The sequence below is a fragment of the Eulemur rufifrons genome, chromosome 2 (genome assembly GCF_041146395.1).
Source record: "Eulemur rufifrons isolate Redbay chromosome 2, OSU_ERuf_1, whole genome shotgun sequence".
Classification (NCBI taxonomy): domain Eukaryota; kingdom Metazoa; phylum Chordata; class Mammalia; order Primates; family Lemuridae; genus Eulemur; species Eulemur rufifrons.
The window spans coordinates 23,035,154-23,096,101 of record NC_090984.1 but is presented as its reverse complement, the minus strand read 5'-3'; the positions used below and the strand labels follow the sequence as shown (position 1 = coordinate 23,096,101).

Genomic DNA, 60,948 nt, shown 5'->3' with positions numbered 1-60,948 from the left:
GGGTCAGCCCCAGTCGTGGCCTCTTCTGTTTCTGATCTGTGTTCGTCACTCAATACAGATGTGTCAGATGTATTAAACTACTAAATGTCCTCTCTCTCGAGTCCCACACTCATATACTCAGCTGCCTCCTAGTAGTCTGCCCTGGAAATTTCTTCACAAATATCGTTAACTTCACACATCTGTGTTCTCTGCCTCAGTGAATGCCCCACCTGGGCACTGGGGCTCAAAGCCCTGGACACCCTGACTGCTCCCTTTCTCTCTCCCCATGTCCTCAGATGCCATAACTCGTACCCAGACCTGCTGCTTCTCTTGTGCCTGGCACTGCTGTTTATCCTGCAGCTGCTGTCAGATTAATCCTTATTGAGTTCAGCTCTGACCATGTCATTTCTCCTACTCAAGAACCTTTAGTGGCTCCCAGCTGCCTTTAGGTTGAAGTTCCTACCTCTTAGCTGATCCCCAAGTCTGGCTTCAGCCTGGGCTCCTGCGCTCCCCACTAGCTATTGTCTGAAGCCAAGTTGTCCCGCACACGTCCTTGCCCCAGAGCAGGCCTTTACTTACCGCCTTGCTTCCTCTTCCTTATATTTGGATACCAGCATCTTAGGGTGAAAGACTGCATCCCAGCTTCCCCAGTGACTGCCTCCTGCCGGCCCCTCTCACAGAGACCCCTCAGCAGGAAGCCCTGTGGGGTACAGGAAGGAGGAGCTCCCAGTGGGCAGCTGCAGCCTTCCCCACGCCGGTCCAGGGAGATGTGGTGAGAGAGGGCCTCGGGAGGACCTTTGCAGACAAAGGCCTCACTTCCTCTTCCTCCTAGGCAGGGGCAGCCTTCTCCCACGGAGAGCCCAGCTGTCAGCTGCCCCGCAGGAAGATGCTGTGTGGACGCGGCAGGCCTGGCATGGACGTGCACGGGGGCGCAGCCCTGGGAGTGCTGTGGTTCTGCCTCACAGGTGAGGGGAGCAGCCTGGGGACTGGAGGTGGGGCACAGGGATAGTGGCCATGGGGGAGGGGTGCCCACTCCCACCAGGGGTCCTGCCGCGCTGGCTCTGGCTGGCAGGGCCATACTCATTTCTGCCTCTGGGATCCAGCAGGCAACTTACTTTACCTTCTTAGCCTCCATTTCCTTGTCTGTGAAATGGACATGCGAGCACTAAATATGATAATGCTGTTTCCTGAACACACTGTGTGTGCTTTTCCTCAGGACCTTTGCACATACTGTCTCCTCTGCTTGGAACTTTCTGCTCTGCCAGACATCTGCATGACTTGACCCATTATTTTGTTCAGGTGTTTTGCTCAAATGACACCTCGGCAAGACTTACTAGCTACCTTGTATAAAATAGCACGCCATCCCTCATCCTCCCTATACTGACCCTCCTGCATTCATCTTGCTTGCATTCACTTCCCCTGACATGTTCTAGGTTTACTTGCCTGTTCCCGCTGCCCCCACCCCAGGGCCAGGATGAGTGGCAGCTACACAGTAGGTGCTCACGAACTGTGTTGAATAAATGAGGTGGCTCTTCCCACGCAGTGCTTGGCACATAGTGAGCACTCAATAATGGTAGCTACTTTAATACCAATATCCTCATCGTATTTCAAATCTCAGTCAGCATCTTTGCTCTGAGGGAGAGACTTATTCCAAAGACAAAGCTGAGTGTCTGGCGCCACCTCGTGGCCGTGACAGAGACGATGCACATCTCTAACCGTGGCTGCTCTGATTTCTCTAGAGAAAGGGCTTTGTCTGGGTGACTTCTCAGGATCCACGCCCCAGATGCACCCTGGTCCAGCTGGCAGGGGATGAGAACTGGCCTGAGGCACCTGAGGTTGCAGCAAGAGATCCAGGGCCAGCTTAAGACCTTTAGAAATCTCCTTGCACTGCAAAGATTATGATACCCCTTCCCTGTGTGGAATTCACAATAAAAATACCATAAAATAAATGTTATTTTTCTAAATGCAAGAAACCTTTAATGGGTCCTGTATTCAATTAGCTTTGTTTCAAGGCTGTTTGATCCTCACACATTTTGTGTGTGTCTGCTTTGCTGGTGCCCAAAGCACACACTTAATCCAAGCATTACCCAACAGGCAGTGCTAGGGTGGGGGGCTCACCCTCCCAAAAGAAAGGCTATCAGGAACCCCTGCCTGAATTTCCAGGGCTCTAAAAGAAGAGCTAGAATGGAGACAGAGGTGACTGGGCTGGGAGTGGCAGGGTAACTCCACTGGAGGATGTATGGCAGGGGACCCTGCCTCGGGGGCTCCTTTCTGGGGGCTCAGGTTTGGGAACCGCCCCACCCTGCCGCTAGGGGTGGAGTTGCCTTGGGCTGCTGGGCTTTCTGCTCCTGCTTTCCCCTCACCCCTAACTCATCAGCAAGCCCTGTTGATTCTCCCTCCTAAACAAACCTTGAATCCGTCCCATTCTCTCCATCTCCCCTGCCGCCCTCTGAAGCCACACCACCATCACTTCTGATATAACCTCTAAATAGTCTTCCTCTTGCCTTTCTAGGGTCTACTCTCCTTAGAAGAGAGAGACTGAGTTTTAAGCATTGCTACCCAGATTATGCCTGATTAACACTCCCCAATGACTTCCGATTGCTCTTGGAAAAACCTAAGTCCGTTACTTGGTTCTCTCAGAGCCCTCCTTGCTCTGGATTGGACATGCTCCACCCAGATGCCATCCAGCCTCTGCCACGCTGGACACTTCCTGATATTTTCACACAGCACACCGGATCTCGCCTCGGGGCCTCCCACCTGCTGTTCCCTCTACCGGGAACACTCCTACGCTGGCTTATTGCATGTCAGCTCCTTTGCATTCCCCATAAATCTCAGCTCCATATCTCTTTAAAGAGAACATGTCTCACTACCATATTGAAAGGTATGGGTATTCCTTCTCGTATAAGAACTAGTCATGTTTATTTAGGAAAAGATAAAAAGCACTTGTGATCCCCTCACCCAGAGAAAACCCCTAACATTTTTGGTGTATACATTTTAGACTTCCCTTCCCAATTCATAAAATAACATATATTTACGGGAAAATGAAATAGCACAGATAGATGTAAAGTACCTGCTGATTTTTGAAAAGCTACCACTTTACTTTCTAATCGTTGGCTTCTTTTCTTCTTTCATACCCTAATTACATGCAAATGAGAATTTGTGTGCTAGTTTGTCCCTCCCATTCAGGTGTAAGTTCTGCAGGGCGTGCCTTGGTCTTGCTCTGTTGCACTCCTAATTCATACCTGGCACGTATAGGTGGCCCCTATTTTCTCCTCGACTGAATGAAGGCCTAAGGCAATAAACTTATTTTGGGTCTCAGGTGTGAAAGGAGGATTGGACAGGGCCTGGGGTTAGCTGGTGACGGGAGGGGCACCAGCAAGGCTGGGAGAAACCCCGCCCCTCCATATCTCTGTCCCCAGGAGCTCTGGAGGTCCAGGTCCCTGAAGACCCCGTGGTGGCCCTGGTGGGCACCGACGCCACCCTGCGCTGCTCCTTCTCCCCCGAGCCCGGCTTCAGCCTGGCGCAGCTCAACCTCATCTGGCAGCTGACAGACACCAAACAGCTGGTGCACAGCTTCGCCGAGGGCCGGGACCAGGGCAGCGCCTATGCCAACCGCACGGCGCTCTTCCCGGACCTGCTGGCTCAGGGCAACGCGTCCCTGCGGCTGCAGCGCGTGCGCGTGGCGGACGAGGGCAGCTTCACCTGCTTCGTGAGCATCCGGGACTTCGGCAGTGCTGCGGTCAGCCTGCAGGTGGCCGGTGAGCGCCGGGAGGGGGGCGTCCTCTCCCGGGTCCACCCTCCATTGTTCCCACAGCCCACCCCCTGTGCACCGCTGCCCCCAGAACCCAAGCCCCAGTGCTGACCCCGTACTCACAGCCTCATGCATCCTTTTCTTCCCCTGCATCTCCCCTCTCTTGCCCTTGACTCCTGCCCTTTGCCTCCTCCAGCCCCCTACTCGAAGCCCAGCATGACCCTGGAGCCCAACAAGGACCTGCGGCCTGGGGACATGGTGACCATCACGTGCTCCAGCTACCGGGGCTACCCCAAGGCGGAGGTGTACTGGCAGGATGGGCAGGGTGCGCCCTTGACCAGCAACGTGACCACGTCGCAGATGGCCAACGAGCAGGGCTTGTTCGACGTGCACAGTGTCCTGAGGGTGGTGCTGGGCGCCAATGGCACCTATAGCTGCCTGGTGCGCAACCCGGTGCTGCAGCAGGACGCACATGGCTCCGTCACCATCACACCCCATAGAAGTCCCACAGGTTTTTTTTGTTGTTGTTGTTTATTTGTTTAAATGTCCCCCTGAGGGAGGGGCTTCTGGTTCTATTAGCAGGGGCTGGGGGATCCGAATCTGGCTTCTACCTTCAATTTCCCAGAACAGCCAGATGCCCAGTAATGACAGGGAGAGAGAGAAAGTGTGTGGGCGGACACCCCGATTGGGCGGTGGTCAGTAATCATAGGCCTTGGCTGTCTTGATTTCAAGGCTCCAGAAACCTCTAGAAAGGATGGAGACACATCTGGGGCAGTGGAGAACAGAGGGACAGGAGAGGGAAGGGAGTCCTGATGGGTGAGGGGTGTTGCCAGGGCCAGAGCCCCTGAGCATCAGTGCCCCAGGCCTGGCACCCCGAGATTGAACTTGCCAGGCCGAGGCCAACCTGCTGGGGTTGCTCTCGGAAGATTGGGGAGGCTCCATAGCTGAGAACGCTGGGACTCAACCTGCCTTCGGGGCTAAGGATAAAATAGGAAGATGGAACAGGGCCTGGGGGTTGATGGAGGAGACTGTGGGGTGGTAGCCTGGAGAGTCCTTGCCGCTCATCACTGCTTTGTCTCTCTGTCCCCAGGAGCCGTGGAGGTCCAGGTCCCTGAAGACCCCGTGGTGGCCCTGGTGGGCACCGACGCCACCCTGCGCTGCTCCTTCTCCCCCGAGCCCGGCTTCAGCCTGGCGCAGCTCAACCTCATCTGGCAGCTGACAGACACCAAACAGCTGGTGCACAGCTTCGCCGAGGGCCGGGACCAGGGCAGCGCCTATGCCAACCGCACGGCGCTCTTCCCGGACCTGCTGGCTCAGGGCAACGCGTCCCTGCGGCTGCAGCGCGTGCGCGTGGCGGACGAGGGTAGCTTCACCTGCTTCGTGAGCATCCGGGACTTCGGCAGTGCTGCAGTCAGCCTGCAGGTGGCCGGTGAGCGCCGGGAGGGGGGCGTCCTCCCCTGGGTCCACCCTCCATTCCTCCTGCAGCCCACCCCCTGCGCAGCACTGCCCCCAGACCCCAAGCCATAGCGCTGACCCCGTAGCGCTGACCCCGCATCTTTTTCTTCCCCTGCATCTCCCCTCCCTTGCCCTTGACCCCTGCCCTTTGCCTCCTCCAGCCCCCTACTCGAAGCCCAGCATGACCCTGGAGCCCAACAAGGACCTGCGGCCCGGGGACATGGTGACCATCACGTGTTCCAGCTACCGGGGCTACCCTGAGGCGGAGGTGTACTGGCAGGATGGGCAGGGTGCGCCCTTGACCGGCAACGTGACCACGTCGCAGATGGCCAACGAGCAGGGCTTGTTCGACGTGCACAGCGTCCTGAGGGTGGTGCTGGGCGCTAATGGCACCTACAGCTGCCTGGTGCGCAACCCGGTGCTGCAGCAGGACGCACATGGCTCCGTCACCATCACAGGTGAAGGGGCAGCTGGACAGCTGGGGAAGGATGGAGGGAGCATGCACTTCTTTATTAGACCCAAAGCTGAAATTTCTATAGGTTTGGGTCGTCAGAAGACTTTAAAAATCACTTTCATAGATTTCAGGTGTCTCAAACTCTTTCCAACAAGACGTTCTTAAAGGACTTAACTTTAATGGGCTGAGGACAATCATTCATAATATTTGCTTTCCTAAGAACACTTAAGGTAGCACTTAATGCTGCTTCTGTAGAGGACAAAGTACCTGCCTGGAATCTGAAAATGAGGGCGGGAATTCTGGGGCAGCCACAGGGCATGGCCCGGGGTCATGATGAAGGTGTGCTTTCCAACGGGAACTTGTGCAGGTGTGGGAAGTTATTGCTGCGTCCACGGGTGCCATCAGATTCTGAAGCCCTGGGGACATCTGGGCCTCTCTCCAGGTGGTCAGTCCCCCTCACCTGAGTCAGAGCCAGCCCTTGCAGACTGGAGCTCCACCCAGGCAGCGGTTGGATTGGCAGGGGCCGTCTCTGCTGCCCCCACGTGGTCAAACACTAGATAGAGGCCGCCCATTTGGCTCTGCTCAGTTTCTGGTTTCCAGGTCCTAGCCCAGGTGGGCACCCCTTGTGCCCGGAGCGGGAAGGGGGCTCAGGCCCATGTTCAGTCTAGGAGAGGCAGGATCTATCCAGTCCTTCCCTAGGCCTGCCTGCTCAGTCTGGCTCCTCCATTCTGCCCCTGCACCAACCGAGCTTACCCTGGTACCGCCCGGCATACTCTGAGGTCAGGACAGCAAGTTCTGTCTGTCTGGTTCTCTTCTTGTCTTTTCCCACAACTTCCATCCGACCCCCCAGCCCACCCAACTTCTACTCTCCCGTGGGTTTGCAGGGTCTTCACAGACCTCGGGACCCACTGACTTGTTCCTGTCTTGCTTCTGCCCCTTGAGCCTTGTGTGGTCTTCACTTGTGACAAGCTCGAAGCCCCGGCCCATCACTCTGTCTGCCAGGAGTTCAGGCTCATTCTTCCTCCTCCTTTCAATGTTTCCTTCTGGCAAGGCTGTGTTCCCTCTGCCCACCCTCTTCCTGAGACTGAACCTACCTCTCCCTGGAGACCCCCTGGGTCTGTGGTCTCTGTGAGAGTCACTGGCCTGGGCTCTTTTATGTTGGGACATCTCCTTGACCTTTTAGAGAACAGCTTATGGTCTGGTAGTGAAGATGGTGTTCACAGGAGAAAGTAAGAAATGTAAGATAGAGTGAGGTTGGTGGAGAATGTGAAGCTTTCAGAGAAGGGGGCAGAAGTCAGGAAGCCTCCAGCGGCACGAGGGAGCTGAGAGAGTCTTGGATGATAAGGGGACTTGGTGGTCATTTGCAGTGCCGTGCAGAAAGGGCTGGTGAGTGTAAACCTCAGCAGGTAACATTTAAAGTGGTTTCATTTAGTGACTGTGGTTGCCAAGCACATTTCACAGATGAGGAAACTGTGGTCCAGAGAGAAGAGGGAACGTTCCCAAGGCCACAGGCTCTGAATCTTTCAGGGGTCAGGCCCCTCTTAGAAAACTGGATAAATGAGAACGGCAGTAGTTTGCATGTAACTGCGGAGGGTTCGTGGCCTCTCTAAACTCATCCACGGGCATCTGTGGACCTGGGCGCCAGCGCCCCGCCGTGAGCAGATGAACCAGGATCAGAATCCAACTCTGGCCTCTCAGCCTAATTTTCTCTCCTCCCCACCAGCCAGCCTCCTGTTTTGTCAGAGCAGGTCTGGCCTACTTTGGAGCCCTTGGCCTGTATTTTGCTTCGGGCAGCTTTGTGCCGTGTAAAACATTCTGGGATTCAGACTGTCAGTCCTCCAGCTGGTCTCTCCCACACCTGATGGAGGTTAGTGAGGTTGCGTGTGCTGGGCAGAGCCTCTCCGTGGAGGGGGCTTTATGGAGCAAGCCCTGCATGTGGAGGAGCCCTGGAGGCTGGAGACATGGCCTGAGCCCCGGCTCCGTCCTTTCGCGGGTGAACAAGGGCAAGTCTGGTCTGTGTTCTAGGCACCAGCAGCTGCCTAGGGGTGAGCATAGAAAGCGACTCTCCCCTCGAGTATTTCTAGAGCTCTGTTCCCTCCTCTGCTGCTAGAGCCTCATGTTGGGATTCCAGGGGTTTATGTGTGCTTCGTGGACGGGCCTTCCTGGCCACCATGTCAGCTACCGTCCTCCTTCCTGCCTGCTACTCTGGCTCCTGCTTACCGGGGTGATGGGTCCCTTTGCTTCCAATGTCTAGAGTAGCAGTTTTGCCAGCCATGCCCATCGAAGGTAACATCTGCTGCAAATCCCTGCCCAAGGTGCGTCTGTACCATGGCCCCTGCAACCGAAGGGTTAATGGCACTGCTTGCTGCAGTGATGATGCCCCTGCAGAAGCTGCTGGTGCCCTGCGCACTCACTGTCTCCAGACAGCAGAGTAGAGCAGTGTGTCTTTTGTTAGATTTTTTTCCCCCAAGGCCTCTGCCCAGGACCCAGCATGGGTCCCCGGGCTGGGCCGGAGGCTGGTGTGCCTGCAGGAGCCAGGTGGGCCTGTGCTCAGAACAGCTGCTGGCCCTGGCCGGGCTTCCATCCTTCCTGACACGCGATATCTAACAGGAGGGGCCTCAGTGTTTCACATGAGTGTCCCCTGGCGAGGCCCCTCCAGACCTGTGTGAGTCCCTGGGGAAACAGGGAACACTTGCTCCAGCGCCCTTAGTGACCTCATCTACGTGCAGGGCTCCGCAGACGTTTCTGTAAAGGGCTGGGGAGTGGGTGCTTCGGGCTTTGGGGGCCCACTCACCATCTCTGTGGCTGCTGCTTTTCCTTCTGTTCCTCCTCCCCCTACCCTGTTTTGGTAACCCTTTACGCATGTAAAAACTACTGCTAGTTCACGGACTGTACACAAACAGGCCACCAGCCAGATGTGGCCCACGGGCTGCAGTTTGCTGACTCCTGATCCACAGGAGGGGGCTGTCGCCGGGTGGGGCTGGCGAAGCCGGGGAGGGCTCCTGAGGAGGTGAATGTGGAGCCGGTGGAGGATGGGGGCGCTTGTCAGGCAGCAGAGGCAGACGGCAATGAGGGGGGCTGGGGAGAGCGGGTTGTCTCTGCAGAGAACGGCCAGGCCCGCAGGTTGGCTGGGGCAGAGGCTCCTGCAGCGGAGCTAGAAAGAAGGGCCGGGGGAGGCTACGCAGCAGCCGGATTACGCAGGTTCTTTTTGATTTTTTCTTTTTTGAAGTGAACATAACCTCAAGATTTTGTTATGTTCATAATAAAACAAAAGATGATGCTTAGAACTGAATGGCTGGCACTTTCTCTTCTTATGTCCTCCCAGTTCCAAATGCTCGCATCTCCCAGTGGCGGCATCCGCCTAGACCTGCGGCCGGACTGGCACACTCTCGCCGCGGCGCCGTCTTCTCTGTCATTCTAGCCTTTTGCGGGACAGTCAGCTTCCTCTGCCCACCATAGCCCCTCGGCCTCCTGTCATAACACCGCTTTCCCTGGGCACACAGAATCCTTGCGCTTGTTGTACTGTGTCGCTTTGTGGGGTTGGCGTTTGCTACGCTCCTGACTGATAGTCCGGAGGGTTTTAGGAACATTCACCATACTGGTGAGAGCACTGTCGGCAAGGAAAGCGTAGAGGTTCTTGGATCATCCTGAGAGGCTTGAAGCATTATTCAGAAGTCAGTGGGGAGCCATAGAAGATTCTTGAGCACCATTCAACCACAGCCTCTTCAGCCCTTCCTGGTTGCAGCATGTCCACAACACAGCATGAGCCCCGAGCCATGGCTGTCGGGGTTTGGGGGTGGTATGGGGAGGGGGCGGTGGGAACTTCAGTGAGCTTCATTCATAGTGTTAGGGCCCGGTGAGGGTGGGGACCCCTGTCACACCTTGGGCCGTGGGAGCCAAGCATGCTGGTCTCATTCTCCCCAATTCCCCTCCCAGGGCAGCCCATGACGTTCCCCCCTGAGGCCCTGTGGGTGACCGTGGGGCTGTCCATCTGTCTCGTCGCACTGCTGGTGGCCCTGGCCTTCGTGTGCTGGAGAAAGATCAAACAGAGCTGTGAGGAGGAGAATGCAGGTGAGTGGGAGAAGGGGTGTGTGTGAGATCAATAGCGTCACTTTCTAGGGACAGAGGGAGTGAGGGTGTGCAAATGGGCCTAGAGTGTGTGTGTGTGAACTGAGTCTACTGTGTCCTTCGTGCGTGAGCCTGTCCGCGTGCAAATGTGGCAGGATGAGAGTGGATGTGAGCGTGACCGGAAGGTGGCGGGTGTGCAGGGCCGGGTGCTACAAGCGGATGAGCGTGTCCGTGCCAACAGGTGTGCCTGGGAGAGTGGGAGTCACGTGAGCCTGTCTGAGTGAGAGCAGATTAGAGCATGGGGACTGCACAGCACAAATGCATGTCGCAGGGTAGGGTGTGTGTCTGCCTCAGAGTGGCTAGAGTCTGAAGCAGCTGCCATTTGCTGGGCTGAGGCTCAGTCTGAGTGGACAATGGCAGTTGGCAGTGGGTCAGAGGACACTGGCGGGTGAGTGAGTTGACCCTGGGAATGGACACATGGGTAAACACAGACATAAGAGAAGGTGGGTGACCAGAGGCTGGGACGTGGCTGGGGCTCAGGAAGGACAGTGGAGGAGAGGATGGCTGGGTGGCAGGAAGGTGAGTACCTGTGCAGCGGGCAGGTGGCAGGCCGAGTGCATGGGCGGCTGGGCGGGTGCATCTGTTGGAGGGTGATGGTGGGGGGCTGGGTGAGGCGGGGCTGGGTGGGCTGGTGGAGGGTGGGGAGGTGGTCCCTGGCTGGGTGAGTGGTGGGCTCCAGGCTGGGGGCCCCCTCATTCTGTCTCAGGCTCGGCCCTGACCCCGAGTTGCAGCCCCGGGTCCAGCATTCGGGGCACAGGTCAGGCCTGCTCTGGCCCCGCTTGCCGGCCTGCTGCACTCCCTGCTGGGGAAGGGCAGGGACCAACGTGCGGCTGAGAAAGATGTTTGTTCACACTGAGTTCTTGTCTTCTAGGAGCTGAGGACCAGGATGGGGAGGGAGAAGGATCCAAGACGGGTGAGTCTGAGCTTGGAGCTGGCCCTCTTGGCTGGCGGAGGAACATAAGGGACAAGAGAAAGGACTTCAGGATCTGGAGGGGCCAGATTTGCTGTAGGGTTTGAACGACGTGTGTCCTCTGGAGTGAGGCCTCTTGACCAGGGGAGTCCGCTCTTCGCTCGGAGCTAGGCGTGGAGGCAGATCTGACCGCCGCCAGATGTAGCTTCATTTCTCCTGCCAGCCTTGCAGCTCTGCCAGGGCCCAGTCTGCCCGACTGACCCTGCATTGCGGAGTCTGATGGCTTCCCAGGGGTGGGAGCAGGGACTCGACACAGGGCAGTCTGGGTTTGAGTTCCAGCTCCATCTCTTGTAAACTGAGTGGCCTCGAGCAAGTCGCTTTGCCTCTCTGGCCTCAGTTTCCTCCTGTGTATTAATAAAATGGGCATTCTAACAGGTTCATAGGTTGTTTGGGTGGAATTAATTGTGATAATGTCTATAAAGGACCTAGTACCGTACCTGGCACCCAGTATGTGCTTAATACACTGGAGTCCTGTTATTATCAGGCAAATAGCTAAGACTGTCCTGTTCTAGTTAGAGGCCTTTTAACTCAGGGCAAGGTGCTTTGTTCCTCTGGGCTTCAATTTCCTGTCTGTAAAATGTCATTCTGACCCTGCCCTGGTGGCACCAGAGGCCTGTTTTGAAGTCCTCTCGATTGACTGGATTGGGAGGTGGTTTGCACAGTAAGGACATTGCACAGTAAACCTGGAGCCCTGCTTGGGGTGGACGCCAAGGCACTGATGCCGCGGCCACGGGAGGCTTCTCTTCCAGGGCGTCCTGGGCTGGGAGAGGTGGGTTCCTGCTGAGCCATTTGGGATGGTTCCAGTTGACACCAGTTTCCTCCCCACCCCCGCAGACAGGAGATTGACACCTGGGGACTGCTATAAATTATGCCAATTAATTCTCTGCCTGTTGGTGCCCAGTGTGGCAGGCATGGAGAGCTCTGGGATCAGACCTCATTTTTCATGCTCAGAGGCAGACGTTGTTGGCAGAAGGGAGGGTGTGGGGAAAAGAGGGTGGGCTAGAGATTTGGTCAGTCTCCGTTCCACATGGTCCCAGGCCCACTGGGGGGTACCTGCAGATCGGCCAGCCTCCTTTAGCGCCTCCTGTCACCTTGTGCATAGCATGGGCTCAGGGCACTTCCACGCCTCCAGTTCGCTGGAGGGCTGGGTGGTTGTCCCCATTGTATAGACACAGAGAACTGTGGCTCAGAGAGAGTAGTGACAAGCCACAGAGTGGAGCTGAGACTTGGGACTGGGGCTTGGGATAGCAGCCCAGGGCCCCTTCCCTGGTGCTGTGACATTGTCCCTGCCCTGCCAATTTCTTCCTCCTGTCCCCTCCTCCTGGTCCTTCTGGCCCTCACTTCTCCCCCCACCTGACACCCTACCCCTCGGCTTTCCATGGCTCCTCCCTCACATGCTCCTTCCTGTTTTGCAGCCCTGCAGCCTCTGAAACACTCCGAAAGCAAAGAAGGTAAAGATGTGTGGTGCTTGGGTTGTGTGTCTGTGTGCTGGTGCCTCCGTGGGTAGGAGGCGGGGGTGTGGGTGGGTGTCCGCCTTTCACTGGTGACCTGAGGCTCCCTCCCCGGAAGAGCAGCCTCAGCTTCCCCCGGTGAGATGGCAGAGGGCTGAGTCACTGAGGTCCCAGCTGTTCTAATAGGACCCAAGTATGGCAGAGGTTTAACCAGGGCAGGAGTTTTTCTCTCTCCGGTAAAAGTCCGAGCATAGGTAATCTTAGAGCCACGACGTCCTGGAGCCAGGTTCCAGTTACCTGGGTTTTGCCCTCTTCAACTCAGAGCTTCCATCCCCAGGTCCAAGAGGCTGCTCCAGCTTCCATGCCCCCTCCAGAGGCAGAGGGGAAAGAGGAAGAGGAAGAGGAGGGCATGTTTCCTTCTAGGGCTTGACTGGAAGTAGCGCATCACTTCTTCCCTCCCAGTGGTCAGAACCTAGTCACAGGACTCCTAACTCAGCTGAGGCTTGAAAAATCATTTCAGCTGGGCAGCTGTGTTCCCAGCACACAGTAGGCGGTTAGTAAGTGTTAACAGTCATGAGTATTCACATTGTAACAGCAGTCACATTAGGGGATGTAGGAAATAAGTTGTTCTCTTCCCTGTTGCTTGGAACCAAACGATCAGAAGAGTTGAGCAGAGGGAGATCACAATGTCAGCCTGGCTTTGAGGAGTAGCCAGAGACTGCGGCCGGGTGGGCAGAGCAGTTGGCTGCCTCATCCTGCTGCTCCGCGAGGCAGCCTGGCCCCCGGTCTCTGGCCACACTGGACGACTGCAGAGGTGGTGTCCAGGTGGGGGAGCTCCTTTTCCCGGGAACAGTCAGGCCCAAAGACCAGGACAGGGAGGGGTAGGGGAGGGCCAAGCCCTTCCCCCCCCCGACTCCACTCACGTCAGCATGTGGAATGAGGTCAGGGCTGTGGCCCTCCACGTGGAGACAAGAAGCCAGAAGGAAGGAGCTTCCTTCCCTACAGCGTCATTCTCGGGGAAATCGGTGTGGAGAGGGGACATTGGAGAAGGGCTTCCGCTAGAGGGGGGATTTAGGCTGGGACTTGGAGGGTGGATTGGGTGGACGAGGTGGGGGGAGATGGGAGGGGAACGGTGCTCCGGGGGAGGGCCGTGTGGGTGGGCCCGTGGGATGGAGAGAGAGGTGAGTGAGGGGAGGGTGGTCTCCCTCGGGGGCTTTCCTGGTCTTGCCCGATGCCCGGCTCCCAGGTCTGCGCCTGGGCCTCCAGGGTGGTGGTCGGCACAGGGGCTGTCTGGTGGACCACTGTGGCCAGTGTCACACACACTCCCCACCTGAGTTCTGTGACCTGGTACCTGGGCTTCTGGCATCTAATACTCCCCCCTCCTTTTTTTTCTTTTCGTTACGAATGCAGATGATGGGCAAGAAATAGCCTGACCACCAGGACCAGGGAGCTGCTGCCCTCGCCCCGGGGCTCCCGTCCTCTGGCTGTACTGGGGCCTCAGTGTGAGCCCTGCCCCCAACAGATGGGTCCCGCTCTGGCAGATGTGCTTGTTCTCCACAGGATGTGACACACAGGCCACCCTGCAGCCTTACTTCTCAATGGATGCTATTCCCAAGTCATCCCGCTGCCTTATTTCTTAGGGACACAGCACACAGACCACGCCCACCTTATTTCTCCAAGTCGCCCTGCCTGCTGCCTTTTCTCCAGTGACACAATACATACATCATCCTGCTGCCTTATTCTTAGGGACACAGTGCACAGACCCACAGACCACACGACCACCCTGTTCCTCCAATGCCACACGGGCCATCTGACTGCCTTTTTCCTCCAAAGGATGCAATATTCAGACTGACCCCTGCCTTATTTCTCCAAGGACACAATGCACAGTCACCCCTTGCCATGTTGCCAGTGGCCCCGATACACTGGTTGTGGTTACTCGGCCCTGTCTCCCACCCCTGCACAGAGTCCTGTCTGCCCAGGCTGGAACGCTAAGCCTCGGCATCTCCTAGAGCCCAGTGTCTGTCTCCTCCTGCCTCCTTCCGCTCTGGCCCCAAAGTTGGCCTTTTCCCTCCCCACCCAGTGAAGACAGGGCACTCACCCCTGTCACACACACAGGTGTGCAGAGACTCACAGGTGCACGTGCTGGAACACGGAACACATGTGGTCTTCCGCCTGGCCCAGTCTCCTGCATGGTGCCCCGGGCTGTGCCCTCTGAGGCCCTCTTCTCTGCCTGCCCTCCCCGCGGGAAGCGTGTGCTGGTCACACTGGTTCTCTGGGGGTCTTCAGTGGGTCCCCTGGGGGTTAGTTTCTGTCCCTCTGCTTTTCCCACCATTGGAGCCTTTGTTTCTTCCTTTTCGTTTATCCATTTAATTAATGTGTATGGAGCAAGCACAGGGTGTCAGCACTGTGTCAGGTATTGGGGGCCCTCCTTCGAGCATCTCCCCCTGCAGCCAGGCCGCAGCTTCACCGCCTGCAGTTCATGGGGCAGCTCCTGCCTTGTTCCCTGCTGTGCCCACAGCCTCCTGGATACCTCACCCCCATCCCACCCCTGAGTCTTACCCAGAGCACGGGGTCGGGGCAGAAACCTGCAGAGAGGAACACAGCCCCTTGCCACAAGTAGGGAATCTGGTGGGTTCCAAAATGTCTCTCCAGGTGTGAGCAGGTGGCCAAGGCCCTCCACTCCTTGGATAGCAGCAACATGGGCCAAGCCTGGGGCCTCTCAGAGCTTGGGGTGGGGCAGGGCCAGGAGGGCTTCCGGGACAGAGGGGACTCCCCCCACTCTCCCCACGGTGCTATTCAGGGGCTAGGGCAGACACCTCCTGGCTTGCCTCCGGCCAGCCCCCAGCCTCCGGTAGAGCAGAACTTGTGATATTCCGTCGCCTTCTGGATGCCATCTCTCCCTACCCAGCAGTGGAAGATGTGAGGATTTCTAATTTAAATGTGGGACTCTGAGGAGTTTTATAAACTAGGGGGTGTATTTTGGGAAAAATAAATGTCTTTGTAAAAAGCTTTTTCCTCTGTCAAGTGTTTGGGAGCAGGGTGGGCTCCAGACCCCAAAGGAAGATTCCCTTCTGGATGTTTCAGTCCAGGACAGGAGTGCCTGGGGCTCCTGACTCTCATCACCATCCTTAAGTCACTGGGTCTCCATGGCCCTTGTGTCCCCTCCCTGGCCTCGGTTTCCCTCTAGGTGGAGTGAAGTTGGTCATCCAGAAAGCCAGACCTTTTGCTTAGTGTATGGGTCTTCTCCCACTCCTGGAAGCATCACCCCATTTCTTTGCCTCAGAGGACTCAAACCCTGGGCTTGTTTAGGGGGTCTGCTAATGTCCCCATTTCACAGGCTGGGAAGCTGAGACCCAGTAAGAAGCTGATGCCAGGAAAGGAATTCTGCATGCTATTCTTGGCTGAGCCAGGATGGGTACCAGGCCAGGAGTCCGGTCCGGCCCAGGGCCTAGTTCTGCCCTGTGCCCCTGAGCAGGGCATTTCCCTTCTCTGGGCCTTGGCTCTCTTACATGAAAAATGGTGCTGAGGTTTTAACCACCTTCCACTTAGAAAGCCTGAGAGGAGGCAAACAGGCTTCCAGAGAGCCAGGCTGGGGGAGGTGGTGCCCCACAGAGCGCCCCATGTTTGTTTGCCCCCAGATGCCATGGTCTCAGCACCGGGCCAGTCGGTCAATCCCAGGGCTACACAGGCCTGGGCTGGGGGTCAGGACCCTTGACTTTCAATCCTGGCTCTTCTCCTAACTTGTGGCCATGTCCTTCATCCTCTGAACCTTAATTTCCTTATCTTTTATTAACAAATAGGGTTAAGGAAGCCTCTCCTGAAAAGTGCGAGGTGTTCTTTACAAACTGAAGGATGTGTTACAAAGTCAATGGCGTTAGGAGTGAGATTGGTCACTTTGCTTGAAGTCCCATCATCGGTGCCGTGTGGCGGTTTTGAAATGGAAAGACTTGCGCCGCAGATGCGCCTTTGCCCCTTGTAGCCACTGTGTGCCCCTGAGTGTGTCGTCTCAGCCCCACCTGCAGGGCGGAGGCAGTGACAGCTGTTGTTTCAAAGGATTGTTGTGAGGGTGGATGAAGCAAACTGTAAAGTACTGGGCACACATCAAGGGTTATGTTTTCCCTCCCTGCAGTTGGGCCATGCCCTGTTGCTGCCCAGGTGACTTGTAGATTGAACCCAGTGGCCCAGAGCAAGCTGTCTGGACCTCAGTTTGCCACTCCGTAAAACAGGCACGGCAACTGGTGACAGGGCAGGGGTAAGGCTCAAACACGACATTGTCTCAAGTGCCTGGGGGAGGCACCCAGCAGGCGTGGGGCTCGCCTGGAGGTGAGGGGTAGAGAGAGAGGCCACCAAGTCCTCTGGTGATGAGCGCCCTGGACGGCAGTATTTTTAGCCGTCCTTCCCGGGCACAGCGCCAACTCCTGCATTTTAATGGAGAAATAATTCTCACAGTGCGACAAGCTGTAGCCTGCAGGTGTCACATCCATATTAAAGAGGGGACAGAGCGAGGGTTCATTTGCCCGGCTCGGGGTGTGACCAGAATTCACCTCTGGGACCATTTGTAAGCAGAGTTGTGCAGACCAGTTAGCTGATGTGACCACTCACCACCCAGAGCGAGCAGACGGGGGAGAGATTAGTGGTGAGGCTGGGGACCCCGAGTCATCCTGCCTCTCCACGTGTGTGATTGAGAGCGTGCTGCTCACACGCACAGACAGCGGTGGTGCCTTCCACGGGAGAAGAGGCACTGACCTTCCTCTGTCCCAGAGGTGGTGCCGAGTGGTACGTTGGTACGTGTGAGCAGAGATCCCGGCGGATTCTCAGCTGGGCAATATCTAAGGATCCTGTTGCAAAGCCCAAATCTGGAACTGAGACATGGAGCCAGAGTCTGCCCTGAGTAGCCAAGACCCTCGGCCTCCAAGTGCAGGGCACTCAGAGAGCAGCAGGAGCCGGAGGCCAGTGTGCAGTGGGCAGGGGGTTCAGGGGTCTGGGCAGTGGAGTCAAACACTACAGATGAAGACGGTACAGAAATGTAGTCCTCCCCCTCCGAGGAAGCGACATTAAGGGTTTGCTGTCTTTCCAGACTGGTTTCTCCAGGCTTACATGTTTATAAAAATGGTATCATACATATTGTTCTGCTTTTCTTTTCTTTTTTTTTTTTTTAGACAGGGTCTTGCTCTGTCAACCAGCTAGAGTGCCATGGCATCATCATAGCTCACTGCAACCTCAAACTCCTGGGCTTGAGCAATCCTCCTGCCTCAGCCTCCGAGTAGCTGGGACTACAGGCTCAAGACATTGCGCCCAGCTAATTTCTCTATGTTCTGTAGAAACTGGGTCTCACTCTTGCTCAGGCTGGTCTCCAACTCCTGACCTCAAGCGATCCTTCCACCTCGGCCTCCCAGAGTGCTGGGATTACAGGCATGAGCTATTTTTCTTTACTCTTTTCCCAAGTCAGTTCTCCTAGAGTGCCCTCCTCCTCCTTACTTTCCATATTGATGTGTGACATACCTCCAATGCTTAAAAGATGCTAATTCTCACTGTAGGACTCCATGAATTTTTACGCAAATATCTACCCATATAACCAATACCAGATGGAGCAATTCCAGAATCCAGGAAGTTCCTTACTGTCCCTTCCCAGTCAATAGCCCCACCCTGGCTGTTTTCACCGCAGATTAGTTTTGCTTGTTCTTGAACTTCAAATGAATGGAATCCTACAGTACATGCTATTTTGTATCAAGCTTCTTGCAAGGACCTCCCTCATTTGTTTTAAATGGCTGCATAGTATCTCATAGTACTGCTGTTCTAAAATACATTTGGTTAGTTCCTATAGTTTAGATACAAACCATGCATCCTTGTGCTGCAGTTTCTATAGCATAGAGCCTTAGAAGTGGGATCTCTGGGTGCATTTTAAATGTTGGTAGAGTTGCCAATTGTTTGGGCTGCCTTTTTAGCCAGTCCCTGTGGCAGGAAGACAATGCAAACGAAGAAAACTCCAGAGTCACTAGCAAAATTGATTGTAGACAGGGCAGAAATGGTGCTTGGAATTCATGCCCAGCTGGTCTCGGGGCCCTCAGGGTGGAGCCCGACTCAGCAGTGTGCAGGGCCGGCAGTCAGCCCCGTCTCCCACCTCCTCCGGGCTGCCTGGCCCTTCAGATCTGCTTCCAGCTGCCACTGCCTCGGTTCCCCAGGAGCTGTCTTTGCCTTTCTGAGCCCCTGGTCCTGGGGTGAGTGTTCCTGACTCCTGCGGGAAGGTGTGGGCAGAACTGTGGTCTGGGTGTGTGTGCCAGGGCTGGGCTGAGCCCGGCACCCAGAGCACTGACTATAATGGATGGGGGAGGTTCCTCCGCATCTTATTGGATGTAAGTGCCTCAGGGCGAGTTAAATCTCTTGCACTTGTGTCCCAGGGCATCCATAAGCTGCCATTTGGCTCTACCAGCTCCAGGTAATTTCAGTGACACTATTTCATCACTAACAAGGCAGCACTTTGTTAGAACAGAGAAAAGCCCAAGTCTCACAGGGCAGACATATCCCAGCCCTCAGACAGAGGGTCTGTGACCTTTGCTCCCAGTCTTTCTCCAGCATCTGAGCGGCAAAATATCCCCCTCCCCATCCTCCTTCAGCTAATATGATTTCTCCATCCCCAGCGCTCTCCTCTGGATGTGTGTCATCATTGTTCCTTTCAGACCGAGGCCCCTGCCATGGATCATGATGTTTCAGCTCATAATAGATTAGCTCTCACCTCCTCGATCCTGGGCACTGTGCTCCTGGTGATGCAGCTCTAGATGCCGTTGGTCCGGTGGGTTCCGAACCCTGGCTGCACATCAGCATCACTTCGGGAGTTTTAAATAATACCACTGCCTGGGCTCCATCACCAGCAGTTCTGATGCAACTGGTTGAGATCAATGCTAAATATTGACATGCAGACGCCAGGCGCCCTAGCCTAGCTTACAAGTTCGTGTAAAATAGGGCTGAGAAGGACAACCCTGGGCAGAGACCTTTGAGACCAGGCACCCGAGCTAAGCCAGCTGTCCTCGGTGATCACTGTATCAAACTAAGGGTTTTTTGTTTTCTAACTAAGGGAAGCATGGGAAATACAGGAGCCAGGAAGGTTGAGAGAAGTGATCGAGGAGGCCCTGTTTCTTGTGTTGCGAGGTTGGGGACTGCGTAAAAGGAGGAACACCGAGTTTCTGTCCCCAGTTAGACCAGACACCCAGGCCCTGGGGGAGCGAGGAAGGGTGGGGTGACACCGGTGATGGCTCAGCTCCTTTCAGCTCTAGTATAGGAGATGGAGGGTCCTCCCATGTCCCCTCCTCCTCCTCCTCCTCCTCCTCCTGACTCCCTTTTTCCCTTCTTGTCTCTCCCTTGCCCCCCGCCCCAGGCATCCAGATGTGCCCAGTCACCTGGGTAGCTCTGGCTCCCTCCTCCCTCCAGCACCATGTTCTCCACGGAGGGAAGAACCATCTGTCCTGCTCCCTGTAGCCGTCAGTCGTCAGTCTGTGCATGTGTGCCAGGCTCAGGGAGATAAGAGCCTTCGCGCTCTTCCTGCTTTCCTCCCCACCGTCTCAAATGTGCTTCCACCCCCGGGTGTCCTGGGGTCCCTGCTATGCCGCACACCTGCAGCACTCAGAGTGACTGGGCTCAGCGTCTCTCCCCACCACTCCTCTCAGCCTCCTGCAGCTCCCTGCCCTCTGGACCTCCTTCATTCTCAAAGCTCACCCACCCAGCCTCTGCCCACCTGCTGTAATTCACAGACCGTCATGCTCCCAGAGGCCTAGCCTGTGCCCTATTCCATTTCCTTCCTGCTCCTCTGTTCCAGTATCCTCTCTTAAAAGGTCCCTGCAGAGCATGACCCCCCACTGCTGGGGGTGGGGAGAGGGACCAACATGTGTCTCTGCAGAGCCTACCAGCCACGGAACTGACGTTTTGCCTTATTGGCGAGGATAATTTAATGTCATTTGCTGCTGATGAATGAATGCACTTCTTGTTCGTATAGCTTTTGTAATTGCATTGAAGTCCATGTGCACGTGGATGGCAGCTTCAGGAAACGTTCCAGGAACTGAAGCTGGCCATGGTGCAGAGGGAGCTCCGCCTCCTTGGGGGATCATGCTGAGGGCCTTGGTGACCTGGAAGGCACGGCCAGGGTGCTGAGTTCCTTGGTGACTCTATCTGTGCCGCTTTTCTCAAGTGTCCTCCCAGCCACTGCAGCCGGGAGGATCTGGGTCAGCCCACTAGGAGAACGTGCTGGCAGCCAGGGCTTCTGGACCTAGGGCGTTTTTGGGGATGGGCTCTGCAGTGCCGCGTGCGTTCTGTTCTGTCTGCAGGGTGGGTGATGAGGGAGTCAGGGGAATGTATAAGGGAGAAGGGGACAGAGACGACTGACGAGTGGCAGAAGTTGCATGTCTCATATCAGCTCATGTTTATAAGCTTTTATTCCCCCCCACCACCACCACCGATCTGCCCTCCCTCTCCTCTGCCTGCGCGGGTCCTGCACACCCTCCCGGATCCCCCAGGTCGCTGCCCCTTGTGTGGCACAGCCATGATGAAGCACGTGCACATTCACTGCTCCCTGGGAGTTCTCCTCTCCAGAGCCGGTCTGGATTGCTCACCCGCCAGCCCAGCGCTGGGCACAGAGCAGCCCCTGTCCTCTGGTACACGGCGGGCAGGGAAGCACCTAAACCCCATTAATTCTGGTCTCCAAATGGAGATGACCGAGGCTGAAGTTTACTTCTGCATTACCAGTGAAAAAAGGATTTGCCATCACACGAACAATGTAAATGAGGCTGCCAAGGGGTGCTTAACCTATTTAAAGGAATAATCTATTTTAAAAATCTTTTAGAAGCCCTTATGTACCCAGAAACAATTGATATGGTAATTGCAAGTCATTCTTCTTTATTTATTTACCAGAGCAGGCTCCTAGGCTCTGTCCGCCCACTCCTCGCTCTGTGTCAGGAGCTGGGTGCTGGGAGACCTGGTCCTCGCAGGCTGCAGGTCAGGCTGCAGGCTGCGTCTGTACGGTGGGCCCCAGAGTACGACCCTCCCTGCCCTAGTTGACTCACATGAAGAGAGATTACCCAAAGGACAGAGCTTCGGGGGGCCACCTCACTGCACTTACGCAGTGTGACTGGATAGACCTGAGCAGATGGCGCTGGACTCAGCCAGGACAAAGGAGAGAGGTTTGACCCAAGACCAGTAGAGAGGGGACAGCTGGGCAGACAGGGTGTGCAGGGGAGTCAGGTGTGGGGAGGGTGCAGGTGGAGGCAGTGAGGGTTGCCCGTTGCTCAGCCCCAGACGGTAGCTGAAGGAGCCCCAGGCAGGGAGAGGGAGGCAGCCAGGGCCGCTGAGCGCCAGCACCGCAGACCTTGGCCTGCAGGTCGGTTCTGCCTTCTCAGAGCTTGATGGGCTTGTTGGCTTCGGCTTGGGGAAGAGAAAGAAGCTCTTTCTCAAGGAGAGGAGCTATGTCAGAGGTAGCTCTGACGTGGTGCCTCTGTCCCTGCACCCCCACCAGAGGGTGACGGGCGGGTAGGCAGGACCCCGTTCTTACCCTCTCCTGGGCCCCGGCCGGGCTCTCCCTGCCTGGTGGAGTGGAGCAAGGCAGGGCAGGATATCTGGGCTGAGGGGCTCCTGGAAGCTACTCTGGTCCCATGCACCTGCTCTGCCTCGGCTGCCCCTGGTCTGATGCGCATGGCCATGGGTGGATGTGTGCATTTGGCAGGGGTGGAAGGGGGAGGGAGTGAGGAGAGGCGGGCGAAGGACAGCATCCACAAATTTGGAAACATCAGCCTGCCAAGGAGGGGCCTACCCAGCCCCTCTCTTCTCCACTGGATTGTTGAGCTCAAAGAAGGGGAGCAATGGGGAGCAATTGGGAGCAAATCTCAGAGTAGGACTCAGGACACTGCTGTCCCCAGGTCACGCCGTGTCCAGAGGACTCTGTTATATACCCCTGTGGGGTTCAGTCTGAGGACAAGAGTGTGGGCATCCAGGCAGCCACTTCCTGCACGGGGTAGGGCAGCTCAACACGGTGGGCTTTTCCTCCTTGCAGCCCCCACAGGGCCAGCCCCTCCAAAGGAGTAAATGTCTCATTGGCAGTGGTGGTGGCATGGCAGTGAGACCTTACAGGCCACCTCTCCTCCCAGCCTCAGCAACCTCCTCTCTGCTCCTGTGGTTTTCCTAATAAACACCTTTAAAATATTTATGAAGGCAACTTCAGTGAAGTAACGCAACATTGCTTTAAAGTGGTTTTCTTCCACTAGGTATCTGAGCGTGGGCTCCAATCCCCGAGCTCCTGTGGGCAGGCCCATCGGGCACAACCCCAGGCTGGGCACTCAGGGCTCTCCATGAATGAGCTAAGCAGGGGGCATTCCTTCCCCCTCTTGGGGCAGGGAGGGGGCAATCCTGGTGGCAGGTGTGGAGGTGTGGCAGTGTGACAGGGCTCAGGGACTGAACTAGGGAGGATGGAGTCTAGGGGGCAGGAGAGACCAGTCAGGGCTCTGGAAGAGCTCCTCACACGGGAGGAGGATGAAGACCGGAAGTTTCTCTGGAACCGTGGACAGCACCTCCAAGCTCTGCCCCTGGGAGAGCCAGGACTCCTGGGTCTGTGCCGCACTTTGCTGACAGAATGGGGAAGGGCTGTGCTCCAGGAGGAAGTGACGGACACCGTGGGCTTGTGTGCGGGGCCTGGGATGCCTTGGCCACTGAACAGTTGGTGGCTGAGCTCAGCTACCCTCCAGCAGCCCTGGGCGGAAAGGACGTGATAGCAATGCCTTCTGTGCACATGTTGCAGGCGTGGTCCAGCATCTGCCCTTGGCCCTGACCTGTCTGTCTGGCCTTTGAAACTCCGAGGAGCCACCTCCTACCCTCCTTGCCCAAATCCCTGAGCTGCACTCACGTCGGCTAGGATGACACCTTGTCCAATCTCCTCCCAGCGCAGGGGGGGAAACCGAGGTTCCTCCCCATCCCCCGGCCTCTCTCCCGGCTAGTAGGAAAACCCCTGTCCGTATACATCTGGCACGCAGAGGGGAGGCCCTGATGGAGAAATACGGGGAGGAAGGTTCTATTGTCACTGCGCTTGTCCCCAGAAAAGTCTCTTTCTAACAAGGAGCTGTTTTCATCACCACCACCTAAAGCCTGGAGCTGCTCTAATTACGTGTCGGGCTGGAATTTGACAGGAAGCATTTTAATTATTAATTCGAAGTGTGCTGAGCGTGGGGATGGAGGAGGGCCGGCTCTCCAGGTTCACACCCAGCCCTGTGTGTCTGTTGGGACCTCATTAGTGACACCTCAGCTTCCTGGCCTTCCTTCTCCAGCCAGAGCCTCTTTCCCGCCACGGCCCAGGACCCACCTCTCCCACTCCGCTGGCCTTCCGAGCCTGTCACCCTGCACCGTTCCTTCTTGCTTCCCTTCAGCACAGAGTCTACTGTGCCCATCAGACAGGTGGAAGAGACTGAGGCCAGGGAGTGTGCCCGATGTCACGGCATGCGTTAGCCACAGCAGGGCAGGGCCTTTCGAGGCTCTTAGTTCTTGCCTGCCAGCATGGGTGGCCTTCTGCATGCTGTCTCTCACCCATCCTGTGCCATCTCCGTGTCCACTCCTCTAAGGTGGCACACCAAGTTTTCCAGTTTGCTGCATGCATCTGACACTTTTGAGGAACTGTTTCATTGCTCCATTCACACCCAGGCCTGGGCTTGCCTTTCTAGGTTGACGGCCAGACTGCATGTCTGTCCCAGGTGGGATCGGGTCAGGGCCTGTCGTGGACCAAGGACGTCACTGTGCTTGTTTGCTCTCCTGCCCCCAATCAAGAAAGATTCATCCTCTGCTCGTTGGTTATTTTCCGGATTTAACTCCAGACACTCTTCTGTGTGCCGGGGCCTGTCACTTTAGTCACACGTCATTGTTTCTGCATTCTAAATTCAGAGCCACAAAACCCCAGACTGGGATGCAGCCCCGGGGTGAAGAATGTGCTGCTGCCCATGTGTCCGGCTGCAGCTGTGGCTTGTGAGGTTGAGACGGCTTTTCTCTCCCAGCTTTCCTTCCGCGTGTGGCTGGCTTGTCCCCTGCCTTCCCGGGGCACGCCTGCGTCTGCCGCCTCCAGGCTTGGTGCTCAGGAACCCGCACTCCGTATGCAGCCTGCCTGCGTGTTCCACTCCATGCCGCAGTTGGATGGGAAAGTCATGATCTACTAGGGGAGGAAAACATTTATATGGATTTGATCTAGGAGCTGTGTGATCAAGAGGAGAGAGCAAGGAACCCTGGAGAAATTATGGAAGACTTCCCAGGCATGGTGACATTTTGGCTGAGTCTTGAGGGACATTTGCTCCATTAGTCATGGTTGGGTGCAGTGAACAGAGGCTACTGTATTTTAAGCAGAAAGGAATTCAGTGCAGGGTATGAGGTGCCTACAAAATTGTTGACAGGGCCAGAGGAGCCAGTTGAGGCTGGTGTCGGGGAATGACTTCCAGAATACAGGATATCACAGAGCTGGCTGGTCAGGGGGCTGCTGCCCTGGCATGTAGTCGGCTAATAATGGTACCCAAGATGCCCGCGCTCTAAGCCCCAGAGCCTGTGAGTGTTACTGTACACGGCAGAAGGAACTTCGCAGATGTGATGAGGAATGTTGAGATGGGAAAGTGCCCTGCACGGTCCAGGTGGGCCCAATACAATCACAAGGTCCTTCTGAGAGGGAGGGAGGAAAGCAGAGTCAGGAAAAGATAAAGGAATTGGGATGATGGAGCAGGAGCTGGCTTGACAATACAGGAAGGGCCAGTGAGCCAAGGATGCACGTGGCCTCTAGAAACTGGGAGAGGCGAGGAAACGGGGTCTTCTCTAGAGCCTCCAGAAGGAAAACGGAGCGGCCGAAACCTTGACCTTAGCCCAGTGAAACTGATGTTGAACTTCGGACCCTCACAGCTGGAATAAGAGAGTAAATTTGTGTTGTTAAAAGCCTCCAAGCTTGTGGTAACTAGTTACAGAAGCAAGAACAGGAGGAGTCACTAGAACCATCGGGTTCAAGAACCTGCTTCCATAGCCTGCACCAGGGCTCGGAAATCCGCGCTGCTGCCCCTCTGCACCCCGAATCTGAAGGCACAAGATGCCGCTGCCTTTCCACGGTCAGGCTCAGCTGCCGGAGCCAGCCCAGGGCGGCCACAGATGGCCCCCGAATCTGCCTCCCAGCTCTTCCCAGAGCGACTCTACTTGCTGGCCCCACTTCACGCCCGAAACCTCGGCTACAAGGAAGCCCTGCATGTCCAGTTTTCTGGCCACTGCAGTCTAGCAAGGCCACTAGGAGATGGTAGAAAAGGGATACTGAGTGTTAATCAAACATCTCAAACACACTGGGGAATAATTAATGCTTTAAACGAGTAATGTGCATTGAAACCTGTCCATGGGCTCCCCAGGAAAGCCTCACACCAGCCCACGCACGGGTACCACAGCTGACTTCTGCGCAAAGAGGAGGCTGAGCTATTTGCCCCAAGTCCCACAAGGAAGTGATGCTGGCAGGTTTGAATCCGGCTTTGGTCTGCTTTAGAGCTTGAGCTTGTAGCCACCACATGATACAGAGGCGGGGCGGGGTCGGTGCCATGAGGGGGAATGGCCTTGAGAATCACAAAGGCATGAAGAAGCCAGGCACTTCAGCCAGGCAGCTCGTATGCCTGGAACAAAAACTGCATGGACGGGAGTGGCAAGGAGAGCAGAGAGCCTCAGAGACCAGGCCGTGCAGTTCCTCAAGTGCCCGCTGCCCTGCTGCACCGCAGTCCTCGAGGCCACCAGCCACCAGCCACCGTGGAAGTTTCTTTTGTTGTTTTTTTTTTTTTCCCCTAGAATATTTTAAGACAGGAGAGCAACAAGTTGTTTTGCATTTTGTACATGAAGAAAGGTTTATTACTAGATCGGGGAGCTGAATGAGGTAGAGAAGACTGAGGCCTGAGCCTGGTCACACTGAGCTCTGACCCGGGTCACACAGAGCCTTGATCCTGTTCACATGCTGAGCCCTGACCCTGTTCACATGCTGAGCCCTGACCCTGTTCACATGCTGAGCCCTGACCCTGGCTAGAGACTGAGCCCCGCCCTTGCCCTGCACTGATTCTTCAACTTGGCCTCTCCCTGGGCCCTAGCTCTGGTTGTAGGCTGGGCCTACTTGTAGCTGAGCTCTTACACCATCCGACCGCCCTAGAAGGCCGCTGATCCCTGGGGCAATCAGGTGACAGTGTGATTCACTCAGTGCATCCCTTCTCCATTGCTGTGTCCACACTCAGAGCACACGTCTTAGAAAGCAGAGAGGTGTTCCCTTCTGTGATGTGAAAGATGACTGGACAATGCTCGCTTAGCATTTGATGAATTGAGGAGGAGGAGGAGGAAAAGATGGGAGGGGAGAGGAAGGTGAGTTCTTAGAACATTAAGCTCCCTTTTCTAAAATGAAGGGGGCTTGCATTGCAAACCTAGAGCTCCCTGGCAACCAGATAGGGATGAGGAGGGTGTAGACAACCTGGGGTGAGGTGTGCTGTGGCCTCAGGCCTGCTGGGCCTCCAGGAGAGGGATCAGACCCTAGGCCCTCCCACAGCCACACGCCAACCTACTTAGTAAGAAGAGGGCTGCAGAAACCTGCCAAGCGGGGCAAGCTGAGCCCATCCTTTGCTGACGTCCACTGGGGAGGCACAGGCAGCTGGGATGCTGCACGTCAGGGGAGGCGGCAGGCAGAGCAGGATCCTGGGACTGGGCCCTGGAAAACACCCCATTTGTCTGATGGCAGGTGGGTACAAGGTCTTCATGTACACTGAGTCACGTACTCTGACCCAAGGTGGTCAGAGATGAGGGGACTCTCTTCCTTGTGCCAGAGCCCCTGCGTTGCCCTCCACACCCCAGCCCTCCTCCTTCTCCCCTCCAGCTCTAGGGGTCACTTGGGCCATGCCTCCCCACCCCCCATGCAGATTTCAAGTTTTAATGCCAGTCTAGCAGCCCTCTGTCCTGTCCCTAAAGTGGGCTCCACCCACTACCAGGTGTGGTCATCTACAGGGTGGAGGAGACAAACCGTTCCTAATGGGCAGCTCGTTAAAGTCTCCAGGACACCGCTGGCTCTGGTGGGTCCACTTGCAGCAAAGCCCAGCTGTCTGGGGAGGCTCTGCTCCAGCCCCACCTTCCTGTCCTGCCCCTGCGATGACATAAGGGGTAGTACTGTCCCTCGCTGGGCCTTGCAAACTGATTCTGGCAGCAGCCACAGGAATGTCCTACTGGAACCTTTCTCCTTAGCTCAGGACATTTCCTGGGGCCAGTATGACAGGAGTCAGGGAGCCCTTGAGAGGGGAGGAACATACATTGTTGCTGTGTCAGGCCCCAGACAAGGGGCTTTACATATATTTTGTCATTGAGCCTTCGCAGCAGAGCTGTTGGTGAGGTTTTTTTTTTTTTTGTTTGTTTTTTTTTTGAGACAGAGTGTCGCTTTGTTGCCCTGGCTAGAGTGAGTGCCATGGCGTCAGCCTAGCTCACAGCAACCTCAAACTCCTGGGCTCAAGCAATCCTACTGCCTCAGCCTCCCGAGTAGCTAGGACTACAGGCTTGCGCCACCATACCCGGCTAATTTTTCTATATATATATTTTAGTTGTCCATATAATTTCTTTCTATTTTTAGTAGAGACGGGGTCTCGCTCTTGCTCAGGCTGGTCTCGAACTCCTGACCTTGAGCGATCCACCCGCCTCGGCCTCCCAGAGTGCTAGGATTACAGGCGTGAGCCACCACGCCCGGCCTGTTGGTGAGTTTTATATCCTCAAGAAAGTGAAGTTCCAAGAGGTTAAGTGACTGCTGCAAGGCCCCAAAGCTAGGAGGATATGGAGCCCCGATTCAGATAGGGGCTCTCTGGCTCCAAAGCCTGGGACCCTGCACTTCATGACCTGTGGACCAGACTCCTCCTGGCTGGCCCTGCCCCCCATTTGGTCCAGGGTCCAGGCAGCTTCTGAATCTGGCCATGGGGGTCACAGATCTTGAGCCTACAGCCCCTGGGTTGGGCCTGTCTGGCCTGAGCTGCCACGGATCCTGTTCTCTGCAACTAAAGGTTTGGGATGAGGTCTCTGCCAGAGGTGGGGAGTGGTGCGGTGGGATTATGGTCCTCTTGGGACCAGTCTGTGGTCAGGGCAGGGACCGATTCGCCAGCCACACCTGCCCCCTGCTCTGTTCCATGCAAGAGCATCTCTGGGCCGCCGTGTGCGGGGTGAGGGTGCTCCGGGGCAGCCGGGGCGTAGAAACATGAGGTCTGAGGAAGCTGCACCTGGTCCAGAAGGCCCTGGCAGCCTCAGCTCAGAGTCAGGGCCATGGGTCCTTGTGATCCCGTGCAAGTGTCAGAATCGCCATGTTGTCCAACCCCAGGGGCATTGTTCCTGTGGTGTCCTTTGGGTAGCTGTGCTGAGGGGGCCGTTCACGTAGGAGCCAATGAGAATGGTGTCCCTGGTGCCATGCAGTGGCCCTGGTGGGTGCCCTCAACACCCCTCCCCCACTCCAGGAAAGGAAGTTCTGACAAGGGGCAGGGGCAGAGGAGGCAAAGCGTATGGAGCTTAGCTGTGGGGTGTCTTGGAGAGCTTCAGGGACAGCCTCCCCAGGCCACCAGCAGTGGGGACCGGGGGATGCTGATACCATGGTATTTAGCTAGACTTTGCTTGTGGGAAGCTCCACCAGGCCATCGGATTGTACAAGCCTTATGGGGCAAAGGTACTCGATTAAGAAAAATTCACTCAACTGACATCTCACAACACCCCATCCGGTACTTGAATGATGGCAATTACCTGGCGAACGAGTTATCCCTGTGGCTGGTGCTCCAGTGGATTGATGGAATAGCAACAAGGGCTATTTCATTTGAAGAGTCCCTTATTAAAAGGTATGAAATCATCCCTCGCCCTGCGATGATGCTCTGAATTAAAAAGCAAACAAAGCAAAGCAAGTGAGTGCTTCGGAAATTCCAGCAGAGGCCAGACGCCCCAAAGAACAAGAGAGCCAGGCAAGGTGGCCTTTTCGTGCCTTCGCTCCCCCAAGACCCAGCGTGACAGCCCTCCCTGGCAGGAAGCCCTGGGGGTCCCGTCCTTCCACCTTGAGTCTGGAGAGGGGTGTAGGCCCTGAGGGCCAAGGAGGGCTGGAGCAGAGGCGAGAGGCCTGTTCATCCAGCGCACATTCACTGAGAACCCCCACGTGCCAGGCCCCGGGCCAGCTTCTGGAAGCACAACGGGTGCACCACGGTTGTTCCTGCCCGCACAGAGCCTGCAGTCCACTGGAAGAGACAGTGTGTGTTGGAGGGAGTAAACCTCCGTGAGGTAACGAGGGCGGATCGAAGGCATCCTTCAGACACGGCAGGGGCGGGAAGGAAGGGATGACACGAGGGAAGGAGACTTTGGAGCCAGTGTGAATGTACGAGAGCCACCAGGGCTGGGTGGGGATGCCGGTGAGTGCCTGGCCCATCCAGAGGCGCCCCGCTGCTCAGCTCCTGCTGACTGGGAATGTGTGGGAAGGCCAGCCCAGTGTTGTCACAGTGACTGATTTTTTTCTAAGAAATTTGAAATCTGGATTTTCATGTAAAATCCTTTTTTAATAAAAATGTGGGAAGCAAAACAGCAGTGCAGGCCACCAATTTGCAACCTCTGGAAGAGAAACACCCAGGGAATTGGGGGGGGGGTGAGTAGGGTTAGCCTGACCTGAAAGGAGGGGTGTCCCTGGGCTAGAGAAGTTCTCAGAACGCCTCCCGCTCCCGGGGCAGGAGGACAAGCCGCAGCTTCCCCACTACTGGTCCCAGCCTCCCGCTGAACACAAGAAACCCTTCTTTTAGGACGCCAGAGGAATGGGCCTTCCTTGAGGAAGGCTGGAACCCTAGGGACAGCCAGATGCTGAGTGGGCAAGACTGGACTCCATGTCTGGGGGCCACTCTGAAAAAACCCTCTCCTCTTGCCTGCACCAGACATGGAGCGAAGTCAACCTTGAGAGGGGTTGGCAGCTCATTCTCAGGCACCAGGGACACTGCAGTGTGCCCCACCTATTAAAGTGGTGTCAGGCTGAGCCCCCACCCCTGGGACCATGTCCTGACCCATACGCAGGGACCTCCTTTGAGCCCCTGGGATCACAGGCCAACCCCAACCACCCTCACCCCCTGCAGTGGGAGGGCTCATCACTCCTGGGACTTTTCTGCTCTCATTGGCTGGTTTTCTGGATTTAACCCTCCACATTCCGTCTAGGTCGCAGGGGCAAATATGCCTCTTCCCGGCACTGTCCCCCACAGGAGTGGTCAGTCTCTGGGGGGCAAAGGGGTGAGATAGTGCCGAGATTTCTGGCTGTGAGCAGGAACCAGGCTTCTGTCCCCCTCCCTGCACCCCTGGGTCACTAGCTAGTAGTGAGCCTCCTTCCCCTTCCCCACCTCTCCAAAGGGGGCTCAGCCATCGCTGCCTCCCTTGGGAAGCCGCCCACAATCTGTCTACTATTTGGCTAAGGAAAAAGTCTCCATTCTTACAGGGGTCTCCTAGGGAAGCCCCATCACTGGCCAGGATGAGACAAGGAAACCCTGCAAAGATCCGGGTCCCCAGGCCTCTTCCCACAGTTCCTCCACAGGCTGTGCCTGGTGGTGACCCCCATACCCCGCCCTGCTCTCCTGGGGGTGGAGGAGGAGTGGGGTGGTGTCTGGAGGCTGAGCGCTCCTAAGATGGCACAGGGAGGGGACCAGGGTGGTCTGCACCACGGACTAATGGCCCAGAGCGGGAGGCCTCTGACCTCTCCACGTCCCAGCAGGACTTGAAAGGGCCCTGAGCCACAGGCAGCTACGTGGGCTTGAGCGTTCCTGGCAGGGAGTCAGATCTGATCAGCACCGCGCCTACGTCCTGTACAACGTGGGCCTGAAGTCACCCACCAAGACTCTCGGTCCCCTCGGCAGGCAGGGCTGGTGCAGGTGAAGTTGGAGAGGTGGGTGGTGATGGCAGCTGGTGATGGCAGCTGTGCTCCTCTCTGCAGTCGGGGTTCGGGGCAGGCGGGTGGGAGAATCGGGTCGCACGAGCATCCCGGGTAGCTCCCGTGTAATGGACGTGTAACCGGAAGACGCGGCTCCAGCGTCCCACCCCTCTGCCCCGTGGAGGAAAGAAAGGTTCGCTGAGACGGCATTGCAGGAGGAATGCTTAACCTACTTGTAAGATCAAATAATTTCCAAGGGCTTCGCGTATCTGTGTTACTTCCCAATGTGCTCATCATGTGCTGCTCTTATCTGGTCATCAAAGTGGGTCCCTAGCATGATCGTCTCTGCCGGGTAACGGCTGCTGAGCTGGCTTAAACCTGTCCCCCGAGCCTCAGACTAGACGGGGATACCCTGACTCCCTCCCCTGCAGTGAAGAGGATGGAGTGGCTCTGACAGGGTATGGGGACTCTGAAGTCCCTTGCAGAAGGTGTGCTCATCTTCCCAGTTTGCACCCACACGTGTCCTCTGCTTTAACAAGGCCTGTCTCTACCGACCTGTGGTCCCCCCAGCCATCTTTTTGTGACGTTCCACCAGTTCCAAATGCCCTTCATCACCACTTCTAGGTGTCTGAGCTCTACTGCATTTCAAATCCCTCCTCCTCCCACAAGTCTTTCCTAGATGCTCCAGCCCCCACCTGGAGCCAGGTAAGCCCGACCAGGAAGGGCCTGGCCATTTTCCGGGCTGAGGGCAGGCGAGACTTCCTGGCTCTGCCAGAGATATGAACAGTGAGGAAGGGCACTTTGGACCTGGAGCTGTTTTTCTGCCGGTCGCCTTGTCAGTGCCGCAGACCCGCTGGGAAGCACGGGGTGGGTTCTGCCAGTCCGGCCTAAAGTGGAGTCGAAGAAGGCTCCCTTGGACCCTGGCGAGCAAGATGCAGAGTGCCTGACAGTCACATAGCAGGGATCGCATAAATAGTAGCACTTTACGTAGCGTAAGTAATGACAGCAATGTCTACCCCCAGCGCTGCCAGTTTTTCACTTTCAACAAACGCCTTATTTGTTCTTCAGTTTCCTCCCCTGACCTGTAAAATAAGAATTGTGGTTAATCCATTGACTCAATAAATAATTATTGAGCAAAGTATTCTGTTCTGGGAACAACTGAATCTGTCATTTAGTGTTAGCTAAAAGATGTGCCATGGCGCCTGACGTACTAGGCTGTTAATAAATGTCAATTTTCTTGCACAAGTCCCCGCTGTGGGACGGGAGATAGGTGGGCGCAGGAGGGCTTGGAAGAGAGAAAGGGAACTCAGGAGGGGTTGGGGGAGGGCTGGCTCTGCTGCCTCCTTAATTCCCGGCTCCCCTCTTTCCCTTCTTGTTGGCATGGCCTCACTTTGTTTCTAAGGACGGGGATGGCGCTGGGGTCTCTGAATAGTTTGCCCTCCTTCTGCCCTTCGGCCCCGTTAGACCCCTTCTGCAGACTAAAGCACCTGTCCCTCATCTACAGAATGGAGACAGTGATGCCTCCTCATTCTTAGACACTGAGGACATGGCAATGTGCCCACCTTATTAACATGGTGTCAGGCTGGGACCCCCTCCCCACCCTCCCCAGGACACGTCCCAGGGTGTTCTCCTCACCAAGCTGGCTCCCCCTCCCACTTCTGCCTCCTTTCCAGGCATTCCGGGCTAGACCCGGTGCCAGCTCTGGCTTCTCAGTGCTGAAACCCACACCCTTCAGTTTTGACGTTGCCCAGTCCCTGGCCACACCAGACCAGACCCTCCCAGGGGAGCTGTGTGTGTATGTGTCTGTGCAAGCAACACGAGACCTGGCAGGCAGGAGGTCTGCAATAAAAGCTGATTGCATGAATGCGCAATGGATGCCCCTCTGCAAAGGGGGCTCATTTATTCATTCAACAAACATCTACTGAACCCGTAATCCATTCAGTGCCAGGCTCTGAGTCAGGAGTTGTGACATTCAAGTTAACAGTAGCCGAGTTCTTCGAAGTCTGAACCATGTTCATAGTTTTTCTCTTTCCAACACCCACCCCCCTACTTCCCAAGGCCTGCCTGGCTCTCAGACCCTCACCCCCAGGGACCAGAGCACCAGCTTCACCATATATTTTGACAGATGTCTGCGTGCTCAGTCACTGAGTTTGAGGTCCCATCCTGGTTCCGTAACCCATCCTGTGTATGCTTAGGCCAGTTGTTTCACTTCTCAGAGCCTCTGTTTCCTCATCTGGAAACTATGTAGGCATAAGTAAAGTTGCTTATCTCAAATCGCTGTGAGGAGTAAGTGAGACAATGCCTACGCTTAGAACAATGCCCGTGCACAGTACGTGCTCAGCGCACATATGTTATCTGTTGTGACATGACTGCTCTCTGTCACAAGGGCCTGGCTCCCTCCCACCCCCGCCACAGCACCTGTCAGCACAAGCCTATGCACACAGTAGGTGGTCACTGAAACAGGACTTTTGGAAGCAGAGAAATCCGATGGGACTTTCTGGGTGAGGAAACCCAGAAACCGGCAGAGGTTTGGAGTCAGGGAAGAGCAGTGAAGGGCGTACCTGGAAGGTCTGCAGGAGGGTCTGAGGATGGCCGTGTCTGCCCCAAGGATGGGAGCTCCCGACCCAGAAGCAGCCCACTCCATGGCTCAGCGGCGCTGACAGAGTTCTGTCTCTCTCCGTAGGTGGCCACATTCTGTGTTTGAAGTCATAAGGAGCCAGGGGACCCCAGCCCACTGTCAGTGAGGCCTACGCTGGGTGTGGCAAGATTATGAAAGCAGCCGAGTACTCTTGGGGCCTTCCCCAAGGTGAACCTGTATCCATTTCAAAGCCCACTTCCCCCTCTTCCAGGACACACTGGCCCCACTGCCGCCTCTGGGGCAAGCAGCTGGGGGTGTGGGGAAGCAGAAAACAAGTGATGGACGTGTAGTCGCACAGAGCCAGGGTGTGGCGGGGGCTCACCCAGCAGAGGTCATTTTGTCACCCAGGGCTCTCCCAGAGGCCTCTGCCTCTGACCCTCAGTTTCTTCCTCTGTGAAATGGGAACTATTCTGTAGGTTTCTTTTCCCTGACTCTCGTAAAGATGAGAAACTACAAGTATAAAAATGATCTTGCCATTGAACATGAAAAACAAGTTTCAGGAGGAGAACTGGATGTCCATCTGAGAGCCAGGTGGGCCCATTCCTGGGAGGGGACTGCCCTCTCCTGTCAGGGTGGCAGAGCCCTGGCTCTCGGGCCTGAGCTGGGGAGAGCTGGCCAGGGCCCACTGCATCCCCGGATTTCCACTGGGGAGGCTGCACCCCAGCTAGCTCTTTAGGGCTCTGATCTCACCATGGGCTCGAGGAGCGATCCCAACACTGCAGACACCCCAGGTCTGCCCAATCTCCTGGTGGCATCCCCTGCACCTGCTCCAGACTGGCCTGCACAGTCTCACTGTCGCCCCGCAGCGGGCTGGACAGCACCTCCTCAGGCAGGAGCAGTGGGTGCTGCCAGGCCTGCTGGCAGGGCCCCCTCCCCGACAGGCCCTGGTGGGCTGTAAATCTGCCTTAATTGAAATGCGTGGCAGGGAGGCCCCTGAGGGGTGATGTCCTTGCTATGCCAACGGTGCCACCTCCCTGCTCACAGCGAGGGGCAGTGAATCAAGCTGTGGCCGTCTCCTGACCTCGAGCTACTGCGAGGAGGCACAAAGTGGTGCAGTGCTTCTGACTCAGGGACAGCTCCCAGTTGGATGGGGGTGGCTTCTTTCCCCACCCCGGGCCCCCTTGCCATGGAAATCACTGGAAAACCTGGGTTGGGGCCACACCGACCACAGAGTGTGTCCAGTGCCTTCAGTTTATCAAGTGTTTTCACATTCACCGTCTTGTTGGAGCCCCACAGCAGCTGGTGAGGTAGGTGAAGACTCTCAGACCCATTTTATAGATGAGGTAGGTCGGCTCAGGGAGGCAAATGGACTTGCCCAAGGCCACACAGCTGCTAGATAGCAGAGCTGGCTCATGGGGGGCAGGGTGGCAAGGCTCTGTGACCTTGGGCCAGTTACTTAACCACTGTGAACCTCAGTCTTCTCATTTGAAAAATGGGGATATTAATGGTTCCTATCTTTTTGGGTTATTATGAAGATTAAATGAGGTGATGCTGTAAGATGTATTTGGCATAGAGACCTGCTCAATAAATGTGAGCCACAATTGTGATTATTATCCCAAGGATATGCAGATGCTGTCCCTGTGCAGGCCATGCCCCATATGAAGCCCTAGTGCCTCTAGGCTCTTACCTGGTCTCTGTTCAAGACCTGCTCAGGTGGGCTCAGAGCCTGAGTGTGGAGGTGCAGGGGCAGAGTAGGGCCATGGGACGGCTCCCCAAGGCTGCCTGCCTGGTAAGAGGGGTCAGGAGCCTGTCTGTGGCCCTGGTGCACAGCCCCGTGGCAGCTGCTGCTTTCTTGCACAGATCTCAGGTATGCTGAGGGCCAAGCCAGGCTGAGGCTTTGCCCTGAGGCTTTGGTCCTGGTCTCAGGACCAGGCTGAGAATGGGAGCTGAAAGGATTGGGGTGGTCAGGCCTCTCCAAACAAACCTCTGCCCAGCCCCGCCTGATCCTCCAGGCGCTGTGGAAGCTCAGCATCCCAGCTGGAGGCCTGCCCCACGGAGAGCTTGCCCTTCCTCTACGTCCCGGCCAACCCTGAGATGGAAGGCGGTGAGGCAGGGTTGTGTGTACCCAGGTAAGTTTGCCTTGGAGTAGAAGGATGGCAGGTGCAAGTGATCCAGGGCCCCGCCAGAGTGATGCTATCCCCAGGTCCTGAGTCCTGCAGTCTTCAAAACATCCCAACCGTGAGCCCTGCCCAGGGCGGGGAGGGGGAGGACACTGCTCCCTTTAGAGCCTGCCTCCTGTTGAGGAGTCCCCTCCGGGCCCTGGCCCAGGCCAGCAGCCAGAATCCACCATGGTGCCCAGAGGCTTGCAAGGGGGGGGCCAGGTTAGACCTCCCATCTCATTTACATACTTTCAGACACCCCCTTCAGGAGCCCTGCAATGCGAAGGGAGGGAGGGCGGTTCCGGCCACACCTCCCGGGACCTGGGAGGCGAGTGGACATCTCTGTGTCTAAGATGAGCTCCGTGAAAGCTTTGGGGCCTGCGGGGCTGGATCCTTAGCATTTCAAAATTTTATTATGACGGCATTTGTTTAAATATATATATATTTATAGCTCTATGTGCCCACCGCCCCCCAGCCCCTCCCCAGCCCCTAGTTTTTCCCCCTGGCTTTCTGTCTAGTGGCCGTGTAGGGCAGCACCGTCTGCGTGCTCTTGTCTGACACCGTCTGGGTGCTGCTGTTCCTCGTGACCCTTCGGGTCTGATCGGGGGCCGAGGTGGGGCCTGGGCGGCGGCTGGTCAGTGAAGAGCGCCTTGGCTTGTAGGGGGCTGGGGAGGGCTGGTGAGGGCCTGTGTGGGCCTCTGTGTGGGAAGGCTCCGGGGGCAGGCCTGCCTCCTCCTCCTCCGTCTCCTTCTCACTGTCCCCCTCCTCGTCATCGCAGCACAGAGCGTGGTAGAGCACTTTGTCACTGAACCGCACCCTCTCCCGCGTCCCTGGGGTCCGCTGGGGCAGCTGGCTCTTCGCGGGGCCAGCGCTGAAGGCATCCTCACTGGAGGAGTCTGGGGTCTCCACTCGTGGCCCATTGGGGATGGGTGTGCCACCGTTCATGAGCCGGTAGTCAGGGCCAGCCCCTGGCCGCGTCGACTCGGGGCCGTCCACAGAGTCTGAGGGGGTGGAGACGTCCAGGAAGGAGCAGAACTCCCAGCTGTCCGAGAGGATATCAGCTGTCATGAAGTCCAGGTGGCCCAGGTCAAAGGGGCCGCCCACGCCCGCCTTGTCGCTGCTAGAGGTGCTGCTCACAGTGGCTGTGGTCCAGTCGTCCGGCTCGAGTTCAAAGTCGAAGTCTGAGGTTAGCTTATCGATCTGGCTCACCACCTGACCAGGGAAGGGGAGAGCAGATGAGAGGGGCCAGGCATGAGTGTGCCTCCGCCCTGCCCTGCTAGAGCCCCTGGCTGGTGACTGGGCCTGAGGCTACAGGTTTGTTTGCTCTGTGGAGGGCCCACTGGACCCTGGCGGGCAGACTGTTCCAGCCCTTCCCAAAAGCCTGTTCACCACTCTGCAGTCCCTTGGGGGAAGGGGTCTGCTTTCCTGCCCTGTACCCCGTCCATTCGCACACCCCTCTCCCACAAACACGGCCACTGTTCTGGGGCGGCCCTGGTGAGCAGGGGTTGGTCTTGCTTTGCTTGACAGAGGGCCATTTAAGAGGGGCTGAGGGACTCCAGCATTCAAGAGAGATGAGCAGCCCACCCACCCTCAGAAAGGGAATGACATGGGGTGGCCACACAGAAGACCCTGTCCAGGCCTTCTAAAGCCTCCTGGGCCAGTCCCTGCAGTCGGTCAATGACTGTCGCCCATAGGTGCCCACCAGGTGTATGGCACTGGCTAGATTCCCACACCCCACCTCATGCCCCGGAGCCGCCTGCTCCTTCCCTTCCTGCCCACTGATGAGCGGAGACAACCCCGGCTTGTTGGAGAAGGAAGAGGCAAGCGTTATTTGGAAAGCAGTAACAAAGCCCAGAGCTGCTTGTTAAACGCACTCGGGGGCAGCTCAGCTGTGGAGGTCGCTGCACCCTGCCCTGCCCTGCATAAAGCGAAGCCCTCGGCTTCCATACGAGCAGCCTCGCCTCAGGACACCCCCTTTCCCGGGCCACTGTCAGCACACAAATCAGGGAGGAAGACAGTGAGGGCAGGAGGGAGACCCCGTCAGAGATGTAGAGAGAGGACAGCACAAGAGAAGGGAGAGAGAAAATTCCAGCTGAAAACAACACAGCAAAACAATACAAGCGAAGTGCAGGGACCGAGTCAGTGACAGACACCCAGGAACAGAGAGACACACCGTGAGCCGTCAAGACCAGATCCAGCTCTCAGTGCCTCTCCAGCGTTCTTCACCTGGGGTCAGAGCAGTTAGTTAATTAATTAACTAATTAAGTCCTTCATTCAACGAACATTTACCGAGGACTACTGCTGTCCGGGGATGCGCTCCATGTTTGGCAAGGAGTGGGGGTGCTTTGGGTGCTTTCTCCAAAGCAAAGGAGGAAGCATGAATGAAACTGATGGCCAGAGCGGTGTGGGTCAGTGGACGACTACTGGTCAGGACCGGGGCAGGACGCAGGTGACCCGGTCAGCAATTTCCCTCTCTAGGTCTCAGTTGCTCAGTCGCAAATGGAAAGGTTGGGTGAACTAGCTTATCTCCAAGGTTCCTTCCATCTCCGAGATCCTAGGACTCTGTGTCCACAGCGGTGACTCTGAGAAGCTGTTTTGGGTCCTGGTGCCTAGGAATGTCCACTCACCATGGCCTCCAGCCAGGAGAGGAGAAACCACTCGGCTGAGTCCTGCAGAAGAGCTGGGGGAGTCAGGGCACCTGGGTTCTGTGTGTCTTTGAGCAAGTCACATAACCTCTCTGGGCCTCAGCTTGATTCCCCAGCAAGTGGGGATGACAATCCCAGCCCTGCCAACCTCACCAGAGCTTCATGGGGAACAGTGAAAAGGGCAGCAAAAGGGGTCCGTGCAGCACTGGGGATAGAGTGACATCACCGCCCATCTCCGAGCACCTACTGTGAGCCAGGCCTTCTGCCCATGCTTCGTAGTGCTCACCTCCCCCCACCAGATCATTATGTCGTGAGTTTATAGATGGGGAGTCAGAGGTGCTAGTCCCTGGAGGGGCTGAGATTCCCACTTCCACAGTCCCCTAGAAAACTGCACACTGTCGTGTGGTGCTGCCGTGACTGCTGGGCTTGGCAGGCAGTGGGGACAGGCCCCACCCTCCAGTCTGGCAACCCCCTCCTTGTGCTGCCCGCCTAGGACAACTCCCGCTCCCTAGAGAAGCTCACATCCCCAGAAGCCTTTGCCTCACCCACACCCCCTCCGCCCCCCACAAGGCTGGTGGGAGCTCTGGCCTGGAGTGGGGGTCCTCAGACCTGCGTGGGCCTCAGCTCTCTCCCCAGAGTCTGACCGTGCAGGCCTGCTGCGGGACCGGAGAAGGTGCACATCAACATGCTCCCAGGTGCTGTGCTGCTGCGGCGGGTCCAGGGACACACCCCGAAAACCAGCAGCCTAGGGTACTGAGGATTTAAGCCCGGTGGAAACACAGCAATGGGAGGCACTGTCAGCCTTAGGAGAGGCCCTGCTACACTCTCCAGTGAGATTTCCCTGATCTAGCTGGAGCTATTGACAGTCTGCTTCTGCCTGAGGGTGGGGAGAATGCCAGTAGGAATCTGGAGTTGAATGACTTGGCTGTGATGTCACAGAGTCAGCTGAGGTCAGGCTGGGCCCAGAAGCTGAGCCTCCTAATGCTCAGTGAGGACGAGCCCTGCGTGCCCCGGGCCCAGCAGCAGGGAAGATCCAGGATGCATCCCTCAACCCAAGAAGCCGTTGCCGCCACCCGCTCAGGAGGATTTCACATTCCAGCCCTTCCCCTTCTTCCTTAGCACACCCCTCTCTGGTTCCACTCTGGGGACATGGAGGGAAGGGAGAGAGGGAGGCTTGGGTCTGAGCCCCAAGATTACCATCTCTTGGCAGAGAGACCTTAGGCAAATATTTATCCCCCTCCAAGTCTTGGTGTCCTGCCCTGTGAAACAGAATGACACGCCCTCATCCAGGATGATGAAAATTTAACAGATATGAACGTGCTTGGAACTACGGGGTGGGCACAGCTAAGCCACTGACAACCTGGTCTCTGGGGGTCCCACTACTTACCAGCTGTGGGACCTCGGCCAAGTTACTCAACTTCTCTGTACCTAAGTTTCACCATCAAAGGAGAATACTAGCAGTACCAACGTGAAAGGGCTGTTGTGGGGATTTACTGACTTAATGCACTTTGGAAAGCATGAAGGAGAACAAGGTAGATTAGCAACATCCACCACGCATGGATGGGTGCTAACACATGACCACGCCCCTGGCCCCAGGCCCAAGAGCAGATGGGATTCAGTTCTGCACCAAAGGAATGACACTCTGATCTCCGATGGAGAAATTTCCAGTGCCTGTGGCAGAATAATGGTATATATTGGGCCTTTCAAATCCCAGCACTCAGGTAGTATCTATTTTGCCCAAAGTAGGGCTGTCTCCAGACAGAACAGAACCAGAAGAGGCTATGAGGCTCACGGGCAAGTCTGGCTCAGTCTGTTAGGGGGGACAGGTGACAACCACTTGATGAACGACAGAGGTGAGGATCAGAAGGGAAGCCATGTGCCCATGGGTACCCGGCTTCTACTCGGGGGCCTGGGTCAGTCCACAAACCCCACCGCCCTTCCGGTGCCTCATTTCATGGGACCAGTGTGGAGGGCAGGCCCTGAGCTACCTGCCTCTCTGCTTTGGATGTCTTGAAATCTGTGATTTCTCCCTGAGATTTAATAATCATTTTGTCTACATGTAATTTGGGATTGTCTTGGAGTGCAGGGAAATAATTATATACACAGAAGAAAAGAGACGGGGAGAGAGTGGAGACAGAAACGGAGCCATAAAATCACAACCCTCGAGCCAGAAGGGACGGAGACGCCGTGGAGCCCCCCTGTCCCCGTGTGCTTGCTGATGGGGAAAACGAGGCTCAGAGGCTGGAAGGAGCTGAGACCAGAAGTTGAATCCTAACTACTGGCCATGGCACCGTAAGACCAAGAATGACCTGCTCTGGGGGGACCCCGAGGGAGGTCTAGAGAGGAAAGGCAGGACTGAGGGCTGTGACAGAACCCAGTGGGGGTCCTCGGCCCTGTCCTAGGTTGTCCCCAACCTCTGTCCTGGTCACAGCCCTAGCTCCCCTTGTCTGAAAAACTGCACCCATCTAGTCTTCCCACTGACTGCGACTCTCTGTCCTGCTCCTGCTCCATGGTGCATCTAGGCACTTTCTAATTGGTCACAGGACCACATCGCCTGTCTGCTTCCAGTCCTTCCATGCTCCCCAAACTCCACAGCCTCCCAAACACAAGTCCCCACCAACCAGCTTCCCTACCCAGCAAGCAGCCTCCACCCTGCCAGGCCTGCCTCCTCACCACCCCTACACGCCCCAGCTAGCTCGCTCCTGCCTCTGGGCCTCACCTGACTCGCCCTCCCTCCTTTCCTGCTCACCCTGTCTCTGTTGTCACTTCCAAAAGGAAGCTTCCCTGCTCCCCAGCCGAGGTCAGGTTCCCTGTGAAAGGCTCTCAAGGTGCCCTGCACCTCTCCCTCAAATATCACATCATATTTATCACTGCTACGATTTTGCGCGCATACGTCGTAACGTGGTTGGGATCTGTCTCTCCGCTAGAAAGTAAACCCGTGAGGGTGGGACCGGGTCTGTTTGCCCACCATATTCCCAGCTTGGCACGGGGTCAGCACACTCTCCAGTCACAGCTATTGGATATGAGGATGAGTTGGACAGGGGTTCATAAAAACTGCCGGGGGCTCCTTTCCTGAGGAGCGATCCCTGGTCCTGGATGCTCCAATATTGCTTGGCCCCAGCTCTCCCTCCAGCCCTTGCCAAGCCCCCTCCACAAGGAAAGCATTTCCGTGTTCCCAAGGCCCTAGAGCCAGGACTCAGGGCCCGGGAGTCCCAGAACCAGCGTCCTCCCCGCACCCCGCCCCACCTCACCTTGCCTGACAAGCGCTACCTCCTTCCCTCCCTCCCAGCTCCCCAGGCAGCTGGTTATATAACTGGGGATTCTGCATTATTTATGGCCACTGATTATTTTTTAATTCTGTGATTACGTTATTATCTTCCTGGGGGGCTGTGGAGTTGGGGAGGGGGGGAGCGAGCTGACCGTGATTCACAGCTCTCATCCTGCAATTTGGCCTAATTGGCCAGAGATCTTCAGTGAATCTGTCCGGAGGAGGAGAAGGCAAAGGGAAAAGGGAGGAAAGGAAGGCGTGAAAAAAATAATAAGAAAAAAATCCGCGCAATTCTTGCTGAGCTGCGGGTGACGGAGCTGACCCACTTTGGCACAGCTCCGTGGTCCCCAGCCTCTCCTGCTCCAGCTGCTTCCTGGCTAGGCCACATTTATCTCACGCTCGCACGGCCCATGGCTTTCCCTGCCACCTTCAGACGTGGCCCCTTGCTGATGGGACTGCACAATGAGCAACCAGAAAACAGAATGCCACAGTGCCTGCTTCCTGCGAAAATCAGTGGGGGGATCCTCCACTGCCACCCCAGGCTGGGGTAAGGTTGTGCCCACCCCTTCATACTCCTGGGGCCAAAGTGGGCAACTGTGCCCACCCAAGAGTCACTGATGGCTTGGGGGATACAGGTGGTCAACACAAGGATCACTATTGAGCCTCCACGTTGAATGACATGTTGGGGGGGACCAAGGAGAGAAAGAGCAGAAAGTATCTGCTCAAAGTTAAGCCCAACATCAGGGGGAACAAGGATGAGGGCGCTTAACCCTGCCCTTGGGAGCTTCCGGTTGGTGGGTACCAGGGAAGCAGGGGAGGGAGGAGATTCCTGCAGCGTGTGCCGGATTCTCACTGAGAATGAATCCAAATTCCATGCCATGCTCTGCAAGGAGCTACGTAATCTGACTCCCTGCCCCCTCTCTGACCTTTCCTCTTGCCCTTCTCCTTGCTCACCCCCCAGCTGCACAGGCCTCCTTGCTGATCCTGAGCACGCCAAGCACACTTCCTCCTCAAGACCTTGCTACTGGCGGCTCCTGCTGCCTTCCCCCAGATACCACTACTCGCACCCTCACTGCTGTTGAGCCTCTGTTCAAAAGCCACCTTATTGGAGACCTCCTTCCCACCCCATCACTGTCACTCCCTAACCCCCTTCTCCGTTGGCAGGGTGTGAGACAGGAGAAACTAAGGACCCCAGTCAGGAGGCCAGGACGTGGTCCTGACCTCCTGGGTCACAGCTAAGAAGCTGATGTGACTCCAGAAACAAGGCTGTACACGGAGCTGAGGAGTGGGCAGTGCTAGAGGGACTCAGTAATAATATCTCACAGAAACAGAGGCAGCTTTGTACCCTCATTGTGCTAAGTACCTTAAATACAACACCTCATTTAATTCTTATAACCACCCTGGGGCAGGGGTGCGGGAGGAGGCATAGGATTTAGTATCCTCGTTTTTACGAATGGGGAAACAGAGCACAGAGAGATAAAGTAACTTTCTCAAGTCCACACGGCTAGGAAGAGAGTAGAGCTCAGGTCTGAACCAGGGACATCTGGCTGCAGAGCCCATGCTCACGGGCCCTGAGCTGTGCTGCGTCTCTAAATTAAGATCTACAGAATTTTGAGGATCTTAGAGAGCCTGCTGGGACTGGCTTAGTACCCTGAGTATTGGGGAACCTGGAGGAGATGAAGGCTAATTAATGATTGATCGTCATATCCCTCTGCAGCACAGTTTTAGCTTTCAAAGCACTTTCACGTTCCTCACCTCACTTAATCCTTTAAATGACTCTCCCCACCTATGGGACAGAACTTGCTCCCAAACACCCAGGGAGCCAGTAGCAGAGTGTGGCAGGGTTTGGGAGGGTGGGGAGGTATGGGAGAGGGAGCTCCAAATCCTCTAGGAGTGTGACTAGGTATTGGGTCCCCTACCGCATGCCGAGCCCCCAATAAATCCTTGTAAAATCATTCTCAAGTGCAAATCATCATCGTCTCCGTCTCAGAGATGGGCAAACTGAGGCTCTGGGGCTTAGGGAAGAAGTGCTTGAGTGTCTCTCATCTTTCAGTGAATTTCAGGCTGTGTGCTCAAGAGGATGAGCAGGGTCTGCCATGATCAGTAGTGTCTGGGGCTGGGGAGGGGAAGCAGCAGATGGAGGAGGAGGAGGAGGAGGAAGATGGCAAGAGGAAGGAAGCTAAGCCCTTGTTCTCTGCTGGCCTTGCTCCTTCACTAAGCATTCTGGGCAGCTCCCCCCACAGTCCTGTATGTGAATCTTGTCTCCACATCTAAGTGCTTTGCGAGGCTGAGACTGACCCAACTGATGGGCCCTGAGCTGGTGCTGGCCAGGGAATGGGTGTGATGAGGTAACAAGTGTTTGCCACCCTCTCAACCTTGAGCCTACCCGTGCCCCTGACAGAAAAATACCACAAAAGAGGATTGAGGAAAGCCAGGCATATCCAGTTTTGCAGCCCCTTTGAAGGACCAAGAGCCAAGATCACAGTTCCAGGGAGTAGGGAGGCTGTAACCTTCTTCTCCAAACCAGGGCCTGGCACCCCCACCTGGTAACCCCATCCCCACTAAATCCTATCCCACAGCAAGTCAGTTATGGCATCTCTTCTTCTGGCTGGGCCTCCCAGAGCCTTACCTGCCTTCCCTCACGCTCCCCTCTCTCCATCACCCCACGCCCAGACCCTGCCTGGGACATGCAGGAGTTCTGAGGGTTGCCCCCCTCCCCAGCTGGGTGCCATTGGCAGTGGGCAGGCGGTGGCATACGGGGTAGACTCTGGTTGCTGTAGCAACCTGCCAAAGTCTTGGGTGGAGGCACATGGCCTACAGGGTGTGTGGGGGGAGGGGACGCATCTTTCTCTGTCCTGGCTCAGACCTTTGGGCTGCACAGCCTATGAACCTGAAGCTCTGCTGTTGGAGACATGGGAATGGGTGAGTGTGAAAAGGGAAGAAGGAGACATTCGAAAGATCTGCGAAGAAATCCTAGTGCTGTAGAATCATAGCATGAGCAAAAGGCATCATATCTTAAAGGCCACTGTCAAAATGGGAAGAGATCATCCACTAGCCCACCTGCTAAAGCCCCAGAATCGGCATCAGGAACCTGAGTTCTAGGCTTAGTTCCATCACTGGTAGGCTGTGTGACCTTGGAGAAGCCCCTATCCCTCTCTGGGCCTCAGCTTCTTCAACAGTAAATAGACCGGGCTAGTCTGGGGTGCCTGTGAGAGCCCTTCAAGTTCTGGATGGCTATGCTGCAGGGAGAGGATGCAGGTGCCTGGAAGGTGCCCAGTTGGGAATAAGCTTGGAGTTGTATCAACTCCAGCCTTAGAGTCAATCCTGGATCTTTTTGGGTGGTCTGGCTGGGGCATGCCCTGCTCAAGACAGACTCTGGACAGTTCCCATGGCCCTAGTAGAACTACAGAACATCTGAAATAAGATCAGGGGGTGGGGAGTGAGGTGGGAGGGAGCACTGTAGTTCTTTGGATCCATGAGGTTGGAGGAGGAAGGGTTGCTCAGGGGCATCTGGCCTTTGACCTCTAAACTGTACTGCCCAAAGATGTTCAGCCCAGACCATGGCCAGTCCAGTCCATGAGCGGAAACACCACCACCTATGAAGCAACAGTCATTTCTACCTCCTAAGACAGGGTTTCCTGGTAAGCCCCATGAGGCTGACCCTGGGCAGAGGGGCTACCCTGCCCAACCTTAGCTCCTGTCCTGGCATCTCTATAACCCCCCAAACTCCGACTCTGAACACAGCGCCCTTCAAATAACCCCCTCTCTGTGGCTCTCAGGCCAGGCTGGAATGCCACTTTGCCAGCCTGGAGTTGGTAGCCACCATCAGCCCACCTCATCATCCCTCGGGGAGCCCCTATCCTCCCGGCACAGCTGGCCAGGGAGAGCTTGAGCCCATAACTCCAGCTCAATCACTCTCCCTGCCGTCTCTGCAGGGGCTCTGGTTACAAGGAGTTGAAATTTGCCTAAAGCCCACCTGGCTGGTGTAATGGCACCCAGCGGGCAAATTCAGGCTAGTGGCTCAGAACGCTGGTCATGCGTTTTGGACTTGAACGCAGCCCAGGGGGCAGGGCCGAGAACATGTGTACCTCATTACCCCAGCGATGTGGGAAGCAGTAATTAAACCGGGCTCCACTTAGAGAGACAGAGAGGGACATACATATCCCAGCATTTCTCAGTGGCTTTTCAGCCTTGGCCAAAACATTCAGAACTGTGGGACAGAGATGCAACCCCTTAGAGGAGATTTCTGTCCCTGCCAATGTCCACACGAACTCTGATACCCACTAGCAGCCCCCCAGACCCATTCTTACCCCAGGATAGGGAGGGCACAGCTGACTTTAATTTTTCCAGGATCAAGGTTCTGAGTACCTGTGCGATCTCTGGGGGAATGCTTTGAAATGGGCCTCATGCAGTGGGGACTGCCATCCACACTCTCCCAGGGCCCCTTGTGACCAGGCCCAAGTCTGGGAGGTAGATGTAGAGTCAAAGGTCAGCTTGGGTCCCAGAAGAGTCTCCCACTAAGGAGCTATAGTGGGATTCGGTCCTTGCTGGCCACCCTGGCACCCGTGAGTGCTAACTCCAGAGCTATGGGCCCACTGACACTCTGCCCAAGCAATCTCTGCAACGCCAAGGCCCCTCCAGCCATGGGGCATGGTGAGGTTTTCAGCAAAGCAGATTTGGGGAAAGGAGAAAGGAGGTCCCCAGCAAAGCAACACACATGCACACAGTTTCGCACACTCAAACACGTGAGTACACTTTTGTGCCAAGCCCAGGAAGGCTGGCATAGGGTCTGCCCGGCCTCTGTTCACCCCTCACTTACCTCCCTCAGCTCCTTGGCCACCTCCTTGAGCTCTCGCAGGATGTCCTCAAGCTGCCCAATGACCATCTTCATGCGCTGTCGAATCCGTTCCCGCTCACCACCACTGCTGGGGTCGTCACTGGGCTGCCCGAGGTCCGGGGCGCCCCGAATGTTCATCCTTCACCACGTGGCCGCAGGCCTGCCCATACTCCCCCCAGCCGGGCACACACTGCGTCTGCCTCCACGGAGCCCCCCTCAACCGGGCAGAGCTCCACATCTTAACGGCCCCCCAGCCTACCCTGGCCCTGGGCGGCCCTCACCCAGTCCCTGCCCCTGCCACCCTGCCTCCTCTGCCTCTGGGTGGGGAATAGGACACCCGGAGGGAGACAGAGTCTGACAGAGGGGGTCAAGGTGAGGACACAGGAGAGCAGGGGAGGGGCCTTGGGTCCCAGGAGTGGCCTCCAGGACTTGAAGTGCCTGTGGCTGTGCAGAGTTGATCTCTGCCTGAACCTGAACACAGAGGCAGGGGGATGACTGTGCAGGGACTAAGGGTAAGAGATGCCCTTGGGATGGGGGGAAGGTAGCAGTAACCCCCTCACAACTCCTGGGCAGTCGCAAAAGCAGAGGTCTCTGGATGTAACTGACACTTGCAGAGGGACAGTGGCCAGGGTCTTCCAGATGTAGAGGGGGCTCCAGATGTGGGCAGCTCTGGGGAGAGAGCTGGACTGGAAGAGGGCAGCCCCCTGCAGAGAGAGCGAGCCTGGCGTCAGCCCTCCCAGGCTGCAGCACCAGCCGGCAAGGCAGTACTGCTGCCTCCCTCCTCTCCCCTGCCTGCACCCTTCCTCGCTGGGGATTTGTTTTCTTTGTGGGGAGGGGTGGTGGAGGCAGATGGTTTACAGCGCAGCCCCTCCTCTAGAGGGAAAGGGAAGGAGCCCCCTCCTTTAGAGGCAGAAGTCCTCAGCCTGCTATGGGGCACCCTGGCCGTGGCTGCCCTCGCCAGCCAGGCCTGGCCCGCTGGTTCACCAGAGGGCCTATCCAGTCACCCGTCCTCCTTTCCAGCGCCCCCAGGGTGCCCTCGTTCCCAGCGGACCCTCCCTCCCCCAGCCCCGCCTTCCGTCAGAACCCCCGCTCCTGGACTCACCGAGGGTGGGGGCACCGGCCTTCCCTCCTAGCAGCGTCGGGGGCCAAGCCCCAAGACGAGATTGGGGGGCCCCCCAGGCTCCCTAGGGTGGGCTTCTTTCTCTGGAGCCCTCGGCCCCTGGCCTCAGGGAGGTCCTCCGAGCCGCGGCCGGGGACATCTGGGCGGTGGGAGGGGGCGGGGCCTCCGCGCTCCAGGGAAGGGGGCCGGAAAATCCTCCCTCAACCCTCGCCAGGCTCCGGGTCGGGAATGAGCGAGGGTCCGGCGATTTCGGGGCTCCGCGGCCACAGGTGACCCGGGCGCAGGGCGGCCGAGGCGACGCCGGTCCGGTCCCAGCGCGTGAGCCAAAGTCGGAGGACTGGGAGGGCGCGGGGATCCCCTCAGCCCACGCCCGGCATTTCCCGGGCTCGGCACCGTCGGGAATCGCTCTGTGCAGTCCAGTCGGCCGGTCGGGGCTCCGCCGGGGTCTGCCCTGCCCTGCCGCGCCGGGACGCACTCAGCCCGAACCCAGATCGTCCGCGCTCCGGCACCCGCGGAGTCCGGCGCGGCCGCGAGGGTCCGCTCAGCCCAGCCCCGCGGCCGGCCTGGGGCGAGGACGCCCCCACGGCTCAGTCCGCGCTCGGAAAGGTCCGGAATGCGCCGGGTCCGGGGGGAGGGGCGCTGTCGGCCGCGGGGCCCGGGTCCCCGCCGGGCCCAGCCGCGAGCGCGCGAAGCCGAGGGCCCGGCCCGGCTGGGTTCGGCGGCTGGGCGCGGGCGGCAGGGTGCCGGCGGAGGAGAGGCGAGGCGAGGGGAGGAGGCGAGGCGAGGCGAAGGGAGGGAGGGGGCGCGCGGCGGGCCGGGTCGGGGCGCACCGGGCTCGCAGCCTCCGCTCGGCTCCCGCCGCCTCCCGCCCGCTCGCTCGCGCTCGGCTCCCCGCGCGGCAGCCCCGGGCTCCGGTCGCTGCCGCGGGGCAAACAGGCGCCGGGTCGGGGCCGGGCCTCCCTCCGCTGCCTCGCCCTGCCCTGCCCCGCCGGGCTCTCCGGGCCTGGGCCGGCTCCCCGAGCGCCGCGCCGCCCGCGCCCGGCCGCCCCCCGCCGGACTGGCCGCCCGAGCGGGCGCTGGCTCCCTCCGAGGCCGCCCGGCTCGCTCGGCGCCGCTCGCTCGGCGCTGCCGGGGAAGGGGCCGGCCCGGCGCGCCGGGAGGGAGCTTTTAAAGCGACACACACGCCTCCCAGCGCCGAGCGCCGAGGGCCGAGCGTGCGAGCCGGAGTCTCCCCACTCGCGTGAGGGGAAGGGTCCCACGCCTCGGGGCTGGGGGGCGCACTGGCCGGGCCAACGCCGGCTGACCTGGGCCGCGCAGGGGCAGCGGACTAGGGGCTCAGTTCCTTTCCCACCTCTCCAGACATCCCCATTGCCCTCTTGCCCTGCTGCGGTGCACCCCAGGCTTCCCTTGTGGCTAAGTTTCCCGCATCCAGACCCTATCCTCCGCCCCCTATCATACCTCAAACTACCCCAGACTGTGCCTTAAATCAGATTAATTCAGATACTAGAATATAGCCAATCTTTACTCAGCAGTTGCTGTGTGCCAAGCTCTGGCCTGGGCAGGGCTGGGGGTTGGAGGCTATATCTTAGATAGACACGGATCATTTTGTTCAGCTACTCAACATTTATTCAGTACCTTCCATATACAGGGCTCCATGCTAGGCTCTGGGGCTACGAGAAGGAAAAGTAGCATTTCAGGAAGCTCACAGCTGCATGGGGACGCTCCTGAGTAGCTAACTACAGAGGCAGGTTCTAGAAGCAATGGTAACATGCGCGTGGGGGATGGGGGGAGCAACTCAGGCCAGGGCCTGGCAGGTTCTCCCAGGAAGGCAACCCTTGAGCTGAATTTGCACGGCGAAGTGGGAGTTACCCAGGTGACTGTCAGTGTGGGGGAGGTGGGGATCAGCTTCTAGGCAGGGAGGAGGGTGGGAGCAAAGACTCAGGAGCAGAAATGGGGGAGGGGAGTTTAAGTCAACCGTGGCCTTTTATAGATCATTTTGACTGCTCTGTGGAGAGTGGGTTAGAGGAAGACCAGAGATCACAGAGAGACTCAGAGGCCTCAGTTAGGAGCTTGGATTTTATCCTGGGGCAGAGGGGAGCTATGATGTTGGGAGATCACTCTGGGGCATTGTGGATGGTGGGTTTGAGGGCTAGGCCACAGGCATGGAGTCCAGTTAGGTTGAGAGAGAGGGGCTTGAGTGCAACAGGGATGGGCAGGAGGGGATGCTTTGAGAAATAATTGAGAACAGACTATTTGAACTTGGAGAGGGAGGGGGAGTCCAGGATGTCTGCAGCTTGTAGCTCATGATGCTGGGTAGATGGTTTTGCCACTGGTTGAGTTAGAGGATGGAGGGGAAGAACAGGTCTGGGGCAAAGATGAGGGGTCCAGTTTGGGACAGGTGGGGAGAAATAAAAGACAGGTGACTATGTGAGTCCATGCTCAGGATAGAGACTGGAGATTGAAAGTAATGTTTTGGTTTTTTTGAGTCATCATTAGAGAGGATGAGATTAGGCAGGGACACTGTGTAGAAGTATTTAATAACGGAAGCAGTAGGTCCGGGCTGGAACTTGGAAAAGAGTCAGTGAGTGAGATGGAGAAGGAGTGGTCGGGGAGGCAGGAGAAGGGCGAGGAGAGTGGAGAGCCGTGTAGGCCCAGGAGAGCATCTGGAGGAAGCAAGTGCTCAACAGTGTCAGAGGCTGCAGGAGCGACTATGAGAGAAGGAACAGAAAGTGTCTATTGGCCTTGGTACTTAGGAGGCCACTGGTGACATGGCAGGGGCAAGTGGTTTTGGGGGTGGGGTGTGACAGAAACCAAATTCATGGGCACTGAGGACTGACTGAATGGCTGGTGAGGACAAGGAGTCAGTGAGTACAAGTGACATTTTCACAAGTTCAGACGACAGGGCAGTAGAGATCTTTAGCAGATGAGGGGTCAAGAGAGGTGGGGCTGGATGGTGGTTTGCAGCTGGCCCACTGCGGGGGTTGAGCTCCAGGCACAGTGATCATGTTGTGGGTACCAATGGTTTTACGTGGTCTCCAGGTTCTCGCAGAGGTGTATTCACAGGGGTCTACTGGAGGCCCTGGGCATCTCCTCCTTCTCTGAGATTCAGCTCAGGGAGTGCCTTCTGGACAACCAGAGGCTGTGGGGGTGGAAATCCAGCCACCTGGGGTTGGGGAGATGTTCTCCTGAGAAGGTAGATGTAATCACTTTTTAAAAAAATTGTAGTAAAATACACATAAAGTTAACATCTTGACCATTTGTAAGTGCACAGTTCAGTGGCTTTAAGTACATGCACACTGTTGTGCAACCATCACCACCACCCATCTCCAGAACCTTTTCATCATCCCAAACGGAAACTCTGCACCCACTGGACAATAACTCCCCATTTCCTCCTCCCCCAGTCCCTGGCAACCACCATTTACTTTCTGTCCCTGTGAATCTGACTACTCTGGGGACCTCATGGAAGTGGAATCAGTCAATCCCACCAATTACTTTTGTGGCAGCAGTGATGCTAAGGGATGGCCAAGGTCAAAAAACGGGCTGAGCCTGAAAAAAATGAGTTTCTTATGTCCACGAAATCGTCTGCTGTCATCCAGGATGAGGAAGCTATGTTTGAACTGGGAGTGTTAGGAGACAGTGAGCTCGGCTTGAGAGGGTGGAAAGTGACTGCTTAATACCAAATTGATCTTGGGTCTCATTAATAGCAGTGCAATGTTTAGAAAAAGGGAGGTGACATTTCTTCTGTCATTCGTGTTGATCAAACCATGCCTAAGACCTCAATTTATTGGGCGTGTCCGGCCAGGTGCTGGAGGGGAGGGGACTGGTATGTATATCCTGTGAAGAATGGCTGGGCTGGTCAGGGCAGGCTGGAGAAGAGAAGACTCAGGAGAAGGGGTCTCTGTAAATCTCCAAAGGGCTGCCACAGGCAAGAAAGAATAGGCAGGGTCTGAATGCTGCACAAGCTTGTCTACCTTAGTGTTTGGGGTTGACCCATTCTCTCTTCCCCCCAGCCTCCCTAGCCACCTGCCCAGATGTCCCATCCTTTAGATCTCTGCTTAGATTCACCTGTCTCCCCCTGCCCCTACCCTCTAGGCAGCCTTCCCTAATCGTTTGGTCTACAGAGAGAAATGGAAGCACTCTTTTGGCCCTTAACCAAATGGTTCTCAGGATGTTCATTTAATATGCTAGCTGTGTGACCTTGAGCAAGTCCCTTAACCTCTCTGAGCAGCGATGGGGAGCCCATAAACATTTTTATTTTTTCCTGAGTTGGCTGTCTTGCCAAAACAAACAAATAAACAAAAAAGGTTGTTTTCTACTGTCTCCCTGACTCAGAAAAATAAAGATGATAATAGTACCTACTGTCCAGGGCCACTGTGAGCATGGAATAAGATAATGCACATGGAAGTGCTTGGCCCAGTGCCTGGCACCTGGTAGGTGCTCTATAGATGGTGGCTGCTATCAGTTCTGATGAACGGCTTCGTGTCTGTAAGCCTTAATTCCTTGTGAGTCTGTGGACTCCTCATGATGGTGTCTGTGTGTCTCTGCCCCTGTCTCCCACATGGACCAGTGTAGTAGACTGTGACAGTTAGTGACTTTTACCTCTGTAGTCTGTTTTCCACCATCCCACTTCTGGCATCACTTTCCTTTGGGAAACTCCTCCCTGTCCTCCTCCTGGTGGGTTGCCAGTTAAGGTGCCCACTACTCCCACCCATCCCTGCCCGATCGCCACAGGTAGGCATGGGACCTGGACTGCACTGATCGTAGAACCCTGTCGCAAGAGGGATTGGTTGAAGAGGTGGGCACAGAACCCAAGCAGGACCAATCAGACTCTTTCCTGAGATTGACATGTGGATGCTGGGAGGAAGAAGCCCTGTTCCTCCTGGGGCCCAAAGCTAGATACTATGGGCTGGAATCTGCTGACAAGCCATCTTTCCCGCTTCATCTGGGAAGCCGAGCAAGGCAACAGCGAGGAGAGGAGTTTAGAGAGCGTGCCAGCAGCATTAAGTCCCCATTTTGGTTCTCATGGCCTTGGCCTCTTTCAGTCTTGTGAGCTGCAACAGCATCCTACCCATCTGTAAGAGCCAATAAATTCCTCATATTGTTCTAACTTGTTTGGTGGAGTTTCTGTCTCAGGCAACCAATAGGAGCCTGACAAATGCACTCAGGAAATACCGAATGAACTGACTGATTGACTAATTGAATTCCCAGATGGGGTACGATGCCCCAAAATCCCCTGAAGCTGGAGGTTCGAGAGCCACTGCCCTGTGGCCATGGGTGGGGGGATGGAATTTGGGAGGTTATTGTAACAGGCCAACTTGGGTTTGGGTCCCAGCTTTGCCATTGTCTAGCTGTGTGATCTTGGGCAAGTTACTTGCCCTCTCTGAACTTGAGATTTCCCATCTATAAAATTGGCAAAGTAATAGTAACCACGTAGGTTTGCTTTGAGGATGGAATGTGATAAGGAACAAGAAGCAACAAGCATAATGCTGGGGTTGGGGGTGGGGAAGACAAGAGCTGTAAGACTGGTAAAAAGAATAGTAGCTGTTTGTATTAGGCTACAGTCAGTATGGCCAACAGCACAGGACTGAGGTTCATGTGCAGCTCAAGAGAGAATGAAGATTCAATCTGCAGGCTGAATTCTCAGAAGCAGTGAGTCCTGGCACCAGGAAGGCAGTGCTGGGGCAAGAGTGAGCATGTTTGGGCTGCAGAGAGGTGACAGAGATGGTGGGGAGCCCAGCACTTAGGTAGCAGTGGAGTTGAAAGGAGCCGGTTTTTCCACTGACCATATGACTCACCAAATCATCCCAAGCCTCAGTTTCCCCCTCTGTACATACCTTCCTGATAGCTGTCTTAAGGGCTAAATAAAACAGTGCATGTAACATGTTAACGCAGGGCTTAGTGGGCATTCAATAAATATTGCTATTATTATTGATATTTGGGGCTCAGGTAAATTTTCTGAACACAAAGGTTGTGTATCACAGGCAAAGTTTTCACGAGAAAGTCCCCAAATAAAGGGGTGACAGAGAGTCATATCTGAGTGGCCAAGGAAAGCCCATTTCAGAATGACAGAGTGACATATGTCCTGTGGCTGGACGGTGCTGGGGTTCACGCTGGGGACATGTCTGAGGACATTTCTGTCATCTCTGCCATAATCTTCCCAGCTGAGTCAAGTTTCTCAAGGGTTTTCTGCACTGGCGGCTTCCACTTCCCGCCTTCTCACTTCCTACCCACTCCCTGAACCTCGTAACCTGTGTCTGCTGTCATTGCCTTGCTGCCATCACCCTCACCGAGCAGGACATGGTTCTTACTGAGACCAGCAGACACTTTTCTTCCCTGGTCCCTGGTGATGGCTTTGTGGTACCTGACCCTGCTGAGCTCTCCTAGCTGCTGGGCACCCTGTCCGCTGTGGCCTCGTGACCCCGTTCTCTCCTGATCCTCTTCCTCTCTCTGGCTGCTGCTTCTCGGTCGACTTCTAGGGTTTGTCTCCTTTCCCTGGTCCCTTAACTGTTGAGTCCTCAGGGTTCTCACCTAGACTCTCTGCTTACTCCACGAACCTTCCTGCTCCCCACACTCCCTAGAAGTCCTTGACTTCCAATTTGCTGTCTCCAAAGGAGACCTTTTCAAAGCTTCAGACCATGTAGCCGCTTGCCTGCTGGACATGTCCACGAGGTTGTCTCGCAGGCACCTGACTCAGTGTGCCCAAGTCGGAGCCTCTCATCTCTCCCCTGAACTGTATCCCCTTTTGCCTTCCTAATCTCAAGGAATGTCACCCTCCACACCTCCACGCACGCCGCAAACTTGAGATCATCCTAGACTCTGGCTCTCCGTCTCATTCATCACTAAGTCCTGTCGCTTCTGCCCCTCGACATGGGGTGGACAGGTTTCTTTCTCTTCCTGCTGATGGGCCTGTCAGCCCCTGTTAGCCAATGGCCTCCTGATGGATCTGCCAAGCTTCCGACCTGCCTGGCGGAGGCCACTGTGGCTGGTATCAGCTCTCTGATCTACCTGTTTATGATCATCCGTGGCTCCCCTGTCCCTACCAGGAGGTCCAGGCTCCCTGGTTTGGCATCTGTGTCTCTCCAGGAGCTGGCCCTTGTCTAGCTCTCCAGCCTCGTCTCCCTCCGTGGGCTCTTGCTCTCTAGGCCTCTGCCACGCCACTCTCCTTACACTTGCTCTCCTCTTTGCCTGCGATGCTTCTCTTCCTTCGCTTCTTGAGGCCAACCGTCAGACCTCCTGAAACATTCTCCCAGGTGTGCGGTCCCTCCTCTGCACCCCCACGGAGCCCTCGGCCACCACAAGTACACGCTTGCCACGCTGCGTTGTCATCGTGAATCCTACTCCCCCACCCGGCCACGCTGCTGGAGAGCAGACACCGGACTGGGAGCTCCTGTGCAGAGTTGGCCATCGTCAGTTCCCCGGGTATGTTTTGTGAATAACTAGTGAATCTCTCAAATATTTGTTTGTTTTACATCTTTATTAGACAAAATATTTTAAAGATGAACCTAAGATGGGAAAAAGCTGAAGGGAAGGGGCATGGCATAAAGCTCTGGGTGCCCCCAGCACACACCCTTCCCTGGACCTCTGATGCTCAGACTCCGTTCTCCCCAGGGAAGAGCTGTATGCGAAGCCCCACTGTGTGACTTAGACCAAGCACAGACCCTCTCTGCGTCTCTGCTTCCTCTACGGAAAAGGGGATGTTGGAATATTGCAGGGAGATGATACTTAGCAGAGTCCTTTCATGCAAAGAACCCCCAGTTAGTCTGCCAACAGCATGGAAGAACGGTGTTGTTGTCATCCCTCCTGCCTTCTGGGGAATTTAGGCTGTCCCTTACTCCTCAATTCTCCTGTCCCTTAAACCTCTCCTGTTCTTCCTCTCTCTGTCCTCGTTCCTTGCAGCCAGGATTTAAGCCAGCTGTCTAAATTCTCCCATCTTACAAGCAAGATCCCACTTCCCTCTCCAAGTCCTGCCTCGTCTTTCCTCTTTCCACAGCCAAACTTACGCCAAGAGTCATCCTCATTCCCTGCCTCTCCTTCCCTGCTCTCACGCGTTCCTCTTCTTCTCGCAATCTGGCATCCGCCTCCACCACGCCCTGGCAAACCTTTAAATGCTAAGCACACCCGTGACCTCTGAGATGCTCAATCCACGGGACACATCTGAGTCCTGACCTGACTTGTCTTCCTGCTGTGTCTGAATGGTCGGCTGCCTGGATCCCCTCTGCCTCGGGGACGCCAGCATGTTCACTGCTGGCTGTCAGCTTCCTCTGCCCACTTGCCACACTGCCCAGCTTTGGGCGCTGGAGTTGCTCAACACTCCGTTCTAGGTCCTTTTCTTTCTCACTTCTCTCTCTTCCCACTCGGCTGCACCACCTTCCCTGGCGATTGCAGTTACCACCCATATGGCCCCTAGTCCTAAATGTGCATCCCCAGCCCGGATCCTCCTCCGACCCCAGACTTGTGGACCCTCCTGTCTCCTGGAGGCTCACATTCAAAGCCGAACTCAGGGCGTGTCCTAAACTCTTTACTACGGTCTAAATGTTGGTGTCCCCACAAAATTCCTATGTTGAGACCTAATACCCAATGTGATTTTATGAAGAATGGGGCCTTTGGGAAGTGATTAAGTCAGGAGAGCTTCACCCTCACGGATGGGATTAGTGCCCTTATACAAGAAGCCTGAGGGAGTTCCCTTGTGCCTTTCACCATGTGAGGACACAGAAGATGCCATCTATGAGGGACAGGCCCTCACCAGACACCAAATCCGTTGGTACCCTGATCTTGGATTTTCTGGCCTCCAGAACCATGAGCAATAAATTTCTGTTGTTTATAAATGACCCAGTCTAGGGTGTTTTGTTGTAGCAGCACACATGTGCTAAGACATCCTTCTCCCCTCTGCGCTCCGTGTCTCGACCACTCCTACTGAGAACTCTGGGACTCTTCCTTTTTTTTTTGAGACAAAGTCTCACTTTGTTGCCCAGGCTAGAGTGCCGTGCATCAGCCTAGCTCACAGCAACCTCAAACTCCTGGGCTCAAGTGATCCTTCTGCCTCAGCCTCCAGAGTAGCTGGGACTACAGGCCTGCGCCACCATGCCCAGCTAATTTTTTCTATATATTTTTAGTTGTCCAGCCAATTTCTTTCTATTTTCAGTAGAGACGGGGGTCTCGCTCTTGCTCAGGCTGGTCTTGAACTGCTGAGCTCAAGCACTCCACCCGCCTTGGCCTCCCAGAGTGCTAGGATTACAGGCGTGAGCCACCATGCCCAGCTGGACTCTTCCTTTATACCTTCTTCTCTTCACTGCCCCCACCTGGAATGCGCCTCCATCTGCTCATTCTGCCTCCTGAATATTTCACCTGTCTCAATTCTCTGCTGCCACCACCTTTGTCCAAGGCACCCTCCTCTCTCAACCAGGAATGAAGAGCCCACCATGTGCTCTCTGGTTCTCTCCCATGCATTCTCCCCGCGGTGCCCCAGTGGTCTTCAAGACCTGCTCAAAACCCCTCACTGTTCCACATTTTCTGAAGTCCCTAATTCCCCCCTGACATGCCCAAATCCCCAAGGCCTGGCCCTGAAGCTCTCTGTGGGGCCCTCTCTCCTCACTTCCCTTACTTTCTGCCCTCATTCCTACTGGAGCTGTGCATGCTTCTTGCCTCTTGACTTTTTTTTTTTTTTTTTTTTTTTCACTTTGCACTTGCTGTTTCCTCTGCCTGGGGCATTCTTGTCCCTTCTTCACCCAGCTAACTTCTACTCTCCTTTGAGGTCTTGGCTTAAATTTTAAGTCTCTAGTAAGTCTCTCCACCGACTAGGTTATACCCTCTGTTATTTGTAATAATGTCACATCTGCGTTCCCTGCTGACATGCTGATGCCTTAAATTGACTACGTATAGGTGTTCAATAAATATTAAGACTTAACTGACAACTGATGGAGTTCAGGGTGGTTAAACAACTTGCTGGAGGTTACACAGCTCATCAGCAGCAGGTCTCATCTTAAACCTTATAGATTGGTTTTTGTGCCTTTGCCATGGGGCTCCAACGCACACAGATCCCCACTCATCAAGGCAGTAATCACTCCTCATCGTAGCTGTGTGTTCAATGGCCCATCTTCCCAGCTAGAGCAGAGGCCACACTCTCTTATTCATTCTTGCATCCTCACCTGGCGTGGGGTGGGGATGAAGTACTGCGAATGCTTGTTGATCAACTCTCTATTGATGAGTCCCCCAAACTCTTTTCCAGCTCTGACTTCCTACCAAACACCAATCTTATTCCTTAGCCCAGCTATGGATTCTGCCTCCTTTTGATTTATTTATTTATTTAGACAGAGTCTTGCTTTGTTGTGCCAGGTAGAGTGCAGTGGCATCATCATAGTTCACTGCAGCCTCAAATTCCTACGCTCAAGCGATCCCAAGTATCTGGGACTACAGGCACGTGCCAGGACACCTGGCTAATTTTTCTATTTTTAGTAGAGATGTGGTCTCACTCTTGCTCAGTCTGGTCTCAAAGTCCTGTCCTCAAGCAATCTTCCTGCCTTGGCCTCCCAGTGTTCTAGGAGTACAGGTGGGAGCCACAGTGCCTGGGCTTTTTTATTTTCCTTCTAAGTTAACTCTTTGAAAGGAACTTTTACTAAAAAAGAATAAATCAGGGAATAATTGAAGGAAGCACAAAGAGAAATAAGACAAAAAATGTAAAATACAAGAAGCTAGAAATGGTTGAGGCGGAGTTCGACTCCATGTAGAGTCTAGGGGTTGAGCTGCGTGCGGGTCACTGCCTCCCACGCAGTTGTGCCCTTTTGGTTCTTGAGCGAATCTCCCCGCTGCCCCCAACCCTCCCACCCCCTGTCTGGGCTCAGTCCTGGCTAGAAACACTTGCCACTCTTTGGAAGTCTCCCTTGGGCAGACTCTTTTCCTTTCTACACCCTGGTGGGCAAATCTGGAGAAATACTTTTAAAGGACTTGGGGTCTGTCTTAGTCTATTTTGTGTTGCTATAACAGAATACCACAGATTAGTTAATTTATAAAGAAAAGAAATTGATTTCTCACTGTTTTGGAGGCTGGAAAGTCCAGTATCAAGGTGCCAGGATCTGGCAAGGGCCTTCTTCCTGTATCATCCCGTGGCAAAAGGCGAGAGGATGAGAGAGGGCGAGAGAGATTGAATTTGCAGCCTCAAGCCCTTTTATAATGAGCATTCATAGTGAGCATTAATCCACCCATGAGGGTGGAAGCTCATGAATTAAACAGCTCCATTAGGCTCCACCTCCAACACTGTTGCATTGGGGATTAAGTTTCCAACATATGCTTTTTGGGGGACATATTCAAACCATAGCCAGATCCCAGAGAGAGTTAGAAGTGGACAGTGGAGTTCTGTGTTTATCCCACAGATACGGGTTATGCTAGTACTGGCTGAGTGTGTGCACTTTCCCCAGGGAGCTGTACAACCATGACAGGGGGCTACTTGCCCCCTCTGGATATGCACAAAAGGAGCAGGGGCTTGAGGCTGGACCGCTGGGGAGTGAGGGCAGTGGGGGCTGAACTGACCGGGAAGGAAGCTGGCAAGACCGAGGCTGGACTCAGGAGGAAAGGCAGGACGAGGGGGCTGGGGTTGGACCAAACAGCAGGTTCTTGTCAAACACACAATTTAATTCTGAGGCTATATTCCTTGTGCCTGGGAGATTTTCAGCTTGCAATAGTGTCATTTACAGATGGATTTGCAGCGGCAAATTACAAGTTTGTAAGCAACAGCTTCTCTGACGCCTCAAAGAAAAAAAAGCCTTATCCCTCTGCAAATTATAAATTCATAACTAACAGTGTTAGCCAACTGAATGCAAAACAAATTCATTACCAACGACGTTATTCCATTGAATACCAAGTGAATGAACTTCGCAGGGTTTTGTGCAGATCGGGGACGTGTTGGGAGATGGGAACAAAACAGCACTCCTCTTCTTTGTGTCCTTTCAGGCTCCCCCTCAAGCCTACCCAGAATGTGGGCACACCTCGAGTGCGGTCCATGCTTGGATCAAAGGAGACTCCAGGTCATGGTGGTGATGGTGACAATGATAATGATGGGGATGGCGATGTACCAAAATGGATGGCCACCCTGCTAATTGCTGTGAGGTCCTCTTAAGATACTATCCAGTGACAGCGTCCATGCTTGTGAGTGGCAGGTCATCCCCTGAAAGGGAGAATCACCCCCATCGTTGGCCATGCAGGAAGATGCAGGACCTCGGAGCAGAGGCCAAAGTGAGAAGACGGATCTAAATTTAGGTGTCGGATTGGGGTTTTCCTGTGTCTCCCCAAAATGTTCCTCTTCTGGACCAGGCTTCAGGGTGCAGAAACATCTAGATGGATTCTTCTGGGTAGTGGGTGTCGAGATAGTGCCCACAACATGCAGACAGCTTGGGGTCTGTGGTGGGAAGCCGTGGGCCACACTTTGTAACCCCGATTATGTAGTTCCCTCTGACCCTATGATGTAGTCCCATTTTGTGATCCCTGAAATTTACTTTTTTTCTTTTATGTTTATTTAAAAAAAATTAGAAAATACAAATTAAAAAAAAAAACTAAAAAATATGTAAGTCACCTCTAATTTTCTCTACCAGAAATAAGCACCTTGGGATGGTTCAGACGTCCCCTTCTCCAGTTCCCACAGAAAAACCATTCATTGAGAAACTCCGAGCATTCTGCAGACCTGACTGAAAATTTGATGCGGGGGAAGAAGAAGACACGGTGCATGCGGCAGCCACATAAGCGACTTTAGACAAAGGGCAGGGATGGGTCGCAGCCCTTAAAAGGCCTTCCCCACCCCCACCCCCCAGGGAGTTTTCCTGACCTCTGCCCCCACCTTGGAGTCTCTCGGCCATGTCCAGGTTGACCTCTTTGGCTGTCATTTCTCCTCTGATGGTCTCGCCTCTCTCTGCCATCCCCCAGGAGCAAAAAAAAAATTCCTCTTCTTGTCTCACGCTGAGTGGTTTGCAAATCATATGTCTAAACACTTGACCAAAGTTTTTTCCCCAAAGACAGTTTTCTAAGAATTTCGATGCCAACTGTTAAAATAAAATATTTTCATCTTGTTTCATGAACACATTTATATTTTTAGAAAGAGGGGATTACTTTATAAATGCTGATGAAAACTGCTTTTGTTCATTAACAATATAGGGTCAGAATATTTTTGTGTCAATAAATTTATAGTTCCTGTTTCGATGGCTACATATTTGTCCATATAATTTCTTTAAACAATCTCTCTCTTTTTTTTTTTTTTGTGCTATACATTTAGGCT

The 60,948-nt window shown here is 55.6% G+C and overlaps 2 protein-coding genes across 3 annotated transcripts; one reads left to right on the top strand and one right to left on the bottom strand.

Annotated features, from left to right (window-relative positions):
* The first annotated feature begins 811 nt into the window (after positions 1-811).
* CD276 (CD276 molecule) lies at positions 812-14,633 on the top strand. Of its 2 annotated transcripts, XM_069457656.1 has the most exons (9): positions 812-944; positions 3,399-3,737; positions 3,927-4,241; positions 4,821-5,159; positions 5,347-5,643; positions 9,576-9,710; positions 10,639-10,680; positions 12,153-12,188; positions 13,599-14,633. In XM_069457656.1, the coding sequence occupies exons 1-9, from the start codon at positions 866-868 to the stop codon at positions 13,619-13,621; spliced, it is 1,605 nt and encodes a 534-aa protein (XP_069313757.1). In that variant the 5' UTR covers positions 812-865; the 3' UTR covers positions 13,622-14,633. The 2 variants fall into 2 exon arrangements, with proteins under 2 accessions (XP_069313757.1, XP_069313766.1); XM_069457665.1 differs by lacking the exons at positions 3,399-3,737; positions 3,927-4,241 and having other exon boundaries at positions 823-944.
* A 21,676-nt stretch (positions 14,634-36,309) lies between these two features.
* Positions 36,310-46,708, bottom strand: INSYN1 (inhibitory synaptic factor 1). The gene is made up of 2 exons (XM_069457642.1): positions 46,553-46,708; positions 36,310-37,032 (listed from the first exon to the last, which is right to left on the bottom strand). The coding sequence occupies exons 1-2, from the start codon at positions 46,706-46,708 to the stop codon at positions 36,310-36,312; spliced, it is 879 nt and encodes a 292-aa protein (XP_069313743.1).
* Positions 46,709-60,948: the final 14,240 nt, after the last annotated feature.

Coding starts and splice junctions, on each gene's coding strand:
- INSYN1 (XM_069457642.1), bottom strand. CDS start 46,708: ATGAACATTCGGGGCGCCCCGGACCTCGGGCAGCCCAGTGACGACCCC. Junction 37,033..46,552: donor TGGCCAAGGAGCTGAGGGAG/GTAAGTGAGGGG, acceptor TTCCCTGGTCAG/GTGGTGAGCCAGATCGATAA.
- CD276 (XM_069457656.1), top strand. CDS start 866: ATGCTGTGTGGACGCGGCAGGCCTGGCATGGACGTGCACGGGGGCGCA. Junction 3,738..3,926: donor GGTCAGCCTGCAGGTGGCCG/GTGAGCGCCGGG, acceptor TGCCTCCTCCAG/CCCCCTACTCGAAGCCCAGC. Junction 12,189..13,598: donor ACACTCCGAAAGCAAAGAAG/GTAAAGATGTGT, acceptor TTACGAATGCAG/ATGATGGGCAAGAAATAGCC.